General features: G+C 31.5%; 1 protein-coding gene across 1 annotated transcript; it reads right to left on the bottom strand.

The window, feature by feature from the left end:
* Window positions 1–43,902: 43,902 nt before the first annotated feature.
* On the bottom strand, window positions 43,903–71,462 carry LOC143084050 (membrane-associated tyrosine- and threonine-specific cdc2-inhibitory kinase-like). Its single transcript, XM_076260465.1, has 17 exons — window positions 71,253–71,462; window positions 70,199–70,334; window positions 69,068–69,162; window positions 68,193–68,275; window positions 67,123–67,248; window positions 64,147–64,222; window positions 62,688–62,810; window positions 61,288–61,382; window positions 59,216–59,322; window positions 56,786–56,889; window positions 54,520–54,561; window positions 53,571–53,739; window positions 53,000–53,105; window positions 49,422–49,529; window positions 47,512–47,656; window positions 46,068–46,092; window positions 43,903–45,997 (listed from the first exon to the last, which is right to left on the bottom strand). Exons 1-17 carry the CDS (start codon window positions 71,343–71,345, stop codon window positions 45,993–45,995), a joined length of 1,638 nt encoding a protein of 545 aa, XP_076116580.1. The 5' UTR covers window positions 71,346–71,462; the 3' UTR covers window positions 43,903–45,992.
* Window positions 71,463–72,089: the final 627 nt, after the last annotated feature.

The raw sequence follows: 72,089 nt of genomic DNA, 5'->3' as shown, positions 1-72,089 counted from the left end.
CTGGCACGGGGCTGAACACTTTTTTTAGGCACAATCATAACTTTGTTTACTTCCGAGATATCCGAAAGGAATTTGTTTACTATATTGAAAAAGGCAAGAAATAACTTTTAAATATTATTAAATTGTAAGTAAACATGACACAATATAGTCTTTGTTATGTAATTATCACTTCGGTCTACAGGAATACCTGATAATCATGGGAGATAACACACTTCATACGAGTAAAGTGAGATACATCATCGCATGTGCTTTTATCCAATGATTTGACCCCTGGTCAGTAGATATATGCAAAAAAACAGAAAACACATGTACATGTTTTAAGAAAATCACGAATTATTATTTTTAATGCACTTGAGCAAAACAAAAGATATTGTCATTTCTCAGTGAAAAAGGGGGAGGGTCAAACCTTTTTGAAAACAATATTTCTGCACCGATTCAACTATTAAGCTAGTTAGCTACTACCCATTGCTTCTAATATAAAAGGTTTAAATGAAGGTTACTAAGCCACAAGGGAGAAGCATTTGTCTTTCTTTGTAATTAAACTTTCAAGAAATAGATTTTTCTCTCTCAATAATACTTATGTATTTAAATCAAATGATAACACAGCCTGAGTAATTTTTTTTTGTCTTATTTCAGTTCCAGACATATCATTATTTTTTAACCTGAGATGGCAAACTAGAGGTTTTAAAAAGTCCTAAATAACTGGTAAGCATTTTGTTTTGTTAGGCAAGCTCTAAATTGTTTATTTATGGTATTTATGCAATTGAAATTACAGTCGGTATGTTAAAAATATGCAAATATGAAAACTGTTGCTATGGTCTTGATATTGAATGGAAAGGCTTAGTTACAGATCGTTTCGACTCAATATTTCGAGTTAAATCTTGCGGCAACTGTTTCTCACGTAACACTGCAAACTATATTTAGCACTATTTTGATCTGTCATTATTTAATGACGCCATAATACATGTGATGTCACAATGTTTCCTTTAAAACCTCATGTGGATTTCTCACTGATAAAAGGTTTTCACTGAAATACATGTTAAAAACATTTTTTCTCAAATAGAATTATGTGAAAGGACAAGTTTTGAAAATTTGCACTATATTGCACTCTAATTATATGATAAGGATGACTTTCCCAGTAGTTTAGAGTGCTTTCCACAGTTTTAAATACCAGATTTCCACTAGTAAGAATAATTATTTTGGTGTTGGTTTTTTTTATAAAATCTTCATTTTTGCATAATTTCTCTGCCAAAATGCACTTTAAGACACAAGAAAATTTTATAGAATGCTTTAACAGGGTCTGTGTATTGTAATTAAAGGTTATAATCAGAAGTTTTGTCCTTGTTTTGACTAGTGAATGTATTCTGGAAGAAATTAATTATACATACACATTGTATTCAAAATAAATGAATATAGCGACGAAAGTGTCATTGCCTTATAGTGCTAAAACAACTTTATTTTTTTTCAGAAATGGACAAAAATACACAGATTTATTCAGAATGTTATACCGATGAAGATCACATAAAAATATTTGGAACAATCAGAAGTATTGATTTCAATATAGAAGCTTAATTCCAGAAGTTTTCAGGCTGATTTATGGATGATTTCACCTTGTACACCACCGAAAATGATGGTTAGTAGTTTTTTATTTATACCTAGTTATTATAAATGGTTTAAGATAAATATTATTGATAAAGATCAGCAAAAACTCAATGAAATTTTCGCTTTTAAAATGCATTACTGGCCTCAGTTACTGGCACGGGGCTGAACACTTTTTTTAGGCACAATCATAACTTTGTTTACTTCCGAGATATCCGAAAGGAATTTGTTTACTATATTGAAAAAGGCAAGAAATAACTTTTAAATATTATTAAATTGTAAGTAAACATGACACAATATAGTCTTTGTTATGTAATTATCACTTCGGTCTACAGGAATACCTGATAATCATGGGAGATAACACACTTCATACGAGTAAAGTGAGATACATCATCGCATGTGCTTTTATCCAATGATTTGACCCCTGGTCAGTAGATATATGCAAAAAAACAGAAAACACATGTACATGTTTTAAGAAAATCACGAATTATTATTTTTAATGCACTTGAGCAAAACAAAAGATATTGTCATTTCTCAGTGAAAAAGGGGGAGGGTCAAACCTTTTTGAAAACAATATTTCTGCACCGATTCAACTATTAAGCTAGTTAGCTACTACCCATTGCTTCTAATATAAAAGGTTTAAATGAAGGTTACTAAGCCACAAGGGAGAAGCATTTGTCTTTCTTTGTAATTAAACTTTCAAGAAATAGATTTTTCTCTCTCAATAATACTTATGTATTTAAATCAAATGATAACACAGCCTGAGTAATTTTTTTTTGTCTTATTTCAGTTCCAGACATATCATTATTTTTTAACCTGAGATGGCAAACTAGAGGTTTTAAAAAGTCCTGAATAACTGGTAAGCATTTTGTTTTGTTAGGCAAGCTCTAAATTGTTTATTTATGGTATTTATGCAATTGAAATTACAGTCGGTATGTTAAAAATATGCAAATATGAAAACTGTTGCTATGGTCTTGATATTGAATGGAAAGGCTTAGTTACAGATCGTTTCGACTCAATATTTCGAGTTAAATCTTGCGGCAACTGTTTCTCACGTAACACTGCAAACTATATTTAGCACTATTTTGATCTGTCATTATTTAATGACGCCATAATACATGTGATGTCACAATGTTTCCTTTAAAACCTCATGTGGATTTCTCACTGATAAAAGGTTTTCACTGAAATACATGTTAAAAACATTTTTTCTCAAATAGAATTATGTGAAAGGACAAGTTTTGAAAATTTGCACTATATTGCACTCTAATTATATGATAAGGATGACTTTCCCAGTAGTTTAGAGTGCTTTCCACAGTTTTAAATACCAGATTTCCACTAGTAAGAATAATTATTTTGGTGTTGGTTTTTTTTATAAAATCTTCATTTTTGCATAATTTCTCTGCCAAAATGCACTTTAAGACACAAGAAAATTTTATAGAATGCTTTAACAGGGTCTGTGTATTGTAATTAAAGGTTATAATCAGAAGTTTTGTCCTTGTTTTGACTAGTGAATGTATTCTGGAAGAAATTAATTATACATACACATTGTATTCAAAATAAATGAATATAGCGACGAAAGTGTCATTGCCTTATAGTGCTAAAACAACTTTATTTTTTTTCAGAAATGGACAAAAATACACAGATTTATTCAGAATGTTATACCGATGAAGATCACATAAAAATATTTGGAAAAATCAGAAGTATTGATTTCAATATGGGTCAGGATCCCTAATAGACCTTGAGATGAGGAACTCAGATGACGTAATTAAAAAAAAATATTAGTCCGCCATACAATTGTGGATGCTGTGATTTTAAAAATGGACATAAATGAACAATAAGAACTGTTTTATAGAGCTGATGTGATGAGAAAAGAAAGATGTAGATTTGACCTGAAATAAATTATTAGAAAGGACAATTTTTTTATTGAATTTTATGATCAGAATTTTGGGATTATTTCATGAGGAGAGTGACATTTTTCACCATCTTCCGGGGTCCAGCAATTTGCGAAAAAAGTAATCTCACTTGCCACCCCGAAAATTTAACCAGACATGTATAAATGTATCAGCTTCGATATGAGCCATCATACATGTTCAAGTAAACGATATGGACTGAGCAACGGAGGAAAACGTTACCATTACGGCCTATGGAGAATTAATTGTAAATGTATACCCAAATTAGAAGCTTAATTCCAGAAGTTTTCAGGCTGATTTATGGATGATTTCACCTTGTACACCACCGAAAATGATGGTTACTAGTTTTTTATTTATACCTAGTTATTATAAATGGTTTAAGATAAATATTATTGATAAAGATCAGCAAAAACTCAATGAAATTTTCGCTTTTAAAATGCATTACTGGCCTCAGTTACTGGCACGGGGCTGAACACTTTTTTTAGGCACAATCATAACTTTGTTTACTTCCGAGATATCCGAAAGGAATTTGTTTACTATATTGAAAAAGGCAAGAAATAACTTTTAAATATTATTAAATTGTAAGTAAACATGACACAATATAGTCTTTGTTATGTAATTATCACTTCGGTCTACAGGAATACCTGATAATCATGGGAGATAACACACTTCATACGAGTAAAGTGAGATACATCATCGCATGTGCTTTTATCCAATGATTTGACCCCTGGTCAGTAGATATATGCAAAAAAACAGAAAACACATGTACATGTTTTAAGAAAATCACGAATTATTATTTTTAATGCACTTGAGCAAAACAAAAGATATTGTCATTTCTCAGTGAAAAAGGGGGAGGGTCAAACCTTTTTGAAAACAATATTTCTGCACCGATTCAACTATTAAGCTAGTTAGCTACTACCCATTGCTTCTAATATAAAAGGTTTAAATGAAGGTTACTAAGCCACAAGGGAGAAGCATTTGTCTTTCTTTGTAATTAAACTTTCAAGAAATAGATTTTTCTCTCTCAATAATACTTATGTATTTAAATCAAATGATAACACAGCCTGAGTAATTTTTTTTTGTCTTATTTCAGTTCCAGACATATCATTATTTTTTAACCTGAGATGGCAAACTAGAGGTTTTAAAAAGTCCTGAATAACTGGTAAGCATTTTGTTTTGTTAGGCAAGCTCTAAATTGTTTATTTATGGTATTTATGCAATTGAAATTACAGTCGGCATGTTAAAAATATGCAAATATGAAAACTGTTGCTATGGTCTTGATATTGAATGGAAAGGCTTAGTTACAGATCGTTTCGACTCAATATTTCGAGTTAAATCTTGCGGCAACTGTTTCTCACGTAACACTGCAAACTATATTTAGCACTATTTTGATCTGTCATTATTTAATGACGCCATAATACATGTGATGTCACAATGTTTCCTTTAAAACCTCATGTGGATTTCTCACTGATAAAAGGTTTTCACTGAAATACATGTTAAAAACATTTTTTCTCAAATAGAATTATGTGAAAGGACAAGTTTTGAAAATTTGCACTATATTGCACTCTAATTATATGATAAGGATGACTTTCCCAGTAGTTTAGAGTGCTTTCCACAGTTTTAAATACCAGATTTCCACTAGTAAGAATAATTATTTTGGTGTTGGTTTTTTTTATAAAATCTTCATTTTTGCATAATTTCTCTGCCAAAATGCACTTTAAGACACAAGAAAATTTTATAGAATGCTTTAACAGGGTCTGTGTATTGTAATTAAAGGTTATAATCAGAAGTTTTGTCCTTGTTTTGACTAGTGAATGTATTCTGGAAGAAATTAATTATACATACACATTGTATTCAAAATAAATGAATATAGCGACGAAAGTGTCATTGCCTTATAGTGCTAAAACAACTTTATTTTTTTTCAGAAATGGACAAAAATACACAGATTTATTCAGAATGTTATACCGATGAAGATCACATAAAAATATTTGGAAAAATCAGAAGTATTGATTTCAATATGGGTCAGGATCCCTAATAGACCTTGAGATGAGGAACTCAGATGACGTAATTAAAAAAAAATATTAGTCCGCCATACAATTGTGGATGCTGTGATTTTAAAAATGGACATAAATGAACAATAAGAACTGTTTTATAGAGCTGATGTGATGAGAAAAGAAAGATGTAGATTTGACCTGAAATAAATTATTAGAAAGGACAATTTTTTTATTGAATTTTATGATCAGAATTTTGGGATTATTTCATGAGGAGAGTGACATTTTTCACCATCTTCCGGGGTCCAGCAATTTGCGAAAAAAGTAATCTCACTTGCCACCCCGAAAATTTAACCAGACATGTATAAATGTATCAGCTTCGATATGAGCCATCATACATGTTCAAGTAAACGATATGGACTGAGCAACGGAGGAAAACGTTACCATTACGGCCTATGGAGAATTAATTGTAAATGTATACCCAAATTAGAAGCTTAATTCCAGAAGTTTTCAGGCTGATTTATGGATGATTTCACCTTGTACACCACCGAAAATGATGGTTAGTAGTTTTTTATTTATACCTAGTTATTATAAATGGTTTAAGATAAATATTATTGATAAAGATCAGCAAAAACTCAATGAAATTTTCGCTTTTAAAATGCATTACTGGCCTCAGTTACTGGCACGGGGCTGAACACTTTTTTTAGGCACAATCATAACTTTGTTTACTTCCGAGATATCCGAAAGGAATTTGTTTACTATATTGAAAAAGGCAAGAAATAACTTTTAAATATTATTAAATTGTAAGTAAACATGACACAATATAGTCTTTGTTATGTAATTATCACTTCGGTCTACAGGAATACCTGATAATCATGGGAGATAACACACTTCATACGAGTAAAGTGAGATACATCATCGCATGTGCTTTTATCCAATGATTTGACCCCTGGTCAGTAGATATATGCAAAAAAACAGAAAACACATGTACATGTTTTAAGAAAATCACGAATTATTATTTTTAATGCACTTGAGCAAAACAAAAGATATTGTCATTTCTCAGTGAAAAAGGGGGAGGGTCAAACCTTTTTGAAAACAATATTTCTGCACCGATTCAACTATTAAGCTAGTTAGCTACTACCCATTGCTTCTAATATAAAAGGTTTAAATGAAGGTTACTAAGCCACAAGGGAGAAGCATTTGTCTTTCTTTGTAATTAAACTTTCAAGAAATAGATTTTTCTCTCTCAATAATACTTATGTATTTAAATCAAATGATAACACAGCCTGAGTAATTTTTTTTTGTCTTATTTCAGTTCCAGACATATCATTATTTTTTAACCTGAGATGGCAAACTAGAGGTTTTAAAAAGTCCTGAATAACTGGTAAGCATTTTGTTTTGTTAGGCAAGCTCTAAATTGTTTATTTATGGTATTTATGCAATTGAAATTACAGTCGGTATGTTAAAAATATGCAAATATGAAAACTGTTGCTATGGTCTTGATATTGAATGGAAAGGCTTAGTTACAGATCGTTTCGACTCAATATTTCGAGTTAAATCTTGCGGCAACTGTTTCTCACGTAACACTGCAAACTATATTTAGCACTATTTTGATCTGTCATTATTTAATGACGCCATAATACATGTGATGTCACAATGTTTCCTTTAAAACCTCATGTGGATTTCTCACTGATAAAAGGTTTTCACTGAAATACATGTTAAAAACATTTTTTCTCAAATAGAATTATGTGAAAGGACAAGTTTTGAAAATTTGCACTATATTGCACTCTAATTATATGATAAGGATGACTTTCCCAGTAGTTTAGAGTGCTTTCCACAGTTTTAAATACCAGATTTCCACTAGTAAGAATAATTATTTTGGTGTTGGTTTTTTTTATAAAATCTTCATTTTTGCATAATTTCTCTGCCAAAATGCACTTTAAGACACAAGAAAATTTTATAGAATGCTTTAACAGGGTCTGTGTATTGTAATTAAAGGTTATAATCAGAAGTTTTGTCCTTGTTTTGACTAGTGAATGTATTCTGGAAGAAATTAATTATACATACACATTGTATTCAAAATAAATGAATATAGCGACGAAAGTGTCATTGCCTTATAGTGCTAAAACAACTTTATTTTTTTTCAGAAATGGACAAAAATACACAGATTTATTCAGAATGTTATACCGATGAAGATCACATAAAAATATTTGGAACAATCAGAAGTATTGATTTCAATATAGAAGCTTAATTCCAGAAGTTTTCAGGCTGATTTATGGATGATTTCACCTTGTACACCACCGAAAATGATGGTTAGTAGTTTTTTATTTATACCTAGTTATTATAAATGGTTTAAGATAAATATTATTGATAAAGATCAGCAAAAACTCAATGAAATTTTCGCTTTTAAAATGCAATATAGAAGCTTAATTCCAGAAGTTTTCAGGCTGATTTATGGATGATTTCACCTTGTACACCACCGAAAATGATGGTTAGTAGTTTTTTATTTATACCTAGTTATTATAAATGGTTTAAGATAAATATTATTGATAAAGATCAGCAAAAACTCAATGAAATTTTCGCTTTTAAAATGCATTACTGGCCTCAGTTACTGGCACGGGGCTGAACACTTTTTTTAGGCACAATCATAACTTTGTTTACTTCCGAGATATCCGAAAGGAATTTGTTTACTATATTGAAAAAGGCAAGAAATAACTTTTAAATATTATTAAATTGTAAGTAAACATGACACAATATAGTCTTTGTTATGTAATTATCACTTCGGTCTACAGGAATACCTGATAATCATGGGAGATAACACACTTCATACGAGTAAAGTGAGATACATCATCGCATGTGCTTTTATCCAATGATTTGACCCCTGGTCAGTAGATATATGCAAAAAAACAGAAAACACATGTACATGTTTTAAGAAAATCACGAATTATTATTTTTAATGCACTTGAGCAAAACAAAAGATATTGTCATTTCTCAGTGAAAAAGGGGGAGGGTCAAACCTTTTTGAAAACAATATTTCTGCACCGATTCAACTATTAAGCTAGTTAGCTACTACCCATTGCTTCTAATATAAAAGGTTTAAATGAAGGTTACTAAGCCACAAGGGAGAAGCATTTGTCTTTCTTTGTAATTAAACTTTCAAGAAATAGATTTTTCTCTCTCAATAATACTTATGTATTTAAATCAAATGATAACACAGCCTGAGTAATTTTTTTTTGTCTTATTTCAGTTCCAGACATATCATTATTTTTTAACCTGAGATGGCAAACTAGAGGTTTTAAAAAGTCCTGAATAACTGGTAAGCATTTTGTTTTGTTAGGCAAGCTCTAAATTGTTTATTTATGGTATTTATGCAATTGAAATTACAGTCGGTATGTTAAAAATATGCAAATATGAAAACTGTTGCTATGGTCTTGATATTGAATGGAAAGGCTTAGTTACAGATCGTTTCGACTCAATATTTCGAGTTAAATCTTGCGGCAACTGTTTCTCACGTAACACTGCAAACTATATTTAGCACTATTTTGATCTGTCATTATTTAATGACGCCATAATACATGTGATGTCACAATGTTTCCTTTAAAACCTCATGTGGATTTCTCACTGATAAAAGGTTTTCACTGAAATACATGTTAAAAACATTTTTTCTCAAATAGAATTATGTGAAAGGACAAGTTTTGAAAATTTGCACTATATTGCACTCTAATTATATGATAAGGATGACTTTCCCAGTAGTTTAGAGTGCTTTCCACAGTTTTAAATACCAGATTTCCACTAGTAAGAATAATTATTTTGGTGTTGGTTTTTTTTATAAAATCTTCATTTTTGCATAATTTCTCTGCCAAAATGCACTTTAAGACACAAGAAAATTTTATAGAATGCTTTAACAGGGTCTGTGTATTGTAATTAAAGGTTATAATCAGAAGTTTTGTCCTTGTTTTGACTAGTGAATGTATTCTGGAAGAAATTAATTATACATACACATTGTATTCAAAATAAATGAATATAGCGACGAAAGTGTCATTGCCTTATAGTGCTAAAACAACTTTATTTTTTTTCAGAAATGGACAAAAATACACAGATTTATTCAGAATGTTATACCGATGAAGATCACATAAAAATATTTGGAAAAATCAGAAGTATTGATTTCAATATAGAAGCTTAATTCCAGAAGTTTTCAGGCTGATTTATGGATGATTTCACCTTGTACACCACCGAAAATGATGGTTAGTAGTTTTTTATTTATACCTAGTTATTATAAATGGTTTAAGATAAATATTATTGATAAAGATCAGCAAAAACTCAATGAAATTTTCGCTTTTAAAATGCATTACTGGCCTCAGTTACTGGCACGGGGCTGAACACTTTTTTTAGGCACAATCATAACTTTGTTTACTTCCGAGATATCCGAAAGGAATTTGTTTACTATATTGAAAAAGGCAAGAAATAACTTTTAAATATTATTAAATTGTAAGTAAACATGACACAATATAGTCTTTGTTATGTAATTATCACTTCGGTCTACAGGAATACCTGATAATCATGGGAGATAACACACTTCATACGAGTAAAGTGAGATACATCATCGCATGTGCTTTTATCCAATGATTTGACCCCTGGTCAGTAGATATATGCAAAAAAACAGAAAACACATGTACATGTTTTAAGAAAATCACGAATTATTATTTTTAATGCACTTGAGCAAAACAAAAGATATTGTCATTTCTCAGTGAAAAAGGGGGAGGGTCAAACCTTTTTGAAAACAATATTTCTGCACCGATTCAACTATTAAGCTAGTTAGCTACTACCCATTGCTTCTAATATAAAAGGTTTAAATGAAGGTTACTAAGCCACAAGGGAGAAGCATTTGTCTTTCTTTGTAATTAAACTTTCAAGAAATAGATTTTTCTCTCTCAATAATACTTATGTATTTAAATCAAATGATAACACAGCCTGAGTAATTTTTTTTTGTCTTATTTCAGTTCCAGACATATCATTATTTTTTAACCTGAGATGGCAAACTAGAGGTTTTAAAAAGTCCTGAATAACTGGTAAGCATTTTGTTTTGTTAGGCAAGCTCTAAATTGTTTATTTATGGTATTTATGCAATTGAAATTACAGTCGGTATGTTAAAAATATGCAAATATGAAAACTGTTGCTATGGTCTTGATATTGAATGGAAAGGCTTAGTTACAGATCGTTTCGACTCAATATTTCGAGTTAAATCTTGCGGCAACTGTTTCTCACGTAACACTGCAAACTATATTTAGCACTATTTTGATCTGTCATTATTTAATGACGCCATAATACATGTGATGTCACAATGTTTCCTTTAAAACCTCATGTGGATTTCTCACTGATAAAAGGTTTTCACTGAAATACATGTTAAAAACATTTTTTCTCAAATAGAATTATGTGAAAGGACAAGTTTTGAAAATTTGCACTATATTGCACTCTAATTATATGATAAGGATGACTTTCCCAGTAGTTTAGAGTGCTTTCCACAGTTTTAAATACCAGATTTCCACTAGTAAGAATAATTATTTTGGTGTTGGTTTTTTTTATAAAATCTTCATTTTTGCATAATTTCTCTGCCAAAATGCACTTTAAGACACAAGAAAATTTTATAGAATGCTTTAACAGGGTCTGTGTATTGTAATTAAAGGTTATAATCAGAAGTTTTGTCCTTGTTTTGACTAGTGAATGTATTCTGGAAGAAATTAATTATACATATACATTGTATTCAAAATAAATGAATATAGCGACGAAAGTGTCATTGCCTTATAGTGCTAAAACAACTTTATTTTTTTTCAGAAATGGACAAAAATACACAGATTTATTCAGAATGTTATACCGATGAAGATCACATAAAAATATTTGGAAAAATCAGAAGTATTGATTTCAATATAGAAGCTTAATTCCAGAAGTTTTCAGGCTGATTTATGGATGATTTCACCTTGTACACCACCGAAAATGATGGTTAGTAGTTTTTTATTTATACCTAGTTATTATAAATGGTTTAAGATAAATATTATTGATAAAGATCAGCAAAAACTCAATGAAATTTTCGCTTTTAAAATGCATTACTGGCCTCAGTTACTGGCACGGGGCTGAACACTTTTTTTAGGCACAATCATAACTTTGTTTACTTCCGAGATATCCGAAAGGAATTTGTTTACTATATTGAAAAAGGCAAGAAATAACTTTTAAATATTATTAAATTGTAAGTAAACATGACACAATATAGTCTTTGTTATGTAATTATCACTTCGGTCTACAGGAATACCTGATAATCATGGGAGATAACACACTTCATACGAGTAAAGTGAGATACATCATCGCATGTGCTTTTATCCAATGATTTGACCCCTGGTCAGTAGATATATGCAAAAAAACAGAAAACACATGTACATGTTTTAAGAAAATCACGAATTATTATTTTTAATGCACTTGAGCAAAACAAAAGATATTGTCATTTCTCAGTGAAAAAGGGGGAGGGTCAAACCTTTTTGAAAACAATATTTCTGCACCGATTCAACTATTAAGCTAGTTAGCTACTACCCATTGCTTCTGATATAAAAGGTTTAAATGAAGGTTACTAAGCCACAAGGGAGAAGCATTTGTCTTTCTTTGTAATTAAACTTTCAAGAAATAGATTTTTCTCTCTCAATAATACTTATGTATTTAAATCAAATGATAACACAGCCTGAGTAATTTTTTTTTGTCTTATTTCAGTTCCAGACATATCATTATTTTTTAACCTGAGATGGCAAACTAGAGGTTTTAAAAAGTCCTAAATAACTGGTAAGCATTTTGTTTTGTTAGGCAAGCTCTAAATTGTTTATTTATGGTATTTATGCAATTGAAATTACAGTCGGTATGTTAAAAATATGCAAATATGAAAACTGTTGCTATGGTCTTGATATTGAATGGAAAGGCTTAGTTACAGATCGTTTCGACTCAATATTTCGAGTTAAATCTTGCGGCAACTGTTTCTCACGTAACACTGCAAACTATATTTAGCACTATTTTGATCTGTCATTATTTAATGACGCCATAATACATGTGATGTCACAATGTTTCCTTTAAAACCTCATGTGGATTTCTCACTGATAAAAGGTTTTCACTGAAATACATGTTAAAAACATTTTTTCTCAAATAGAATTATGTGAAAGGACAAGTTTTGAAAATTTGCACTATATTGCACTCTAATTATATGATAAGGATGACTTTCCCAGTAGTTTAGAGTGCTTTCCACAGTTTTAAATACCAGATTTCCACTAGTAAGAATAATTATTTTGGTGTTGGTTTTTTTTATAAAATCTTCATTTTTGCATAATTTCTCTGCCAAAATGCACTTTAAGACACAAGAAAATTTTATAGAATGCTTTAACAGGGTCTGTGTATTGTAATTAAAGGTTATAATCAGAAGTTTTGTCCTTGTTTTGACTAGTGAATGTATTCTGGAAGAAATTAATTATACATACACATTGTATTCAAAATAAATGAATATAGCGACGAAAGTGTCATTGCCTTATAGTGCTAAAACAACTTTATTTTTTTTCAGAAATGGACAAAAATACACAGATTTATTCAGAATGTTATACCGATGAAGATCACATAAAAATATTTGGAAAAATCAGAAGTATTGATTTCAATATAGAAGCTTAATTCCAGAAGTTTTCAGGCTGATTTATGGATGATTTCACCTTGTACACCACCGAAAATGATGGTTAGTAGTTTTTTATTTATACCTAGTTATTATAAATGGTTTAAGATAAATATTATTGATAAAGATCAGCAAAAACTCAATGAAATTTTCGCTTTTAAAATGCATTACTGGCCTCAGTTACTGGCACGGGGCTGAACACTTTTTTTAGGCACAATCATAACTTTGTTTACTTCCGAGATATCCGAAAGGAATTTGTTTACTATATTGAAAAAGGCAAGAAATAACTTTTAAATATTATTAAATTGTAAGTAAACATGACACAATATAGTCTTTGTTATGTAATTATCACTTCGGTCTACAGGAATACCTGATAATCATGGGAGATAACACACTTCATACGAGTAAAGTGAGATACATCATCGCATGTGCTTTTATCCAATGATTTGACCCCTGGTCAGTAGATATATGCAAAAAAACAGAAAACACATGTACATGTTTTAAGAAAATCACGAATTATTATTTTTAATGCACTTGAGCAAAACAAAAGATATTGTCATTTCTCAGTGAAAAAGGGGGAGGGTCAAACCTTTTTGAAAACAATATTTCTGCACCGATTCAACTATTAAGCTAGTTAGCTACTACCCATTGCTTCTGATATAAAAGGTTTAAATGAAGGTTACTAAGCCACAAGGGAGAAGCATTTGTCTTTCTTTGTAATTAAACTTTCAAGAAATAGATTTTTCTCTCTCAATAATACTTATGTATTTAAATCAAATGATAACACAGCCTGAGTAATTTTTGTTTTGTCTTATTTCAGTTCCAGACATATCATTATTTTTTAACCTGAGATGGCAAACTAGAGGTTTTAAAAAGTCCTGAATAACTGGTAAGCATTTTGTTTTGTTAGGCAAGCTCTAAATTGTTTATTTATGGTATTTATGCAATTGAAATTACAGTCGGTATGTTAAAAATATGCAAATATGAAAACTGTTGCTATGGTCTTGATATTGAATGGAAAGGCTTAGTTACAGATCGTTTCGACTCAATATTTCGAGTTAAATCTTGCGGCAACTGTTTCTCACGTAACACTGCAAACTATATTTAGCACTATTTTGATCTGTCATTATTTAATGACGCCATAATACATGTGATGTCACAATGTTTCCTTTAAAACCTCATGTGGATTTCTCACTGATAAAAGGTTTTCACTGAAATACATGTTAAAAACATTTTTTCTCAAATAGAATTATGTGAAAGGACAAGTTTTGAAAATTTGCACTATATTGCACTCTAATTATATGATAAGGATGACTTTCCCAGTAGTTTAGAGTGCTTTCCACAGTTTTAAATACCAGATTTCCACTAGTAAGAATAATTATTTTGGTGTTGGTTTTTTTTATAAAATCTTCATTTTTGCATAATTTCTCTGCCAAAATGCACTTTAAGACACAAGAAAATTTTATAGAATGCTTTAACAGGGTCTGTGTATTGTAATTAAAGGTTATAATCAGAAGTTTTGTCCTTGTTTTGACTAGTGAATGTATTCTGGAAGAAATTAATTATACATACACATTGTATTCAAAATAAATGAATATAGCGACGAAAGTGTCATTGCCTTATAGTGCTAAAACAACTTTATTTTTTTTCAGAAATGGACAAAAATACACAGATTTATTCAGAATGTTATACCGATGAAGATCACATAAAAATATTTGGAAAAATCAGAAGTATTGATTTCAATATATATTGGGTCAGGATCCCTAATAGACCTTGAGATGAGGAACTCAGATGACGTAATTAAAAAAAAATATTAGTCCGCCATACAATTGTGGATGCTGTGATTTTAAAAATGGACATAAATGAACAATAAGAACTGTTTTATAGAGCTGATGTGATGAGAAAAGAAAGATGTAGATTTGACCTGAAATAAATTATTAGAAAGGACAATTTTTTTATTGAATTTTATGATCAGAATTTTGGGATTATTTCATGAGGAGAGTGACATTTTTCACCATCTTCCGGGGTCCAGCAATTTGCGAAAAAAGTAATCTCACTTGCCACCCCGAAAATTTAACCAGACATGTATAAATGTATCAGCTTCGATATGAGCCATCATACATGTTCAAGTAAACGATATGGACTGAGCAACGGAGGAAAACGTTACCATTACGGCCTATGGAGAATTAATTGTAAATGTATACCCAAATTAGAAGCTTAATTCCAGAAGTTTTCAGGCTGATTTATGGATGATTTCACCTTGTACACCACCGAAAATGATGGTTAGTAGTTTTTTATTTATACCTAGTTATTATAAATGGTTTAAGATAAATATTATTGATAAAGATCAGCAAAAACTCAATGAAATTTTCGCTTTTAAAATGCATTACTGGCCTCAGTTACTGGCACGGGGCTGAACACTTTTTTTAGGCACAATCATAACTTTGTTTACTTCCGAGATATCCGAAAGGAATTTGTTTACTATATTGAAAAAGGCAAGAAATAACTTTTAAATATTATTAAATTGTAAGTAAACATGACACAATATAGTCTTTGTTATGTAATTATCACTTCGGTCTACAGGAATACCTGATAATCATGGGAGATAACACACTTCATACGAGTAAAGTGAGATACATCATCGCATGTGCTTTTATCCAATGATTTGACCCCTGGTCAGTAGATATATGCAAAAAAACAGAAAACACATGTACATGTTTTAAGAAAATCACGAATTATTATTTTTAATGCACTTGAGCAAAACAAAAGATATTGTCATTTCTCAGTGAAAAAGGGGGAGGGTCAAACCTTTTTGAAAACAATATTTCTGCACCGATTCAACTATTAAGCTAGTTAGCTACTACCCATTGCTTCTAATATAAAAGGCTTAAATGAAGGTTACTAAGCCACAAGGGAGAAGCATTTGTCTTTCTTTGTAATTAAACTTTCAAGAAATAGATTTTTCTCTCTCAATAATACTTATGTATTTAAATCAAATGATAACACAGCCTGAGTAATTTTTTTTTGTCTTATTTCAGTTCCAGACATATCATTATTTTTTAACCTGAGATGGCAAACTAGAGGTTTTAAAAAGTCCTGAATAACTGGTAAGCATTTTGTTTTGTTAGGCAAGCTCTAAATTGTTTATTTATGGTATTTATGCAATTGAAATTACAGTCGGTATGTTAAAAATATGCAAATATGAAAACTGTTGCTATGGTCTTGATATTGAATGGAAAGGCTTAGTTACAGATCGTTTCGACTCAATATTTCGAGTTAAATCTTGCGGCAACTGTTTCTCACGTAACACTGCAAACTATATTTAGCACTATTTTGATCTGTCATTATTTAATGACGCCATAATACATGTGATGTCACAATGTTTCCTTTAAAACCTCATGTGGATTTCTCACTGATAAAAGGTTTTCACTGAAATACATGTTAAAAACATTTTTTCTCAAATAGAATTATGTGAAAGGACAAGTTTTGAAAATTTGCACTATATTGCACTCTAATTATATGATAAGGATGACTTTCCCAGTAGTTTAGAGTGCTTTCCACAGTTTTAAATACCAGATTTCCACTAGTAAGAATAATTATTTTGGTGTTGGTTTTTTTTATAAAATCTTCATTTTTGCATAATTTCTCTGCCAAAATGCACTTTAAGACACAAGAAAATTTTATAGAATGCTTTAACAGGGTCTGTGTATTGTAATTAAAGGTTATAATCAGAAGTTTTGTCCTTGTTTTGACTAGTGAATGTATTCTGGAAGAAATTAATTATACATACACATTGTATTCAAAATAAATGAATATAGCGACGAAAGTGTCATTGCCTTATAGTGCTAAAACAACTTTATTTTTTTTCAGAAATGGACAAAAATACACAGATTTATTCAGAATGTTATACCGATGAAGATCACATAAAAATATTTGGAAAAATCAGAAGTATTGATTTCAATATGGGTCAGGATCCCTAATAGACCTTGAGATGAGGAACTCAGATGACGTAATTAAAAAAAAATATTAGTCCGCCATACAATTGTGGATGCTGTGATTTTAAAAATGGACATAAATGAACAATAAGAACTGTTTTATAGAGCTGATGTGATGAGAAAAGAAAGATGTAGATTTGACCTGAAATAAATTATTAGAAAGGACAATTTTTTTATTGAATTTTATGATCAGAATTTTGGGATTATTTCATGAGGAGAGTGACATTTTTCACCATCTTCCGGGGTCCAGCAATTTGCGAAAAAAGTAATCTCACTTGCCACCCCGAAAATTTAACCAGACATGTATAAATGTATCAGCTTCGATATGAGCCATCATACATGTTCAAGTAAACGATATGGACTGAGCAACGGAGGAAAACGTTACCATTACGGCCTATGGAGAATTAATTGTAAATGTATACCCAATTATTAGAAGCTTAATTCCAGAAGTTTTCAGGCTGATTTATGGATGATTTCACCTTGTACACCACCGAAAATGATGGTTAGTAGTTTTTTATTTATACCTAGTTATTATAAATGGTTTAAGATAAATATTATTGATAAAGATCAGCAAAAACTCAATGAAATTTTCGCTTTTAAAATGCATTACTGGCCTCAGTTACTGGCACGGGGCTGAACACTTTTTTTAGGCACAATCATAACTTTGTTTACTTCCGAGATATCCGAAAGGAATTTGTTTACTATATTGAAAAAGGCAAGAAATAACTTTTAAATATTATTAAATTGTAAGTAAACATGACACAATATAGTCTTTGTTATGTAATTATCACTTCGGTCTACAGGAATACCTGATAATCATGGGAGATAACACACTTCATACGAGTAAAGTGAGATACATCATCGCATGTGCTTTTATCCAATGATTTGACCCCTGGTCAGTAGATATATGCAAAAAAACAGAAAACACATGTACATGTTTTAAGAAAATCACGAATTATTATTTTTAATGCACTTGAGCAAAACAAAAGATATTGTCATTTCTCAGTGAAAAAGGGGGAGGGTCAAACCTTTTTGAAAACAATATTTCTGCACCGATTCAACTATTAAGCTAGTTAGCTACTACCCATTGCTTCTAATATAAAAGGTTTAAATGAAGGTTACTAAGCCACAAGGGAGAAGCATTTGTCTTTCTTTGTAATTAAACTTTCAAGAAATAGATTTTTCTCTCTCAATAATACTTATGTATTTAAATCAAATGATAACACAGCCTGAGTAATTTTTTTTTGTCTTATTTCAGTTCCAGACATATCATTATTTTTTAACCTGAGATGGCAAACTAGAGGTTTTAAAAAGTCCTGAATAACTGGTAAGCATTTTGTTTTGTTAGGCAAGCTCTAAATTGTTTATTTATGGTATTTATGCAATTGAAATTACAGTCGGTATGTTAAAAATATGCAAATATGAAAACTGTTGCTATGGTCTTGATATTGAATGGAAAGGCTTAGTTACAGATCGTTTCGACTCAATATTTCGAGTTAAATCTTGCGGCAACTGTTTCTCACGTAACACTGCAAACTATATTTAGCACTATTTTGATCTGTCATTATTTAATGACGCCATAATACATGTGATGTCACAATGTTTCCTTTAAAACCTCATGTGGATTTCTCACTGATAAAAGGTTTTCACTGAAATACATGTTAAAAACATTTTTTCTCAAATAGAATTATGTGAAAGGACAAGTTTTGAAAATTTGCACTATATTGCACTCTAATTATATGATAAGGATGACTTTCCCAGTAGTTTAGAGTGCTTTCCACAGTTTTAAATACCAGATTTCCACTAGTAAGAATAATTATTTTGGTGTTGGTTTTTTTTATAAAATCTTCATTTTTGCATAATTTCTCTGCCAAAATGCACTTTAAGACACAAGAAAATTTTATAGAATGCTTTAACAGGGTCTGTGTATTGTAATTAAAGGTTATAATCAGAAGTTTTGTCCTTGTTTTGACTAGTGAATGTATTCTGGAAGAAATTAATTATACATACACATTGTATTCAAAATAAATGAATATAGCGACGAAAGTGTCATTGCCTTATAGTGCTAAAACAACTTTATTTTTTTTCAGAAATGGACAAAAATACACAGATTTATTCAGAATGTTATACCGATGAAGATCACATAAAAATATTTGGAAAAATCAGAAGTATTGATTTCAATATGGGTCAGGATCCCTAATAGACCTTGAGATGAGGAACTCAGATGACGTAATTAAAAAAAAATATTAGTCCGCCATACAATTGTGGATGCTGTGATTTTAAAAATGGACATAAATGAACAATAAGAACTGTTTTATAGAGCTGATGTGATGAGAAAAGAAAGATGTAGATTTGACCTGAAATAAATTATTAGAAAGGACAATTTTTTTATTGAATTTTATGATCAGAATTTTGGGATTATTTCATGAGGAGAGTGACATTTTTCACCATCTTCCAGGGTCCAGCAATTTGCGAAAAAAGTAATCTCACTTGCCACCCCGAAAATTTAACCAGACATGTATAAATGTATCAGCTTCGATATGAGCCATCATACATGTTCAAGTAAACGATATGGACTGAGCAACGGAGGAAAACGTTACCATTACGGCCTATGGAGAATTAATTGTAAATGTATACCCAAATTAGAAGCTTAATTCCAGAAGTTTTCAGGCTGATTTATGGATGATTTCACCTTGTACACCACCGAAAATGATGGTTAGTAGTTTTTTATTTATACCTAGTTATTATAAATGGTTTAAGATAAATATTATTGATAAAGATCAGCAAAAACTCAATGAAATTTTCGCTTTTAAAATGCATTACTGGCCTCAGTTACTGGCACGGGGCTGAACACTTTTTTTAGGCACAATCATAACTTTGTTTACTTCCGAGATATCCGAAAGGAATTTGTTTACTATATTGAAAAAGGCAAGAAATAACTTTTAAATATTATTAAATTGTAAGTAAACATGACACAATATAGTCTTTGTTATGTAATTATCACTTCGGTCTACAGGAATACCTGATAATCATGGGAGATAACACACTTCATACGAGTAAAGTGAGATACATCATCGCATGTGCTTTTATCCAATGATTTGACCCCTGGTCAGTAGATATATGCAAAAAAACAGAAAACACATGTACATGTTTTAAGAAAATCACGAATTATTATTTTTAATGCACTTGAGCAAAACAAAAGATATTGTCATTTCTCAGTGAAAAAGGGGGAGGGTCAAACCTTTTTGAAAACAATATTTCTGCACCGATTCAACTATTAAGCTAGTTAGCTACTACCCATTGCTTCTAATATAAAAGGCTTAAATGAAGGTTACTAAGCCACAAGGGAGAAGCATTTGTCTTTCTTTGTAATTAAACTTTCAAGAAATAGATTTTTCTCTCTCAATAATACTTATGTATTTAAATCAAATGATAACACAGCCTGAGTAATTTTTTTTTGTCTTATTTCAGTTCCAGACATATCATTATTTTTTAACCTGAGATGGCAAACTAGAGGTTTTAAAAAGTCCTGAATAACTGGTAAGCATTTTGTTTTGTTAGGCAAGCTCTAAATTGTTTATTTATGGTATTTATGCAATTGAAATTACAGTCGGTATGTTAAAAATATGCAAATATGAAAACTGTTGCTATGGTCTTGATATTGAATGGAAAGGCTTAGTTACAGATCGTTTCGACTCAATATTTCGAGTTAAATCTTGCGGCAACTGTTTCTCACGTAACACTGCAAACTATATTTAGCACTATTTTGATCTGTCATTATTTAATGACGCCATAATACATGTGATGTCACAATGTTTCCTTTAAAACCTCATGTGGATTTCTCACTGATAAAAGGTTTTCACTGAAATACATGTTAAAAACATTTTTTCTCAAATAGAATTATGTGAAAGGACAAGTTTTGAAAATTTGCACTATATTGCACTCTAATTATATGATAAGGATGACTTTCCCAGTAGTTTAGAGTGCTTTCCACAGTTTTAAATACCAGATTTCCACTAGTAAGAATAATTATTTTGGTGTTGGTTTTTTTTATAAAATCTTCATTTTTGCATAATTTCTCTGCCAAAATGCACTTTAAGACACAAGAAAATTTTATAGAATGCTTTAACAGGGTCTGTGTATTGTAATTAAAGGTTATAATCAGAAGTTTTGTCCTTGTTTTGACTAGTGAATGTATTCTGGAAGAAATTAATTATACATACACATTGTATTCAAAATAAATGAATATAGCGACGAAAGTGTCATTGCCTTATAGTGCTAAAACAACTTTATTTTTTTTCAGAAATGGACAAAAATACACAGATTTATTCAGAATGTTATACCGATGAAGATCACATAAAAATATTTGGAAAAATCAGAAGTATTGATTTCAATATGGGTCAGGATCCCTAATAGACCTTGAGATGAGGAACTCAGATGACGTAATTAAAAAAAAATATTAGTCCGCCATACAATTGTGGATGCTGTGATTTTAAAAATGGACATAAATGAACAATAAGAACTGTTTTATAGAGCTGATGTGATGAGAAAAGAAAGATGTAGATTTGACCTGAAATAAATTATTAGAAAGGACAATTTTTTTATTGAATTTTATGATCAGAATTTTGGGATTATTTCATGAGGAGAGTGACATTTTTCACCATCTTCCGGGGTCCAGCAATTTGCGAAAAAAGTAATCTCACTTGCCACCCCGAAAATTTAACCAGACATGTATAAATGTATCAGCTTCGATATGAGCCATCATACATGTTCAAGTAAACGATATGGACTGAGCAACGGAGGAAAACGTTACCATTACGGCCTATGGAGAATTAATTGTAAATGTATACCCAATTATTAGAAGCTTAATTCCAGAAGTTTTCAGGCTGATTTATGGATGATTTCACCTTGTACACCACCGAAAATGATGGTTAGTAGTTTTTTATTTATACCTAGTTATTATAAATGGTTTAAGATAAATATTATTGATAAAGATCAGCAAAAACTCAATGAAATTTTCGCTTTTAAAATGCATTACTGGCCTCAGTTACTGGCACGGGGCTGAACACTTTTTTTAGGCACAATCATAACTTTGTTTACTTCCGAGATATCCGAAAGGAATTTGTTTACTATATTGAAAAAGGCAAGAAATAACTTTTAAATATTATTAAATTGTAAGTAAACATGACACAATATAGTCTTTGTTATGTAATTATCACTTCGGTCTACAGGAATACCTGATAATCATGGGAGATAACACACTTCATACGAGTAAAGTGAGATACATCATCGCATGTGCTTTTATCCAATGATTTGACCCCTGGTCAGTAGATATATGCAAAAAAACAGAAAACACATGTACATGTTTTAAGAAAATCACGAATTATTATTTTTAATGCACTTGAGCAAAACAAAAGATATTGTCATTTCTCAGTGAAAAAGGGGGAGGGTCAAACCTTTTTGAAAACAATATTTCTGCACCGATTCAACTATTAAGCTAGTTAGCTACTACCCATTGCTTCTAATATAAAAGGTTTAAATGAAGGTTACTAAGCCACAAGGGAGAAGCATTTGTCTTTCTTTGTAATTAAACTTTCAAGAAATAGATTTTTCTCTCTCAATAATACTTATGTATTTAAATCAAATGATAACACAGCCTGAGTAATTTTTTTTTGTCTTATTTCAGTTCCAGACATATCATTATTTTTTAACCTGAGATGGCAAACTAGAGGTTTTAAAAAGTCCTGAATAACTGGTAAGCATTTTGTTTTGTTAGGCAAGCTCTAAATTGTTTATTTATGGTATTTATGCAATTGAAATTACAGTCGGTATGTTAAAAATATGCAAATATGAAAACTGTTGCTATGGTCTTGATATTGAATGGAAAGGCTTAGTTACAGATCGTTTCGACTCAATATTTCGAGTTAAATCTTGCGGCAACTGTTTCTCACGTAACACTGCAAACTATATTTAGCACTATTTTGATCTGTCATTATTTAATGACGCCATAATACATGTGATGTCACAATGTTTCCTTTAAAACCTCATGTGGATTTCTCACTGATAAAAGGTTTTCACTGAAATACATGTTAAAAACATTTTTTCTCAAATAGAATTATGTGAAAGGACAAGTTTTGAAAATTTGCACTATATTGCACTCTAATTATATGATAAGGATGACTTTCCCAGTAGTTTAGAGTGCTTTCCACAGTTTTAAATACCAGATTTCCACTAGTAAGAATAATTATTTTGGTGTTGGTTTTTTTTATAAAATCTTCATTTTTGCATAATTTCTCTGCCAAAATGCACTTTAAGACACAAGAAAATTTTATAGAATGCTTTAACAGGGTCTGTGTATTGTAATTAAAGGTTATAATCAGAAGTTTTGTCCTTGTTTTGACTAGTGAATGTATTCTGGAAGAAATTAATTATACATACACATTGTATTCAAAATAAATGAATATAGCGACGAAAGTGTCATTGCCTTATAGTGCTAAAACAACTTTATTTTTTTTCAGAAATGGACAAAAATACACAGATTTATTCAGAATGTTATACCGATGAAGATCACATAAAAATATTTGGAAAAATCAGAAGTATTGATTTCAATATGGGTCAGGATCCCTAATAGACCTTGAGATGAGGAACTCAGATGACGTAATTAAAAAAAAATATTAGTCCGCCATACAATTGTGGATGCTGTGATTTTAAAAATGGACATAAATGAACAATAAGAACTGTTTTATAGAGCTGATGTGATGAGAAAAGAAAGATGTAGATTTGACCTGAAATAAATTATTAGAAAGGACAATTTTTTTATTGAATTTTATGATCAGAATTTTGGGATTATTTCATGAGGAGAGTGACATTTTTCACCATCTTCCGGGGTCCAGCAATTTGCGAAAAAAGTAATCTCACTTGCCACCCCGAAAATTTAACCAGACATGTATAAATGTATCAGCTTCGATATGAGCCATCATACATGTTCAAGTAAACGATATGGACTGAGCAACGGAGGAAAACGTTACCATTACGGCCTATGGAGAATTAATTGTAAATGTATACCCAAATTAGAAGCTTAATTCCAGAAGTTTTCAGGCTGATTTATGGATGATTTCACCTTGTACACCACCGAAAATGATGGTTAGTAGTTTTTTATTTATACCTAGTTATTATAAATGGTTTAAGATAAATATTATTGATAAAGATCAGCAAAAACTCAATGAAATTTTCGCTTTTAAAATGCATTACTGGCCTCAGTTACTGGCACGGGGCTGAACACTTTTTTTAGGCACAATCATAACTTTGTTTACTTCCGAGATATCCGAAAGGAATTTGTTTACTATATTGAAAAAGGCAAGAAATAACTTTTAAATATTATTAAATTGTAAGTAAACATGACACAATATAGTCTTTGTTATGTAATTATCACTTCGGTCTACAGGAATACCTGATAATCATGGGAGATAACACACTTCATACGAGTAAAGTGAGATACATCATCGCATGTGCTTTTATCCAATGATTTGACCCCTGGTCAGTAGATATATGCAAAAAAACAGAAAACACATGTACATGTTTTAAGAAAATCACGAATTATTATTTTTAATGCACTTGAGCAAAACAAAAGATATTGTCATTTCTCAGTGAAAAAGGGGGAGGGTCAAACCTTTTTGAAAACAATATTTCTGCACCGATATAGACTATTAAGCTAGTTAGCTACTACCCATTGCTTCTAATATAAAAGGCTTAAATGAAGGTTACTAAGCCACAAGGGAGAAGCATTTGTCTTTCTTTGTAATTAAACTTTCAAGAAATAGATTTTTCTCTCTCAATAATACTTATGTATTTAAATCAAATGATAACACAGCCTGAGTAATTTTTTTTTGTCTTATTTCAGTTCCAGACATATCATTATTTTTTAACCTGAGATGGCAAACTAGAGGTTTTAAAAAGTCCTGAATAACTGGTAAGCATTTTGTTTTGTTAGGCAAGCTCTAAATTGTTTATTTATGGTATTTATGCAATTGAAATTACAGTCGGTATGTTAAAAATATGCAAATATGAAAACTGTTGCTATGGTCTTGATATTGAATGGAAAGGCTTAGTTACAGATCGTTTCGACTCAATATTTCGAGTTAAATCTTGCGGCAACTGTTTCTCACGTAACACTGCAAACTATATTTAGCACTATTTTGATCTGTCATTATTTAATGACGCCATAATACATGTGATGTCACAATGTTTCCTTTAAAACCTCATGTGGATTTCTCACTGATAAAAGGTTTTCACTGAAATACATGTTAAAAACATTTTTTCTCAAATAGAATTATGTGAAAGGACAAGTTTTGAAAATTTGCACTATATTGCACTCTAATTATATGATAAGGATGACTTTCCCAGTAGTTTAGAGTGCTTTCCACAGTTTTAAATACCAGATTTCCACTAGTAAGAATAATTATTTTGGTGTTGGTTTTTTTTATAAAATCTTCATTTTTGCATAATTTCTCTGCCAAAATGCACTTTAAGACACAAGAAAATTTTATAGAATGCTTTAACAGGGTCTGTGTATTGTAATTAAAGGTTATAATCAGAAGTTTTGTCCTTGTTTTGACTAGTGAATGTATTCTGGAAGAAATTAATTATACATACACATTGTATTCAAAATAAATGAATATAGCGACGAAAGTGTCATTGCCTTATAGTGCTAAAACAACTTTATTTTTTTTCAGAAATGGACAAAAATACACAGATTTATTCAGAATGTTATACCGATGAAGATCACATAAAAATATTTGGAAAAATCAGAAGTATTGATTTCAATATAGAAGCTTAATTCCAGAAGTTTTCAGGCTGATTTATGGATGATTTCACCTTGTACACCACCGAAAATGATGGTTAGTAGTTTTTTATTTATACCTAGTTATTATAAATGGTTTAAGATAAATATTATTGATAAAGATCAGCAAAAACTCAATGAAATTTTCGCTTTTAAAATGCATTACTGGCCTCAGTTACTGGCACGGGGCTGAACACTTTTTTTAGGCACAATCATAACTTTGTTTACTTCCGAGATATCCGAAAGGAATTTGTTTACTATATTGAAAAAGGCAAGAAATAACTTTTAAATATTATTAAATTGTAAGTAAACATGACACAATATAGTCTTTGTTATGTAATTATCACTTCGGTCTACAGGAATACCTGATAATCATGGGAGATAACACACTTCATACGAGTAAAGTGAGATACATCATCGCATGTGCTTTTATCCAATGATTTGACCCCTGGTCAGTAGATATATGCAAAAAAACAGAAAACACATGTACATGTTTTAAGAAAATCACGAATTATTATTTTTAATGCACTTGAGCAAAACAAAAGATATTGTCATTTCTCAGTGAAAAAGGGGGAGGGTCAAACCTTTTTGAAAACAATATTTCTGCACCGATTCAACTATTAAGCTAGTTAGCTACTACCCATTGCTTCTAATATAAAAGGTTTAAATGAAGGTTACTAAGCCACAAGGGAGAAGCATTTGTCTTTCTTTGTAATTAAACTTTCAAGAAATAGATTTTTCTCTCTCAATAATACTTATGTATTTAAATCAAATGATAACACAGCCTGAGTAATTTTTTTTTGTCTTATTTCAGTTCCAGACATATCATTATTTTTTAACCTGAGATGGCAAACTAGAGGTTTTAAAAAGTCCTAAATAACTGGTAAGCATTTTGTTTTGTTAGGCAAGCTCTAAATTGTTTATTTATGGTATTTATGCAATTGAAATTACAGTCGGTATGTTAAAAATATGCAAATATGAAAACTGTTGCTATGGTCTTGATATTGAATGGAAAGGCTTAGTTACAGATCGTTTCGACTCAATATTTCGAGTTAAATCTTGCGGCAACTGTTTCTCACGTAACACTGCAAACTATATTTAGCACTATTTTGATCTGTCATTATTTAATGACGCCATAATACATGTGATGTCACAATGTTTCCTTTAAAACCTCATGTGGATTTCTCACTGATAAAAGGTTTTCACTGAAATACATGTTAAAAACATTTTTTCTCAAATAGAATTATGTGAAAGGACAAGTTTTGAAAATTTGCACTATATTGCACTCTAATTATATGATAAGGATGACTTTCCCAGTAGTTTAGAGTGCTTTCCACAGTTTTAAATACCAGATTTCCACTAGTAAGAATAATTATTTTGGTGTTGGTTTTTTTTATAAAATCTTCATTTTTGCATAATTTCTCTGCCAAAATGCACTTTAAGACACAAGAAAATTTTATAGAATGCTTTAACAGGGTCTGTGTATTGTAATTAAAGGTTATAATCAGAAGTTTTGTCCTTGTTTTGACTAGTGAATGTATTCTGGAAGAAATTAATTATACATACACATTGTATTCAAAATAAATGAATATAGCGACGAAAGTGTCATTGCCTTATAGTGCTAAAACAACTTTATTTTTTTTCAGAAATGGACAAAAATACACAGATTTATTCAGAATGTTATACCGATGAAGATCACATAAAAATATTTGGAAAAATCAGAAGTATTGATTTCAATATGGGTCAGGATCCCTAATAGACCTTGAGATGAGGAACTCAGATGACGTAATTAAAAAAAAATATTAGTCCGCCATACAATTGTGGATGCTGTGATTTTAAAAATGGACATAAATGAACAATAAGAACTGTTTTATAGAGCTGATGTGATGAGAAAAGAAAGATGTAGATTTGACCTGAAATAAATTATTAGAAAGGACAATTTTTTTATTGAATTTTATGATCAGAATTTTGGGATTATTTCATGAGGAGAGTGACATTTTTCACCATCTTCCGGGGTCCAGCAATTTGCGAAAAAAGTAATCTCACTTGCCACCCCGAAAATTTAACCAGACATGTATAAATGTATCAGCTTCGATATGAGCCATCATACATGTTCAAGTAAACGATATGGACTGAGCAACGGAGGAAAACGTTACCATTACGGCCTATGGAGAATTAATTGTAAATGTATACCCAATTATTAGAAGCTTAATTCCAGAAGTTTTCAGGCTGATTTATGGATGATTTCACCTTGTACACCACCGAAAATGATGGTTAGTAGTTTTTTATTTATACCTAGTTATTATAAATGGTTTAAGATAAATATTATTGATAAAGATCAGCAAAAACTCAATGAAATTTTCGCTTTTAAAATGCATTACTGGCCTCAGTTACTGGCACGGGGCTGAACACTTTTTTTAGGCACAATCATAACTTTGTTTACTTCCGAGATATCCGAAAGGAATTTGTTTACTATATTGAAAAAGGCAAGAAATAACTTTTAAATATTATTAAATTGTAAGTAAACATGACACAATATAGTCTTTGTTATGTAATTATCACTTCGGTCTACAGGAATACCTGATAATCATGGGAGATAACACACTTCATACGAGTAAAGTGAGATACATCATCGCATGTGCTTTTATCCAATGATTTGACCCCTGGTCAGTAGATATATGCAAAAAAACAGAAAACACATGTACATGTTTTAAGAAAATCACGAATTATTATTTTTAATGCACTTGAGCAAAACAAAAGATATTGTCATTTCTCAGTGAAAAAGGGGGAGGGTCAAACCTTTTTGAAAACAATATTTCTGCACCGATTCAACTATTAAGCTAGTTAGCTACTACCCATTGCTTCTAATATAAAAGGTTTAAATGAAGGTTACTAAGCCACAAGGGAGAAGCATTTGTCTTTCTTTGTAATTAAACTTTCAAGAAATAGATTTTTCTCTCTCAATAATACTTATGTATTTAAATCAAATGATAACACAGCCTGAGTAATTTTTTTTTGTCTTATTTCAGTTCCAGACATATCATTATTTTTTAACCTGAGATGGCAAACTAGAGGTTTTAAAAAGTCCTGAATAACTGGTAAGCATTTTGTTTTGTTAGGCAAGCTCTAAATTGTTTATTTATGGTATTTATGCAATTGAAATTACAGTCGGTATGTTAAAAATATGCAAATATGAAAACTGTTGCTATGGTCTTGATATTGAATGGAAAGGCTTAGTTACAGATCGTTTCGACTCAATATTTCGAGTTAAATCTTGCGGCAACTGTTTCTCACGTAACACTGCAAACTATATTTAGCACTATTTTGATCTGTCATTATTTAATGACGCCATAATACATGTGATGTCACAATGTTTCCTTTAAAACCTCATGTGGATTTCTCACTGATAAAAGGTTTTCACTGAAATACATGTTAAAAACATTTTTTCTCAAATAGAATTATGTGAAAGGACAAGTTTTGAAAATTTGCACTATATTGCACTCTAATTATATGATAAGGATGACTTTCCCAGTAGTTTAGAGTGCTTTCCACAGTTTTAAATACCAGATTTCCACTAGTAAGAATAATTATTTTGGTGTTGGTTTTTTTTATAAAATCTTCATTTTTGCATAATTTCTCTGCCAAAATGCACTTTAAGACACAAGAAAATTTTATAGAATGCTTTAACAGGGTCTGTGTATTGTAATTAAAGGTTATAATCAGAAGTTTTGTCCTTGTTTTGACTAGTGAATGTATTCTGGAAGAAATTAATTATACATACACATTGTATTCAAAATAAATGAATATAGCGACGAAAGTGTCATTGCCTTATAGTGCTAAAACAACTTTATTTTTTTTCAGAAATGGACAAAAATACACAGATTTATTCAGAATGTTATACCGATGAAGATCACATAAAAATATTTGGAAAAATCAGAAGTATTGATTTCAATATGGGTCAGGATCCCTAATAGACCTTGAGATGAGGAACTCAGATGACGTAATTAAAAAAAAATATTAGTCCGCCATACAATTGTGGATGCTGTGATTTTAAAAATGGACATAAATGAACAATAAGAACTGTTTTATAGAGCTGATGTGATGAGAAAAGAAAGATGTAGATTTGACCTGAAATAAATTATTAGAAAGGACAATTTTTTTATTGAATTTTATGATCAGAATTTTGGGATTATTTCATGAGGAGAGTGACATTTTTCACCATCTTCCGGGGTCCAGCAATTTGCGAAAAAAGTAATCTCACTTGCCACCCCGAAAATTTAACCAGACATGTATAAATGTATCAGCTTCGATATGAGCCATCATACATGTTCAAGTAAACGATATGGACTGAGCAACGGAGGAAAACGTTACCATTACGGCCTATGGAGAATTAATTGTAAATGTATACCCAAATTAGAAGCTTAATTCCAGAAGTTTTCAGGCTGATTTATGGATGATTTCACCTTGTACACCACCGAAAATGATGGTTAGTAGTTTTTTATTTATACCTAGTTATTATAAATGGTTTAAGATAAATATTATTGATAAAGATCAGCAAAAACTCAATGAAATTTTCGCTTTTAAAATGCATTACTGGCCTCAGTTACTGGCACGGGGCTGAACACTTTTTTTAGGCACAATCATAACTTTGTTTACTTCCGAGATATCCGAAAGGAATTTGTTTACTATATTGAAAAAGGCAAGAAATAACTTTTAAATATTATTAAATTGTAAGTAAACATGACACAATATAGTCTTTGTTATGTAATTATCACTTCGGTCTACAGGAATACCTGATAATCATGGGAGATAACACACTTCATACGAGTAAAGTGAGATACATCATCGCATGTGCTTTTATCCAATGATTTGACCCCTGGTCAGTAGATATATGCAAAAAAACAGAAAACACATGTACATGTTTTAAGAAAATCACGAATTATTATTTTTAATGCACTTGAGCAAAACAAAAGATATTGTCATTTCTCAGTGAAAAAGGGGGAGGGTCAAACCTTTTTGAAAACAATATTTCTGCACCGATATAGACTATTAAGCTAGTTAGCTACTACCCATTGCTTCTAATATAAAAGGCTTAAATGAAGGTTACTAAGCCACAAGGGAGAAGCATTTGTCTTTCTTTGTAATTAAACTTTCAAGAAATAGATTTTTCTCTCTCAATAATACTTATGTATTTAAATCAAATGATAACACAGCCTGAGTAATTTTTTTTTGTCTTATTTCAGTTCCAGACATATCATTATTTTTTAACCTGAGATGGCAAACTAGAGGTTTTAAAAAGTCCTGAATAACTGGTAAGCATTTTGTTTTGTTAGGCAAGCTCTAAATTGTTTATTTATGGTATTTATGCAATTGAAATTACAGTCGGTATGTTAAAAATATGCAAATATGAAAACTGTTGCTATGGTCTTGATATTGAATGGAAAGGCTTAGTTACAGATCGTTTCGACTCAATATTTCGAGTTAAATCTTGCGGCAACTGTTTCTCACGTAACACTGCAAACTATATTTAGCACTATTTTGATCTGTCATTATTTAATGACGCCATAATACATGTGATGTCACAATGTTTCCTTTAAAACCTCATGTGGATTTCTCACTGATAAAAGGTTTTCACTGAAATACATGTTAAAAACATTTTTTCTCAAATAGAATTATGTGAAAGGACAAGTTTTGAAAATTTGCACTATATTGCACTCTAATTATATGATAAGGATGACTTTCCCAGTAGTTTAGAGTGCTTTCCACAGTTTTAAATACCAGATTTCCACTAGTAAGAATAATTATTTTGGTGTTGGTTTTTTTTATAAAATCTTCATTTTTGCATAATTTCTCTGCCAAAATGCACTTTAAGACACAAGAAAATTTTATAGAATGCTTTAACAGGGTCTGTGTATTGTAATTAAAGGTTATAATCAGAAGTTTTGTCCTTGTTTTGACTAGTGAATGTATTCTGGAAGAAATTAATTATACATACACATTGTATTCAAAATAAATGAATATAGCGACGAAAGTGTCATTGCCTTATAGTGCTAAAACAACTTTATTTTTTTTCAGAAATGGACAAAAATACACAGATTTATTCAGAATGTTATACCGATGAAGATCACATAAAAATATTTGGAAAAATCAGAAGTATTGATTTCAATATAGAAGCTTAATTCCAGAAGTTTTCAGGCTGATTTATGGATGATTTCACCTTGTACACCACCGAAAATGATGGTTAGTAGTTTTTTATTTATACCTAGTTATTATAAATGGTTTAAGATAAATATTATTGATAAAGATCAGCAAAAACTCAATGAAATTTTCGCTTTTAAAATGCATTACTGGCCTCAGTTACTGGCACGGGGCTGAACACTTTTTTTAGGCACAATCATAACTTTGTTTACTTCCGAGATATCCGAAAGGAATTTGTTTACTATATTGAAAAAGGCAAGAAATAACTTTTAAATATTATTAAATTGTAAGTAAACATGACACAATATAGTCTTTGTTATGTAATTATCACTTCGGTCTACAGGAATACCTGATAATCATGGGAGATAACACACTTCATACGAGTAAAGTGAGATACATCATCGCATGTGCTTTTATCCAATGATTTGACCCCTGGTCAGTAGATATATGCAAAAAAACAGAAAACACATGTACATGTTTTAAGAAAATCACGAATTATTATTTTTAATGCACTTGAGCAAAACAAAAGATATTGTCATTTCTCAGTGAAAAAGGGGGAGGGTCAAACCTTTTTGAAAACAATATTTCTGCACCGATTCAACTATTAAGCTAGTTAGCTACTACCCATTGCTTCTAATATAAAAGGTTTAAATGAAGGTTACTAAGCCACAAGGGAGAAGCATTTGTCTTTCTTTGTAATTAAACTTTCAAGAAATAGATTTTTCTCTCTCAATAATACTTATGTATTTAAATCAAATGATAACACAGCCTGAGTAATTTTTTTTTGTCTTATTTCAGTTCCAGACATATCATTATTTTTTAACCTGAGATGGCAAACTAGAGGTTTTAAAAAGTCCTAAATAACTGGTAAGCATTTTGTTTTGTTAGGCAAGCTCTAAATTGTTTATTTATGGTATTTATGCAATTGAAATTACAGTCGGTATGTTAAAAATATGCAAATATGAAAACTGTTGCTATGGTCTTGATATTGAATGGAAAGGCTTAGTTACAGATCGTTTCGACTCAATATTTCGAGTTAAATCTTGCGGCAACTGTTTCTCACGTAACACTGCAAACTATATTTAGCACTATTTTGATCTGTCATTATTTAATGACGCCATAATACATGTGATGTCACAATGTTTCCTTTAAAACCTCATGTGGATTTCTCACTGATAAAAGGTTTTCACTGAAATACATGTTAAAAACATTTTTTCTCAAATAGAATTATGTGAAAGGACAAGTTTTGAAAATTTGCACTATATTGCACTCTAATTATATGATAAGGATGACTTTCCCAGTAGTTTAGAGTGCTTTCCACAGTTTTAAATACCAGATTTCCACTAGTAAGAATAATTATTTTGGTGTTGGTTTTTTTTATAAAATCTTCATTTTTGCATAATTTCTCTGCCAAAATGCACTTTAAGACACAAGAAAATTTTATAGAATGCTTTAACAGGGTCTGTGTATTGTAATTAAAGGTTATAATCAGAAGTTTTGTCCTTGTTTTGACTAGTGAATGTATTCTGGAAGAAATTAATTATACATACACATTGTATTCAAAATAAATGAATATAGCGACGAAAGTGTCATTGCCTTATAGTGCTAAAACAACTTTATTTTTTTTCAGAAATGGACAAAAATACACAGATTTATTCAGAATGTTATACCGATGAAGATCACATAAAAATATTTGGAAAAATCAGAAGTATTGATTTCAATATAGAAGCTTAATTCCAGAAGTTTTCAGGCTGATTTATGGATAATTTCACCTTGTACACCACCGAAAATGATGGTTAGTAGTTTTTTATTTATACCTAGTTATTATAAATGGTTTAAGATAAATATTATTGATAAAGATCAGCAAAAACTCAATGAAATTTTCGCTTTTAAAATGCATTACTGGCCTCAGTTACTGGCACGGGGCTGAACACTTTTTTTAGGCACAATCATAACTTTGTTTACTTCCGAGATATCCGAAAGGAATTTGTTTACTATATTGAAAAAGGCAAGAAATAACTTTTAAATATTATTAAATTGTAAGTAAACATGACACAATATAGTCTTTGTTATGTAATTATCACTTCGGTCTACAGGAATACCTGATAATCATGGGAGATAACACACTTCATACGAGTAAAGTGAGATACATCATCGCATGTGCTTTTATCCAATGATTTGACCCCTGGTCAGTAGATATATGCAAAAAAACAGAAAACACATGTACATGTTTTAAGAAAATCACGAATTATTATTTTTAATGCACTTGAGCAAAACAAAAGATATTGTCATTTCTCAGTGAAAAAGGGGGAGGGTCAAACCTTTTTGAAAACAATATTTCTGCACCGATTCAACTATTAAGCTAGTTAGCTACTACCCATTGCTTCTAATATAAAAGGTTTAAATGAAGGTTACTAAGCCACAAGGGAGAAGCATTTGTCTTTCTTTGTAATTAAACTTTCAAGAAATAGATTTTTCTCTCTCAATAATACTTATGTATTTAAATCAAATGATAACACAGCCTGAGTAATTTTTTTTTGTCTTATTTCAGTTCCAGACATATCATTATTTTTTAACCTGAGATGGCAAACTAGAGGTTTTAAAAAGTCCTAAATAACTGGTAAGCATTTTGTTTTGTTAGGCAAGCTCTAAATTGTTTATTTATGGTATTTATGCAATTGAAATTACAGTCGGTATGTTAAAAATATGCAAATATGAAAACTGTTGCTATGGTCTTGATATTGAATGGAAAGGCTTAGTTACAGATCGTTTCGACTCAATATTTCGAGTTAAATCTTGCGGCAACTGTTTCTCACGTAACACTGCAAACTATATTTAGCACTATTTTGATCTGTCATTATTTAATGACGCCATAATACATGTGATGTCACAATGTTTCCTTTAAAACCTCATGTGGATTTCTCACTGATAAAAGGTTTTCACTGAAATACATGTTAAAAACATTTTTTCTCAAATAGAATTATGTGAAAGGACAAGTTTTGAAAATTTGCACTATATTGCACTCTAATTATATGATAAGGATGACTTTCCCAGTAGTTTAGAGTGCTTTCCACAGTTTTAAATACCAGATTTCCACTAGTAAGAATAATTATTTTGGTGTTGGTTTTTTTTATAAAATCTTCATTTTTGCATAATTTCTCTGCCAAAATGCACTTTAAGACACAAGAAAATTTTATAGAATGCTTTAACAGGGTCTGTGTATTGTAATTAAAGGTTATAATCAGAAGTTTTGTCCTTGTTTTGACTAGTGAATGTATTCTGGAAGAAATTAATTATACATACACATTGTATTCAAAATAAATGAATATAGCGACGAAAGTGTCATTGCCTTATAGTGCTAAAACAACTTTATTTTTTTTCAGAAATGGACAAAAATACACAGATTTATTCAGAATGTTATACCGATGAAGATCACATAAAAATATTTGGAAAAATCAGAAGTATTGATTTCAATATAGAAGCTTAATTCCAGAAGTTTTCAGGCTGATTTATGGATGATTTCACCTTGTACACCACCGAAAATGATGGTTAGTAGTTTTTTATTTATACCTAGTTATTATAAATGGTTTAAGATAAATATTATTGATAAAGATCAGCAAAAACTCAATGAAATTTTCGCTTTTAAAATGCATTACTGGCCTCAGTTACTGGCACGGGGCTGAACACTTTTTTTAGGCACAATCATAACTTTGTTTACTTCCGAGATATCCGAAAGGAATTTGTTTACTATATTGAAAAAGGCAAGAAATAACTTTTAAATATTATTAAATTGTAAGTAAACATGACACAATATAGTCTTTGTTATGTAATTATCACTTCGGTCTACAGGAATACCTGATAATCATGGGAGATAACACACTTCATACGAGTAAAGTGAGATACATCATCGCATGTGCTTTTATCCAATGATTTGACCCCTGGTCAGTAGATATATGCAAAAAAACAGAAAACACATGTACATGTTTTAAGAAAATCACGAATTATTATTTTTAATGCACTTGAGCAAAACAAAAGATATTGTCATTTCTCAGTGAAAAAGGGGGAGGGTCAAACCTTTTTGAAAACAATATTTCTGCACCGATTCAACTATTAAGCTAGTTAGCTACTACCCATTGCTTCTAATATAAAAGGTTTAAATGAAGGTTACTAAGCCACAAGGGAGAAGCATTTGTCTTTCTTTGTAATTAAACTTTCAAGAAATAGATTTTTCTCTCTCAATAATACTTATGTATTTAAATCAAATGATAACACAGCCTGAGTAATTTTTTTTTGTCTTATTTCAGTTCCAGACATATCATTATTTTTTAACCTGAGATGGCAAACTAGAGGTTTTAAAAAGTCCTGAATAACTGGTAAGCATTTTGTTTTGTTAGGCAAGCTCTAAATTGTTTATTTATGGTATTTATGCAATTGAAATTACAGTCGGTATGTTAAAAATATGCAAATATGAAAACTGTTGCTATGGTCTTGATATTGAATGGAAAGGCTTAGTTACAGATCGTTTCGACTCAATATTTCGAGTTAAATCTTGCGGCAACTGTTTCTCACGTAACACTGCAAACTATATTTAGCACTATTTTGATCTGTCATTATTTAATGACGCCATAATACATGTGATGTCACAATGTTTCCTTTAAAACCTCATGTGGATTTCTCACTGATAAAAGGTTTTCACTGAAATACATGTTAAAAACATTTTTTCTCAAATAGAATTATGTGAAAGGACAAGTTTTGAAAATTTGCACTATATTGCACTCTAATTATATGATAAGGATGACTTTCCCAGTAGTTTAGAGTGCTTTCCACAGTTTTAAATACCAGATTTCCACTAGTAAGAATAATTATTTTGGTGTTGGTTTTTTTTATAAAATCTTCATTTTTGCATAATTTCTCTGCCAAAATGCACTTTAAGACACAAGAAAATTTTATAGAATGCTTTAACAGGGTCTGTGTATTGTAATTAAAGGTTATAATCAGAAGTTTTGTCCTTGTTTTGACTAGTGAATGTATTCTGGAAGAAATTAATTATACATACACATTGTATTCAAAATAAATGAATATAGCGACGAAAGTGTCATTGCCTTATAGTGCTAAAACAACTTTATTTTTTTTCAGAAATGGACAAAAATACACAGATTTATTCAGAATGTTATACCGATGAAGATCACATAAAAATATTTGGAAAAATCAGAAGTATTGATTTCAAAATTAGAAGCTTAATTCCAGAAGTTTTCAGGCTGATTTATGGATGATTTCACCTTGTACACCACCGAAAATGATGGTTAGTAGTTTTTTATTTATACCTAGTTATTATAAATGGTTTAAGATAAATATTATTGATAAAGATCAGCAAAAACTCAATGAAATTTTCGCTTTTAAAATGCATTACTGGCCTCAGTTACTGGCACGGGGCTGAACACTTTTTTTAGGCACAATCATAACTTTGTTTACTTCCGAGATATCCGAAAGGAATTTGTTTACTATATTGAAAAAGGCAAGAAATAACTTTTAAATATTATTAAATTGTAAGTAAACATGACACAATATAGTCTTTGTTATGTAATTATCACTTCGGTCTACAGGAATACCTGATAATCATGGGAGATAACACACTTCATACGAGTAAAGTGAGATACATCATCGCATGTGCTTTTATCCAATGATTTGACCCCTGGTCAGTAGATATATGCAAAAAAACAGAAAACACATGTACATGTTTTAAGAAAATCACGAATTATTATTTTTAATGCACTTGAGCAAAACAAAAGATATTGTCATTTCTCAGTGAAAAAGGGGGAGGGTCAAACCTTTTTGAAAACAATATTTCTGCACCGATTCAACTATTAAGCTAGTTAGCTACTACCCATTGCTTCTAATATAAAAGGTTTAAATGAAGGTTACTAAGCCACAAGGGAGAAGCATTTGTCTTTCTTTGTAATTAAACTTTCAAGAAATAGATTTTTCTCTCTCAATAATACTTATGTATTTAAATCAAATGATAACACAGCCTGAGTAATTTTTTTTTGTCTTATTTCAGTTCCAGACATATCATTATTTTTTAACCTGAGATGGCAAACTAGAGGTTTTAAAAAGTCCTGAATAACTGGTAAGCATTTTGTTTTGTTAGGCAAGCTCTAAATTGTTTATTTATGGTATTTATGCAATTGAAATTACAGTCGGTATGTTAAAAATATGCAAATATGAAAACTGTTGCTATGGTCTTGATATTGAATGGAAAGGCTTAGTTACAGATCGTTTCGACTCAATATTTCGAGTTAAATCTTGCGGCAACTGTTTCTCACGTAACACTGCAAACTATATTTAGCACTATTTTGATCTGTCATTATTTAATGACGCCATAATACATGTGATGTCACAATGTTTCCTTTAAAACCTCATGTGGATTTCTCACTGATAAAAGGTTTTCACTGAAATACATGTTAAAAACATTTTTTCTCAAATAGAATTATGTGAAAGGACAAGTTTTGAAAATTTGCACTATATTGCACTCTAATTATATGATAAGGATGACTTTCCCAGTAGTTTAGAGTGCTTTCCACAGTTTTAAATACCAGATTTCCACTAGTAAGAATAATTATTTTGGTGTTGGTTTTTTTTATAAAATCTTCATTTTTGCATAATTTCTCTGCCAAAATGCACTTTAAGACACAAGAAAATTTTATAGAATGCTTTAACAGGGTCTGTATATTGTAATTAAAGGTTATAATCAGAAGTTTTGTCCTTGTTTTGACTAGTGAATGTATTCTGGAAGAAATTAATTATACATACACATTGTATTCAAAATAAATGAATATAGCGACGAAAGTGTCATTGCCTTATAGTGCTAAAACAACTTTATTTTTTTTCAGAAATGGACAAAAATACACAGATTTATTCAGAATGTTATACCGATGAAGATCACATAAAAATATTTGGAAAAATCAGAAGTATTGATTTCAAAATTAGAAGCTTAATTCCAGAAGTTTTCAGGCTGATTTATGGATGATTTCACCTTGTACACCACCGAAAATGATGGTTAGTAGTTTTTTATTTATACCTAGTTATTATAAATGGTTTAAGATAAATATTATTGATAAAGATCAGCAAAAACTCAATGAAATTTTCGCTTTTAAAATGCATTACTGGCCTCAGTTACTGGCACGGGGCTGAACACTTTTTTTAGGCACAATCATAACTTTGTTTACTTCCGAGATATCCGAAAGGAATTTGTTTACTATATTGAAAAAGGCAAGAAATAACTTTTAAATATTATTAAATTGTAAGTAAACATGACACAATATAGTCTTTGTTATGTAATTATCACTTCGGTCTACAGGAATACCTGATAATCATGGGAGATAACACACTTCATACGAGTAAAGTGAGATACATCATCGCATGTGCTTTTATCCAATGATTTGACCCCTGGTCAGTAGATATATGCAAAAAAAACAGAAAACACATGTACATGTTTTAAGAAAATCACGAATTATTATTTTTAATGCACTTGAGCAAAACAAAAGATATTGTCATTTCTCAGTGAAAAAGGGGGAGGGTCAAACCTTTTTGAAAACAATATTTCTGCACCGATTCAACTATTAAGCTAGTTAGCTACTACCCATTGCTTCTAATATAAAAGGTTTAAATGAAGGTTACTAAGCCACAAGGGAGAAGCATTTGTCTTTCTTTGTAATTAAACTTTCAAGAAATAGATTTTTCTCTCTCAATAATACTTATGTATTTAAATCAAATGATAACACAGCCTGAGTAATTTTTTTTTGTCTTATTTCAGTTCCAGACATATCATTATTTTTTAACCTGAGATGGCAAACTAGAGGTTTTAAAAAGTCCTGAATAACTGGTAAGCATTTTGTTTTGTTAGGCAAGCTCTAAATTGTTTATTTATGGTATTTATGCAATTGAAATTACAGTCGGTATGTTAAAAATATGCAAATATGAAAACTGTTGCTATGGTCTTGATATTGAATGGAAAGGCTTAGTTACAGATCGTTTCGACTCAATATTTCGAGTTAAATCTTGCGGCAACTGTTTCTCACGTAACACTGCAAACTATATTTAGCACTATTTTGATCTGTCATTATTTAATGACGCCATAATACATGTGATGTCACAATGTTTCCTTTAAAACCTCATGTGGATTTCTCACTGATAAAAGGTTTTCACTGAAATACATGTTAAAAACATTTTTTCTCAAATAGAATTATGTGAAAGGACAAGTTTTGAAAATTTGCACTATATTGCACTCTAATTATATGATAAGGATGACTTTCCCAGTAGTTTAGAGTGCTTTCCACAGTTTTAAATACCAGATTTCCACTAGTAAGAATAATTATTTTGGTGTTGGTTTTTTTTATAAAATCTTCATTTTTGCATAATTTCTCTGCCAAAATGCACTTTAAGACACAAGAAAATTTTATAGAATGCTTTAACAGGGTCTGTGTATTGTAATTAAAGGTTGTAATCAGAAGTTTTGTCCTTGTTTTGACTAGTGAATGTATTCTGGAAGAAATTAATTATACATACACATTGTATTCAAAATAAATGAATATAGCGACGAAAGTGTCATTGCCTTATAGTGCTAAAACAACTTTATTTTTTTTCAGAAATGGACAAAAATACACAGATTTATTCAGAATGTTATACCGATGAAGATCACATAAAAATATTTGGAAAAATCAGAAGTATTGATTTCAATATGGGTCAGGATCCCTAATAGACCTTGAGATGAGGAACTCAGATGACGTAATTAAAAAAAAATATTAGTCCGCCATACAATTGTGGATGCTGTGATTTTAAAAATGGACATAAATGAACAATAAGAACTGTTTTATAGAGCTGATGTGATGAGAAAAGAAAGATGTAGATTTGACCTGAAATAAATTATTAGAAAGGACAATTTTTTTATTGAATTTTATGATCAGAATTTTGGGATTATTTCATGAGGAGAGTGACATTTTTCACCATCTTCCGGGGTCCAGCAATTTGCGAAAAAAGTAATCTCACTTGCCACCCCGAAAATTTAACCAGACATGTATAAATGTATCAGCTTCGATATGAGCCATCATACATGTTCAAGTAAACGATATGGACTGAGCAACGGAGGAAAACGTTACCATTACGGCCTATGGAGAATTAATTGTAAATGTATACCCAACTGAATTCATTTTGAAAGAAATAGAAAAGTTAAATCATGGTGGTAACTGGTCAAATCAATTGGTTTCGATAGTTTTGATAAAACTTCTACTGACTACATCTTATCAAAACCAGAGGCTCCAAAGAGCCTGTGTCGCTCACCTTGGTCTATGTGAATATTAAACAAAAGACGCATTTGAATTCATGACAAAATTGTGTTTTGGTGATGGTAATGTGTTTGTACATCTTACTTTAATGAACATTCTTGCTGCTTACAATTATTTCTATCTATATTGAACTTGGCTTAAAGTTTCAGTCGAAAATGTTAGTTAAAATTTACAAATTTTATGAAAATTGTTAAAAATTGACTATAAAGGACAATAACTCCTTATGGGGTCAATTGACCATTTTGGTCATGTTGACTTATTTTTAGGTCTTACCTTGCTGTACATTGTTGCTGTTTACAGTTTATCTCTATTTATAATAATATTCAAGATAATATTAAAAAACAGGAAAATTTCCTTAAAATGACTAATTAAGGGGCAGCAACGTAACAGCGGGTTGTCTGATCCATCTGAAAATTTCATGGCAGATAGATCTTTACCTGATAACAATTTTACTCACTTGCAGATTTGCTCTAAATGCTTTGGTTTTTGAGTTATAAGCCAAAAACTGCATTTTACCCCTATGTTCTATTTTTAGCCATTGCGGCCATCTTGGATGGTTGGCCGGGTCACGCCACACATTTTTTTAACTAGATACCCACATGATGATTGCGGCCAAGTTTGTTTTAATTTGGCCTGATAGTTTCAGAGAAGATTTTTGTAAAAGATTACTAAGATTTACGAAAAAAATGGTTAAACATTGACTATAAAGGGCAATAACTCCTAAAGGGGTCAACTGACCATTTTAGTTATGTTGACTTATTTGTAGATTTTACTTTGCTGAACATTATTGCTGTTAACAGTTTATCTCTATCTATAATAATATTCAAGATAATAACCAACTAGAGGCTCTAAAGAGCCTGTGTCGCTCACCTTGGTCTATGTGAATATTAAACAATGAAGCAGATGGATTCATGACAAAAGTGTGTTTTGGTGATGGTGATATGTTTGTACATCTTACTTTACTGAAAATTCTTGCTGCTTACAATTATCACTATCTATAGTGAACTTGGTCCAGTAGTTTCTGTGGAAAATGTTACCAGTAGTAAAAATTTACAAATTTTATGAAAATTGTTTAAAATTGACTATAAAGGACAATAACTCCTTAGGGGGTCCATTGACCATTTTGGTCATGTTGACTTATTTGTAAATCTTACTTTGCTGTACATTATTGCTGTTTACAGTTTATCTCTATCTATAATAATATTCAAGATAATAACCAAGAACAGCAAAATTTCCTTAAAATTACCAATTCAGGGACAGCAACCCATCAACGGGTTCTCCGATTCATCTCAAAATTTCAGGGCAGAAAGACCTGATTAACAAATTTACCCCATGTCAGATTTGCTCTAAATGCTTTGGTTTTTGAGTTATAAGCCAAAAACTGCATTTTACCCCTATGTTCTATTTTTAGCCATGGCGGCCATCTTGGTTGGTTTGGCGGGTCACGCCACACATTTTTTTAAACTAAATACCTAAAGATGATTGTGGCCAAGTTTGGATTAATTTGGCACAGCAGTTTCAGAGGAGGAGATTTTTGTAAAAGATATATAAAATTTACGAAAAATGGTTAAAAATTGACTTTAAAGGGCAATAACTCCTAAAGGGATCAACTGACCATTTTTGTCATGTTGACTTATTTGTAAATCTTACTTTGCTGAACATTATTGCTGTTTACAGTTTATCTCTATCTATAATAATATTCAAGATAATAACTAAAAACAGCAAAATTTCCCTAAAATTACCAATTCAGGGGCAGCAACCCAACAACGGGTTGTCCGATTCATCTGAAAATTTCAGGGCAGATAGATCTTGACCAGATTAACAATTTTACCCCCATGTGAGATTTGCTCTAAATGCTTTGGTTTTTGAGTTATAAGCCAAAAACTGCATTTTACCCCTATGTTCAATTTTTAGCCATGGCGGCCATCTTGGTTGGTTGGCCGGGTCACGCCACACATTTTTTAAACTAGATACCCCAATGATGATTGTGGCCAAGTTTGGTTTAGTTTGGCCTAGTAGTTTCAGAGAAGATTTTTGTAAAAGTTAACAACAACGGACGCCAAGTGATGAGAAAAGTGAACAAGCTGAAAGGCTTTGTCTGTATCATTTATTATAACTGAATTTGTATTGAAAGTCTGTTCTATGAAGATTTGTCTGCATGCTGATCGTTGAAGGCGGTGACTTGATATACAGTTATTACTTTCTACATCATTTTGGTTTCTAGTGGAGAGTTTTCTCGTCGCATTGCCAATCATACAACATTTTCTTATTTTCATATTAACTTTATTCGAAGTTTCATGTATCAGTATTGTTACAGGCTTAGCAATAAGGAATACAATGTATGAAGTTTCATTTCTTTATTTTAACATTCTGTTCTGGGCTATAAGTAAGAACACAAAGTGGTTTTAGTGTTTACATGAAACAATATATCAATGGCTTGCCTTATTGCATTATAAGTTATCTGTAATTAGATTAAGGAACCTTCAATGGTATTTGTAACTCATTATTTACCACTGACAGTGCATCAATACAAAATCATACATTTTGATAACTAGCTAATTCACAAATTGTCAATATCTATGCTGCAACATAGCTGAATTCTCATTTTTTTAAGTTTGATAAAATCTACCAGTACGGATAGTTAATGTGCATTACTACTAAAAGTACATATAATATCCTACATCTATTATATGTAATTAAATACAGAGATTTATCAAGCCTGAAGTGATGAAATATTTTTGAAATCAACAATTTTCTGAGCAGGAGGTTTCCCAATTTACACTTCCTATAGAAAAACAACTAAATACTTTGTAAGAAACCTACATTAATTTGACAAAACCATACAATTACTCAAATCAATAGGATTTCTTTGATTCTTACAGTGTAAAAGGGTTCTATCATGAATCATAACACTTTTAAACATGGTTCCATCAGTATGTTTACTTAGAATCACAACAATACCAGTAATCTTCATTTATCATTTACAGGGTTCCATAATGAATAACAAATGAGAAAATACTACTTATGTACAAAACGTCATTTTTGATCAAAAACCAATTTATAATAAATCTGTGTATCCTGAATGAACTGAAATCACTATCAAAGAAATGTGAATGGATTGCATTTAAAAAAATATCAAATACAAGATTAACTGTAATACATAATTATTAAAGAAAAAGCACTGTATATGGTTCACATAACATCACTATATTATGGTTGTATTACACTGCGGTCACACTAACCACAGGCATAATTTCGGAACACTTTTTTACATTTCATAACAATAAATAATTCATAAGTAAATATGCACCAAGAATTATTACACAATTTATGTTAATTCCGATTATTATTAAACAATAGCTGGTTGTTACAAGTATCTGAGTGGAAAACATAGTTCATAAAGATGTATTCTTAAACAGCAGCTTATAAGAACGCATGTTATAACAAAACACACCAAGAAAATAATGAACATTTTAAGCTGATCATAAAAAACAATACAATACATCATTATATACAAATGGTGAGCACTTTAACAGGTTTATCAGCAGTTAAAAGGGGCAGGGGAGAGAAAAGAAAGGAAAAGGGAATAAAAAAAATATTAAGTTTAAAGAGATGAAACATAAATCAACTAAAGGATATTTGAATTACCTTTCAACAGTATTAGGGTTGTCAAATGAGTTATTTATGGATTTTGAGAAAGAAAAAAATGGATTACACATAAAAAAATTGCAGTAATTCATTGATAACTTTGCATTGATGGAGTTGCTATAATTATATGTGATCAATCTCTTACCCTAAAACAGAGGGTAAATTACAACATGCTGCCCTTTAGAGTGTGCAAGTCGTATGGATTTTATCCCTTGTCTAGGTCAAAACAAAACCTTTAAAATTGGTAAATCAGATTCAGCAGTTTTAATGATAGAAAGATCCATATTCATATCCTAAATAAAGAGCCCCTCCACCATTGGGTTGATTATACTTTTTATATGGAGTAGCCCTAAAAAGAAACATATTCTCAAAATTGTCATCCAATGATATTAAAAACAAATATAAAGTATACTACGTCAAGTAATGATATTCTTTACATTTAACTTTAATACAAACATTTCTCCTATTACATATCATCATTACATGAATAATAACAGAACAATTATTAAAAAAAACTATGAAATATAGAATACAAGTGGTTTACAAAATCGTTGCTGCATCAGATTTCTTCCTGAATAACATTCACTTAAGTCAGCGTTCCGTTTCAGCAGAAATTTCACTTTTCAACAATATATTCTTTTGTCCTTGTCAAATATGGCAATGTGATTTACATTTTAACAATAAGTCTTTTATCATGTTTACAGTGATTATAAAATGTATCATACATCAATATAACGATCTGTCTTCAAATCAATATTCAATCTGTCTTTGAATCAACATAACATCAATATTACGATCTGTCTTCAAATCAATATTCAATCTGTCTTTGAATCAACATAACATCAATATTACGATCAATCTTCATCACTGGCTGCTTCAAACATCTGAAATCAATAGTTTACAATAAGTACTTCAATTCTTAAACACTCTTTTCAGTAACAATGAACATCCAACTTTGTACTTGTTTGGCTTTTTAACTATTTTGATCTGAGCGTCACTGATGAGTCTTATGTAGACGAAACGTGCGTCTGGCGTACTAAATTATAATCCTGGTACCTTTGAAAACTTTTACGATATATCTCAGTTATCTCACACTTATAAATATGTATAACAGTGCATGTTTGAGTATATTTAATTTTGTTGTTTTAGCAAATAGGTATAGGAAGATGTGGTATGAGTGACAATGAGACAACTCTCCATCCAAATAACAATTTATTAAAGTAAACAATTATAGGTCAAGGTACGGACTTCCACACAGAGCCTTGGCTCACATCGAACAACAAGCTCTAAAGGGCCCAAAAATAACTAGTGTAAAACCATTAAAACAGGAAAACCAACAGTCTAATCTATATGAAAAAACATATACAAGTCAGTATTCAAGTCTAAGGAAAATTTGTAACTCGTTGAACATTAAATTTTGTGATTCCCCTGAAATTCACTAAAATTGGAATCCAACGAATAATCAAGAATCTTTGTGGCTGATCCAGGAGGGTTCCGGGGTTGAAGCCACCCCTTTTTTTGGACCATAAATGCATTTGAATGGGGACATATAGTTGGAAACCCCAACCCCCCTCCTTTGTCCTGGGTTGGCCACCCCCCTTTTTGAGATGGCTGGATCAGCCCCTGAATCCCCATTATAACAGTATAATTGTTTTTTGCATAATAAGTTAGGGGTAAGACAATACATATATTGTCCAAATGTCAGAGGGGAAAACATTCAAAAGCAGATTCACATTATTCGAACCAGAAATCAATTGAAGCGAGTTTTATTGTTATGAATTTCTCTGTTATTATAAAGTACAATTCTGTTGATAACAAATGACCATCTGGTATTTACGTTTGATGACTAAAGCTTAACTATGATGTCAGATGGTTAAAGTGCCAAAGATACAAAGGTTTTATGGATACTTCTATCTAAATGAATTTACACCACTGTTCTGTTTACTTTGCATAAGAATGGAGATAAAGCTTACCCTACATATAAAAACTCTTGGACAAACCGGTTTGGTTTTTTTGTAATTTACAGACCTCATATCTTTTAAAGTAGTTTGAGTAAAGAACTGTATATTTAACATGTTAAACTTGTAACTACTACAACTCATTATAAAACTCTTGGTGTATGATGAATTTAGTTCACTAAATCATACCAGTTACATTTTTTGTTGCAAGCTGTAAAACAGTTGTGTATAGATCTTAAACATTGAGGCTCTCTCAAGTTTACACAACTAATGACTGATTGATTGTAACAGTATGCAATGTTTTAATGATTTTGAGAATTGGCTTTTGAGTGGCACCTAACTTACATTCATTAGATTCCTTGGACCAATACAAGGTTTTGCCAGTTCTTCTGTGTCCAGTAAGCCATCTTTACTACTGTTTAATGTTGGTGTTGTACATCGTTCTTCATCAAAACTAGACTCAAAACTGGTGTTTGGACTGGATAATTTCCTGTTTATAATACATGTCAAATTCATTTCAAGCTATTCAAGTGCTTAAATAACTAAATAATGTTCAATTGCCAGAATATCAATATTTTTTTAACTTCAATCTTTACAATTTGGAACCACTTAAAGTACTGGAGAAATGTGTGATGCTATTATGTTTTCAGGCGTTCAAATTAACATTTGGTACTGGAAGGTCCAGGACCTTTGACACTCCAAACTGCAAGATCCACAACCTAAATTCAAGGTCCTACTTTACTTGAAATATTTCATAACTTAGTATGATACAAAATTTAATACTGTGCTTTTTGTGTTAGGTTAGCTTGTTTCATTGTCAGTGTCACTGTTGTATAACATGTTAAATGATAAGTGTAATTGTCTTGTATATTATGAATTTTAAAAAAATAAAGTGGTGAAATTTGGAAAAAGAAGTGCTCACTCAAGGCACTACAATGTTTGGTTTTTAGGATAACATAAAGGGTATATGTATCTCTTTTTTTATTTTGTTCAGTTCGTATCGAATTTTGAGTATACATTTAAAGTAACAGTCCAAATTTAAAGCTGTTTAAGTGTATAATATCTAGTTGCACTTTTATATTAGTTCCTCTGTGAAAATAAAGTAAGAAACTTCCAGAATGTTACTGGGCCTTCAAAATTGAGAAGAAATCACCTCAAGGAAATATAGTAATATTTTTACACTAAAAAAACATTTACATGTCATATCGACATAGAGTAAGCCACATCTATTAATGATCATGATCAAGAAACTTAATGTCACATTTAATTGGATTTTCACATGAGAATTTGTGAACTAAAAGTAATTTAGAGTTTCTGTATAAAATATTTATATCTCCTGCTTTTTCTTTCTGTTCCATATATATTTTGGTTTTCAAATCTAGTGTTTATATTTCATCATCATAAATTTAGATGTATTTATTTTGTGTTTTATCAGCAAACCTGTATGTGCCTGTCCCAAGTCAGGAGCCTGTAATTCAGTGGTTGTCGTTTGTTTATGTGTTACATATTTGTTTTTCGTTCAGTTTTTTACATAAATAAGGCCGTTAGTTTTCTCGTTTGAATTGTTTTACATTGTCTTATCGGGGCCTTTTATAGCTGACTATGCGGTATGGGTTTTGCTCATTGTTGAAGGCCGTACGGTGACCTATAGTTGTTAATGTCTGTGTCATTTTGGTCTTTTGTAGATAGTTGTCTCATTGGCAATCATACCACATCTTCTTCTTTATATCTTATCCACACCTGGAATCTGATCCTGTATTATAAAAGTCTTCATTTCCGGTTTATGGCTGCATTCTGTTCAATGTTGGTTTTGTTGGTCAGATACAATTTTACTTAGATTTGCAACAACTTGTTGTCAATTTTCAGTATAAAGCTAGCGGTTGAACAAAATAAACATCACTTTCATGAATAATGAAGATGAAAATAAATTTTGAGATCGTTTGAAAATTTTTGCAAAGTTAATTTTTATTTTATTTCCTATGAAAGGTCCGTTAGATGTAGCTAGTAACCAAAACGAAATTCGATTGCAAAAGATGGAAGGTTGCGGACCTCAGACCACCGGTTTTTACCATCAGGAAATGCTCACATTTAACAAAATCATTGTCAAGCTGAAGACCAAATTTGAAGACGATCAGATCTATTGTACCTTAGAAAAATTGTGACTAAAATATGGACAAACAAAAAAGTTGAGAGCATATGGCCCTGGAGTGGGACTGAAATAATTTGATAAGATGTTACTCATTTTATAAGCCCACCTAATTCTGCCTGGTAAAACTGGTGATGAACTCATTGGTGCAGACATAAAACCTATAGACCTATGGCGTATGGCTGGAGTGGTGAACGCATGTCTTGGCATTGGTCGACTGAAAAAATATATATATACATAATTAATGATTAGGCTGGAGTGGTGAACGCATGTCTTGGCATTGGTCGACTGAAAAAATATATATATACATAATTAATGATTAGGCTGGAGTGGTGAAGGCATGTCTTGGCATTGGTCGACTGAAAATATATATATACATAATTAATGATTAGGCTGGAGTGGTGAAGGCATGTCTTGGCATTGGTCGACTGAAAATATATATATACATAATTAATGATTAGGCTGGAGTGGTGAAGGCATGTCTTGGCATTGGTCGACTGAAAATATATATATACATAGTTAATGATTAGGCTGGAGTGGTGAAGGCATGTCTTGGCATTGGTCGACTGAAAATATATATATACATAGTTAATGATTAGGCTGGAGTGGTGAAGGCATGTCTTGGCATTGGTCGACTGAAAATATATATATACATAATTAATAATTAGGCTGGAGTGGTGAAGGCATGTCTTGGCATTGGTCAACTGAAAATATATATATACATAGTTAATGATTAGGCTGGAGTGGTGAAGGCATGTCTTGGCATTGGTCGACTGAAAATATATATATACATAATTAAAGATTAGGCTGGAGTGGTGAAGGCATGTCTTGGCATTGGTCGACTGAAAATATATATATACATAATTAATAATTAGGCTGGAGTGGTGAAGGCATGTCTTGGCATTGGTCAACTGAAAATATATATATACATAGTTAATGATTAGGCTGGAGTGGTGAAGGCATGTCTTGGCATTGGTCGACTGAAAATATATATATACATAATTAAAGATTAGGCTGGAGTGGTGAAGGCATGTCTTGGCATTGGTCGACTGAAAATATATATATACATAATTAAAGATTAGGCTGGAGTAGTGAAGGCATGTCTTGGCATTGGTCGACTGAAAATATATATATACATAATTAATGATTAGGCTGGAGTGGTGAAGGCATGTCTTGGCATTGGTCGACTGAAAATATATATATACATTAATGATTAGGCTGGAGTGGTGAAGGCATGTCTTGGCATTGGTCGACTGAAAATATATATATACATTAATGATTAGGCTGGAGTGGTGAAGGCATGTCTTGGCATTGGTCGACTGAAAATATATATATACATAATTAATGATTAGGCTGGAGTGGTGAAGGCATGTCTTGGCATTGGTCGACTGAAAATATATATATACATAATTAATGATTAGGCTGGAGTGGTGAAGGCATGTCTTGGCATTGGTCGACTGAAAATATATATATATATACATAATTAATGATTAGGCTGGAGTGGTGAAGGCATGTCTTGGCATTGGTCAACTGAAAATATATATATACATAATTAACGATTAGGCTGGAGTGGTGAACGCATGTCTTGGCATTGGTCGACTGAAAATATATATATACATAGTTAATGATTAGGCTGGAGTGGTGAAGGCATGTCTTGGCATTGGTCGACTGAAAATATATATATACATAATTAATAATTAGGCTGGAGTGGTGAAGGCATGTCTTGGCATTGGTCAACTGAAAATATATATATACATAGTTAATGATTAGGCTGGAGTGGTGAAGGCATGTCTTGGCATTGGTCGACTGAAAATATATATATACATAATTAAAGATTAGGCTGGAGTGGTGAAGGCATGTCTTGGCATTGGTCGACTGAAAATATATATATACATAATTAATAATTAGGCTGGAGTGGTGAAGGCATGTCTTGGCATTGGTCAACTGAAAATATATATATACATAGTTAATGATTAGGCTGGAGTGGTGAAGGCATGTCTTGGCATTGGTCGACTGAAAATATATATATACATAATTAAAGATTAGGCTGGAGTGGTGAAGGCATGTCTTGGCATTGGTCGACTGAAAATATATATATACATAATTAAAGATTAGGCTGGAGTAGTGAAGGCATGTCTTGGCATTGGTCGACTGAAAATATATATATACATAATTAATGATTAGGCTGGAGTGGTGAAGGCATGTCTTGGCATTGGTCGACTGAAAATATATATATACATTAATGATTAGGCTGGAGTGGTGAAGGCATGTCTTGGCATTGGTCGACTGAAAATATATATATACATTAATGATTAGGCTGGAGTGGTGAAGGCATGTCTTGGCATTGGTCGACTGAAAATATATATATACATAATTAATGATTAGGCTGGAGTGGTGAAGGCATGTCTTGGCATTGGTCGACTGAAAATATATATATACATAATTAATGATTAGGCTGGAGTGGTGAAGGCATGTCTTGGCATTGGTCGACTGAAAATATATATATATATACATAATTAATGATTAGGCTGGAGTGGTGAAGGCATGTCTTGGCATTGGTCAACTGAAAATATATATATACATAGTTAATGATTAGGCTGGAGTGGTGAAGGCATGTCTTGGCATTGGTCGACTGAATATATATATATATACATAGTTAATGATTAGGCTGGAGTGGTGAAGGCATGTCTTGGCATTGGTCGACTGAATATATATATATACATAGTTAATGATTAGGCTGGAGTGGTGAAGGCATGTCTTGGCATTGGTCAACTGAAAATATATATATACATAGTTAATGATTAGGCTGGAGTGGTGAAGGCATGTCTTGGCATTGGTCGACTGAATATATATATATATACATAGTTAATGATTAGGCTGGAGTGGTGAAGGCATGTCTTGGCATTGGTCGACTGAATATATATATATACATAGTTAATGATTAGGCTGGAGTGGTGAAGGCATGTCTTGGCATTGGTCGACTGAAAATATATATATACATAATTAATGATTAGGCTGGAGTGGTGAAGGCATGTCTTGGCATTGGTCAACTGAAAATATATATATACATAGTTAATGATTAGGCTGGAGTGGTGAAGGCATGTCTTGGCATTGGTCGACTGAATATATATATATATACATAGTTAATGATTAGGCTGGAGTGGTGAAGGCATGTCTTGGCATTGGTCGACTGAATATATATATATACATAGTTAATGATTAGGCTGGGCTGGCTAGATTGCTCTCCTCCAGGCTATGCCAGAAATACTGATTTTACAAAAGGCAAAAAAATAAATTTCCTTTTCCTGCATCACTCCTTACCTAAAGTTTCATGCACACTTGTTGGTGAACTGGTATGTTAAAATTGCTAATTATAAAATTTAAAAATAATTTTTAATTAAGAGAATGTGTCTCCTTCATTCAAAGCTCCAATTACTTGTCTGGATTAGGAATGTATTTATTCATAAAACCCCAATTATATGGAACCTGCTAGATGAAATAATTGTCTAAGTCTGTTCTTGTTTATATAATAAACATGACTGATTTTCATAGATGTGAATATCATAAAAAAAAGTGGTGCACACTTTAAAATAGCGGGATATTCAGTGTGCACCACATTATTGATGATATTTTTTCATAGACATAAAAAATATTACAGTCATTCCTTAATTGAAGATAATTTCTTACCTTGGCACTATAAATTCTGATGAGAAACCATCACTTGATGAAGAACTGTCTAATGGAGCACCAATTGAGTTGTTATGAATACTAATGTCATCCTCAAAACAGTCATCTTAAAATAAAAACAAAATTTAACATCTTTTTTTATATTTACAGAAAATGGAGCCATGGTCAACCATGGTCCATACAGTTAATCACCATGTCTGTTGTTTATCAATTATGGACTTCTGATGAGGTCAATACGTTATATATGACCCTGTTCAGATTGTATTGACCTAGAATGAAATCGGAGTGTCAATATAGTCTAACAGGTCTATATATAACGTACCAACTGAGTGAAAGTCCTTAATTTATATATTACATAATCATGTAAGTAATTTATTAGGAAAATAGTGTTCAATGTTCTTTCAGTGCAGTTTTAAATTGTATTTGGCTAGAGATAAAACATGTTATTGAAAATATCAATATTTTTTAACAAAATCATAGCTAGTTGCACAAGCTTTCTTCTATTCTTAGTGTTTGCTTTTAACATAAAATCGAGAGGATACCCTGAGCAATAACCTTGTATATTACCTACCATCAGAAATACTATGATCTAGAGGATACCCTGAGCTATAACTGGTATTATGACTACTTGAACTAGGCACTTGTCTTTCCCTGATCTTTTTCACAGGGAAGCTGAACACACTGGTTATCATGAACACAAATTGTAAGAGACGAAAGAACATGGCTTTAATGGAGTTTATCTGAAAATATACAAAAGAAACAATAGTTACAGCTGAAAGAACATGGCTTTCATGAGTTAATCTGAAAATATACAAAATTAGTAATTAAACTCCATGAGGTGAACAAACGCCTGTGTGAATCATTTCGATAGTCCCTGAAGTGGATACCTTGGTATGCAGGGTTGTCAAATTATGCAAATGAATGCAACATCAAAATAATACTCCAAATTGACAACAACACTTCAAATGGTCTGCAATTTTATTTGCTATGGTCTACATGTTTTGCTTGCAAGACAAGCTTCATCAGGACAATTTTTATACAGAAATTAATCCCTGAAGTACTCAAAGTGGTACATTGAATTTGTCGTCATCATGGTGAGAGAAACAATGAAAAGTGAAAGTAGCAATAGAGTTATAAATAGATAAGGCAAATATAGAAAATTAAGGTTTGTTTACAATGTAACTTGAGTTCGTTTTACTATTATATGATACATGAAATTGTTCTAAAGGCTTGGTATCTAATTGGATGATCTTCCCATGGTTCCTACCACTTCGCAAGGCTTCTCTTCCAACATGGCCATCCTTTTGTAATGCGGCACCTCGCGGTAAAAAATCCCCTTTTTCTCACTGTCTACCAGAAAACAAACAAGGCAGAAGTGTGTTGGATTAAAAAAACACAACACTTTTTGAAGTGGGAAGGTCTGCGTCTGAAAACATTGTATTTCTCCGAGGCCTTCGTCTCCTTTTCTCATTAAGACATTTGTGTTATGCAGTTATGAATGTTTATAACAAGATACTTACAACACTTTTCATCACATATTCTCTTCTTCTTCTTTTCCACATCTAAAAAAAGATTACAAGAGTGCACACGCTGAAATGTCTCGCCTTCTAATCATTGATATTATGTTGATAGTCCTAAGTAAAAAGCTAAGCTTTAAAACAACTGTACCATAAACTTAACATTAACCAAGATAACTAAACAAAGACCAATGAACCTTGAAAATAAGGTCAAGGTCAGATGAACCATGCCAGGCAGACATGTACAGCTAACAATGCTTCTATACAACATATATTACTTATAGTTTGGAAAAATAGACCAAAACACAAAAACTTAACACTGTGCAATGAACCGTGAAAATGAGGTCACGGTCAAATAAAACCTGCGCGACTGACATAAAGATCATTAAATATTTCCATACACCAAATATAGTTGACCTATGGCATATAGCATTAGATAAAAAGACCAAAACTCAAAAACTTAACTTTGACCACTGAACCATGAAAATGAGGTCAAGGTCACATGACATCTGCCCGCTAGACATGTACACCTTACAATCATTCCATACAACAAATATAGTAGACCTATTGCATATAGTATGAGAACAACAGACCAAAACACAAAAATTGAACTATAACCACTGATCCATGAAAATGAGGTCAAGGTCAGATGACACCTGCCAGTTAGACATGTACACCTTACAGTCCTTCCATACACCGAATATACTAGCCCTATTGCTTATAGTATCTGAGATATGGACTTGACCACCAAAACTTAACCTTGTTCACTGATCCATGAAATGAGGTCGAGGTCAAGTGAAAACTGTCTGACAGACATGAGGACCTTGCAAGGTACGCACATATCAAATATAGTTATCCTATTACTTATAATAAGAGAGAATTCAACATTACAAAAAATTTGAACTTTTTTTTCAAGTGGTCACTGAACCATGAAAATGAGGTCAAGGACATTGGACATGTGACTGACGGAAACTTCGTAACATGAGGCATCTATATACAAAGTATGAAGCATCCAGGTCTTCCATCTTCTAAAATATAAAGCTTTTAAGAAGTTAGCTAACACCGCCGCCGTAGCCGCCGCCGTAGCCGCCACCGGATCACTATCCCTATGTCGAGCTTTCTGCAACAAAAGTTGCAGGCTTGACAATAATTATACTTTTGGTAATGAATTTGATTAAATGAACATAACAATGGCTACTGTTCAGTGTCAACCTTTTTTTCAGTTTCTTCTTTGATTTATTAAAATTTATTGACATTGATTAAACTCTGTAGAAGTAATTTCATGCTATCTAAAGTCAGTAACATTAAAACATACACAAATGAAGGCACTTTAAAATTGGAGTAACTACCAATAGAAGCTATTCTGGAGGTCTACATAAACTTGTACAACATATTCAGACTTATCCATAGTATCCATGTTGCCTTTCTTGGTCCAACATGTTTTTATGGAACAGTCATTTTAATCAATTATGCATACTAGAACTCATTTTGAATTTTCTTGAATAAATTATTTTGAATGTTCAAATTAAAACAGTCTGCACGGTTAGACACTAGTCCGATGCCCCAGACTAGTAAAATTTCTTTCTGTACTAGTGAGTTTTTGCAAAACATTGTTTGGACAAATAAGAAAAATGTCTTAATATTTGTCTTCAGACTAGTAGTTGAAAACGTTTTTGGTGCAGACTGTTAAAATACAGAATTAAAACATACAAGAATGTGTCCACAGTACACGGATGCCCCACTCGCACTATCATTTTCTATGTTTAGTGGACCGTGAAATTGGAATAAATTCTCTAATTTGGCATTAAAATTAGAATGATCTTATCACAGGGAACATGTATACTAAGTTTCAAGTTGATTGGACTTCTACTTTATCAAAAACTACCTTGACCAAAAACTTTAACCTGAAATTTGCACTATCATTTTCTATGTTCAGTGGACCGTAAAATTGGGGTCAAAACTCTAATTTGGCATTTAAATTAGAAAGATGATATCATAGGGCACATGTATATTAGCTTTCAAGTTGATTGGACTTCAACTTCATCAAAAACTACCTTGACCAAAAACTTTAACCTGAAGCAGGACAGACGGACGAACGAACAGACGCACGGACGGACGAACGGACGCACAGACCAGAAAACATAATGCCCCTCTACTATCGTAGGTGGGGCATAAAAATATTACAACAGTTTAAAAGACATGTATATTTAGAAATAAATCTCTCTTTAACTAGATGGAAAAGGTTAAACTAAATGTAATGCCTGCTTACCCTTCTGACATAAGGAAATGCTAATACTTGGTCTACTGTAGGACGACTTCTAGGATCAGGATCCAACATTTGACGTATCACATACTTTAGATCAAAAGATTTATCTGTAATTAGACAATTTACTACATTTCCATCACAAATTTACCAAATCTATATTCTTATTTTTCATACACTTATGTCTGGTCATGTGTCTTCTATTCAACATTATAACATATTGATGTCAACATAAATATAAATTGATGTCAACATTTTAACCCTTTCACCGATTGCTGCCCAGACAGAAGCTACTCTGAGACGATGGCTTCCCTGGCTACTATTACTCAAGTGGGAGATCTTCATAATAAATGTCAATAAAAACTTGTCTGTAGTTATTTGTGTATTTATTTCATTCACTAACACCATGTTCACAGTTTTGTTCATCTTTTAATAATTTTTTCTTCTTTAAATATTCAAATTTTCAAATTTTCGGCATTTTCTAGGTGAAATTCTCAAAATTCTGCTTTTTGACCCCAAATCGTAATTTTTTTTAACCCAAAACGGCAAAATTTTAAAAAATTTTATGAGGCTGTACAAATTCCTCACACTAAACGATGTCCATTCCAAGTGTTTTGTACTTAAAACGACATTTTATGTCAAAAAAGTATACTAGTTTGGCTTCAATTCTTCCATATTCTTTCAAAAAAAATGTTCCCTCATTTCAAATCCTCATAAATTCCGTAAATTTCATCTGATTTTGACACGGTTTTCAACAAAAGGAAGCGCAATGTTTATACTTTCATCCGGGTATTCATCAAAGAAAGATAACTCATGTTTGCACTGTTTTGAGCGGGAAACATAAAAGAGGTATTCCGATCCCGGTAAAACGGGACTCATCGTCAGCCATCTGAAGCGTGAATCCCGGTAAACCGGGACTCATCGGCGAAAGGGTTAATATAAATAAGAAGATGTGGTATGAGTGCCAAAGAGAACTCTCCATCAAAGTCTAATCTATATAAATATAAACAAGAATGTGTCCTAAGTACATGGATGCCCCACTCGCACTATCATTTTCCATGTTCAATGGACCGTGAAATTAGGTAAAAAATATAAATTGGCATTAAAATTAGAAAGATCATACCATATAGGGAACATGTGTACTAGGTTTTAAGTTGTTTGGTCTTCAACTTCATCAAAAACTACCTTGACCAAAACTTTAACCTGAAACTACCACTTTCATTTTCTATGTACAGTGGACCGTGAAATTGGGGTTAAAACTCTAATTTGGCTTTAAAATTAGAAAGATCATATAATAAGCAACAAGTGTACTAAGTTTCAAGTTGATTGGACTTCAGCTTCATCAAAAACTACCTTGACCAAAAACTTTAACCTGAAACTACCACTTTCATTTTCTATGTTCAGTGGACCGTGAAATTGGGGTCAAAACTCTAATTTAGCTTTAAAATTAGAAAGATCATATCATAAGCAACAAGTGAACAAAGTTTCAAGTTGATTGGATTTCAGCTTCATCAAAAACTACCTTGACCAAAAACTTTAACCTGAAGTGGGACGAACGAGCTGATGGACGAATGCAGGCACAGACCAGAAAACATAATGCCCCTCTACTTTCTTAGGTGGGGCATAAAAACAATAAACGAGAAACACCCATAAATCACACCAAAAACAACCATTGACCAACAGGCAGGAATTGAAATTAAAATTACCACAAAATGGGCTAGAAATGGTTAAGCGTGAAATAAAGTATCCCCTAAAATAAGTTTGTTAACAGCAATGTATTGATGTCAACATTGTAATGTATTGATGCCAAGTTCTCCTGTTGGTTATCTCTCCAACATAAAGAGCTAAGATTAGAACATGTTAATTTGATATAATATGGATATCATCGACTCATGTTTTAACCTGTACTATGGAGTCTAGAACTAGGCATATGGTGAAAATTTTTGCTTCACGCTGAAAGCCTCACTGGGACACTGAGATGAATAACAGGTATTAAACAAAGAACTGCTACATTGATGTTTTTTTTGTGAATTGATTTTGTATGATATATCTAAACACCAGCCATATCCTTTCAACTCTATCATGTTTAAAATTAGATAAATGAACTAAAACAAATTGTGAATGTGCTTTGTAAAAGTCTATTCTCAGACTCGACTGTATATTTTGATATGATACTGCTGAATTCTAAAATGTTGTTAAATATTTGTTAACTGGGAGTTTGGCATGACATCCATTTCTGCTGAACTAGCATATATTATTGTTAATGGACCAGCTGAAGTCTGCCTCCTGGTGGCTGAATTTTCTTGTTTGATAAAGATCCATTGGTCGCCTTCTGTTGTTTTCTGCTCTATGGTTGGCTTGTTGTCTCTTTGACATATTCCCTGTTTCCATTCTCAGTTTGTATGCAATAGTACAGTAACCTTAGAATACTCTTACCTCTTAGAAATTCTTCTGGAATAGTACCCGACCTGAGTAAATGCCAGCCTTCCTCTCCTCTTGGGAGGTCAAGGTCACCAGCTAGTTCTAGGGTAGCCATTCCCAAACTAAAAATAAAGATTCTATTTTCATTAATTGCTGTCTTGAAACCATATTTGGTTGTGTATAATCTGCATGTTTTAACTCAAAATATGTAGTTAGTACAGGGGTGAGGACTAAACATAACTTTAGACGGTTTAAGATTTTAAAATATTCTTTTTTCTTCATTATTGTATATTCTAGAAATTGATTACATTTTTTTGTTCATTTATTAAAGTATAATCAAGAATGGTCAAAAACATTTCATAGTATTTATAGTACAACCAGATAACATCTATCATTAAAAATCGTAGAATAAAAGACAAACAACTCATGAAAAAGATAGCCAGACTTAGAACATGTGGAACATGTACAAAATATAGTTGGGTATACATGTCAAAACAAGTTAGAAATTATCATTAAGTTTAGAATGTCATCTTTCACAAAAATTAACTCCCAAAACTATATAAAACAAGAATGTGTCTTTAGAACACAGATGCCCAACTTGCACTATCATTTTCTATGTATAGTGGACTGTGAAACTGAGGTAAAAACTCTAAATTTAGCATTTAAATTAGAAATATCATATCATAGGGAACATGTATACTAAGTTTCAAGTTGATCAATGTTGATTGGACTTCAACTTCATCAAAAACTTTAACCAGAAATTTGCCCTATCATTTTCTATGTTCAGTGAACCATGAAATTGGTGTCAAAACTCTAATTTGGTATTAAATTTAGAAAGATCATATCAAAGGGCACTTGTGTACTAAGTTTCAAGTTGATTGGACTTCAAGTTCATCAAAAACTACCTTGATTAAAAACTTTAACCTGAAGCGGGACAGACGGACGGACAAACAGATAGACGAATGGACGCGCAGACAAGAAAACATAATACCCCTCTACTATCATAGGTTGGGCATAAAAAAGAGTCACAGCCACAAAACATACTTAAATTTATCTTCTATCTTATATAAAATGCGTCGGCAGGTTTAGTAATTTACCTGATACATCAGAAGGTTTAGTCATTTACCTGAATACACCAGTAGGTTTAGTCATTTACCTGAATACACCATTAGGTTTAGTAATTTACCTGAATACATCAGAAAGGTCTAATAATTTACCTGAATACACCAGTAGGTTTAGTAATTTACCTGAATACATCAGCAACTCTAATAATTTACCTGAATACACCAGTAGGTTTAGTAATTTACCTGAATACATCAGCAGGTCTAGTAATTTACCTGAATACACCAGTAGGTTTAGTAATTTACCTGAATACACCAGTAGGTCTAGTAATTTACCTGAATACATCAGCAATTTTAGTTATTTACCTGAATACATCAGGTTTAGTAATTTACCTGAATACATTATGTTAAGAAATTTACCTGAGTACACCAGTAGGTTTAGTAATTTACCTGAATACATCAGTAGGTTTAGTAATTTACCTGAATACATCAGTAGGTCTAGTAATTTACATGAATACACCAGTAGGTTTAGTAATTTACCTGAATACATCAGCAGGTTTAGTAATTTACCTGAATACATCAGGTTTAATAATTTACCTGAATACATTAGGTTAAGTAATTTACCTGAATACACCAGCAGGTTTAGTAATTTACCTGAATACACCAGTAGGTTTAGTAATTTACCTGAATACATCAGGTTTAGTAATTTACCTGAATACACCAGCAGGTTTAATAATTTACCTGAATGCATTAGGTTAAGTAATTTACCTGAATACACTAGCAGGTTTAGTAATTTACCTGAATGCATTAGGTTAAGTAATTTACCTGAATACACTAGCAGGTTTAGTAATTTACCTGAATACACCAGTAGGTTTAGTAATTTACCTGAATACATCAGCAGGTTTAGTAATTTACCTGAATACATCAGGTTTAGTAATTTACCTGAATACACCAGGTTTAGTAATTTACCTGAATACACCAGCAGGTTTAGTAATTTACCTGAATACACCAGGTTTAATAATTTACCTGAATACATCAGCAGGTTTACCAAATTTGCCATCCATCAGCTCGGGTGCTATATACTTTGGATCTCCTTCCTGGGCCTCAGATAAATCACTTCCCTATAACAGAAGAATTATGCTTAATAAAGCAGGATAACATTAATCTCCTGATGTATTTAGTAATGGTCATACATATCACATTTACCTAGTACATTTTGGATATCAAAAAAATGTTTGTTTACTAGTACTAGAAAATCAACTCTGAAGTACAGACAGAAATATATATTGAGAGTGTAAAGCAGCATCATTTGTTAAGGGTTTGTGTTGCTCAGTCTTTAGTTTTCTGTAGTGTATTATTGTTTGCATTTTGTTCTATTTCTCTTTCAGCTTTTGCGTCATCAGTTTATTTTTCGACTTGTGAGTTTAATGTCCCTCTGGGATCTTTCCTCTCTTTTTTTAATTCAGCAGATGTTGTTTATTACCATGAAAGTGCACAACATCATCATTTGTTTGTACAATGAGTTAGATTAAAATAAATGGGGAATGTGTCCATGGGTCATGTCCCAGCAAAGCATAAATATGAAGGGATATATAACTGAAAACCATAAAAGAAAAATTTTGTACTCGATCCGAGTTTTGTCGTAAAAAGCATTGTGAATAAGTTTCATAACATTTGTTTGAAGCATCCTTAAGTTAGAGAACGAAAACTTCAGCATTTTTTCCATTTGTAAAGAGGCATATAATTCGGAGTTTAGTATGACGTTCCTTATCACTGAACTAGTATACATATTTGTTTAGGAGCCAGCTGAAGGACGCCTCTGGGTGCAGGAGTTTCTAGCTACATTGGACACCCATTGGTGGCCTTCGCTTGTTGTCTCCTCTATGGTTGGGTTGTTGTCGCTTTGACACATTCCCCATCTCCATTCTCAATTTTATATCTCTAAAGCAGTAATTTTGAGCATTAAAACATAATGCCCAATCAACTACGGCGGGGGATAAAAAGGGGGAGTTGAGATTTAACAAACATGTTTGACCCTCATAGATGTGTACAATGATGTAGTACTAGGAGGTGTGATTGTCACGCTGAAGGCCATGGTTAACACTGAAGTGCCATGGTCTGTTTGCTAGTGAGGGATAGTCTGTTTGATACATGCTAATCCTATACCTTTGATACATCCAGAACCAGACCATGTAAATCTTTAATACCGTATAGCGGGTTATTTCCGCAGGGTGTAAATTTTCGCGGATAGAACAAAATCACCTAAATAAAATCTGCCAATTTAAAAGTGTTCATGCAAGGGTATTGATAAAAGTTTTGTATTCACCTTAATAATAACCGCCAAATTTTTTCATATACACTATTCAATGAAAATCCAGAAATTTGATACCTAAAATCGGAAAACGGCTATACGGTACTATACATACCTTTGATACATCCAGAACCAGACCAAAGTCTCCAAGTTTACAAATGTTATCATATGATATAAATATATTCTCAGGTTTAATATCCATGTGAACCAGGTTATGATCATGTAAATGTTTTACTGCCTGAAAATATATAAAATATGTTCATTTAACTACCAGTCTATATAAAATATGTTAATTTTACTACCAGTCTATCACTGTTCTCTCATTTTAGAGCAGAGTTAACCACAAAATCCTTAAAAGTAACAAGTTTTCTGATCAGATTTACACAACATGACCAGTTATTTATGCTTGCAAATGTGTGTTATTTTCCAGTTTGATTAGTTTTTCACTAGTTATTTTTGGGGCACTTTATAGCTTGCTGTTCCGTGTGAGCCAAGGCTCCATGTTGAAGACTGTACTTTGACCTATAATGTTTTTCTTTTATAAATTGTAACTTGGATGGAGAGTTGTCTCATTGGCAATCATACCAAAAAATCCTCTTATATCAATAAGATAGTATGTTTGATATTCCAAATGGTCATACAATTTTTCCACCCTATTTTGTTCAGTATTATAACAAATTTGAGCATAAATAGGATTTGAATTCTAATGAATAACACAACAAAAAAACCTCTTTTTTTTTAAATTTGAAAAGGCAATTAAATCTTTACAGGTCAATGATCAAAATAATAGTCGGTCAGGAGTCGCAAAGTAACAAACATATTAGGCCCAACATTGATATAATTAGTGTACATTTTATTTCTGTTCAATTTTGAGGAATTTTCATCAACCATCAAACTCATCAGTCTTTAATTTCTTTGTATTTCAAACAAAATACAATTTCGAGTTTGACCATTTTGTTATTGCTCATGTCCATCCAATTCTTGTAATTACAATGTTATATACAGACATATTTTGTAATTTGTTGCTGCATGTTCATGGGAGAAGACTAATTCTAAATAAGTTTATTTTTCTCTCTGAATAACACATCTTCAAAGATTATTAGATAATGTTTAAAGGGGAATACTCCTTAAATATTTATTAATTGTTTCCCCTATCAACTTTTCTCTTACATGTACTTACTTATTCAAAGTTCCTATTGTGATGCATATTATTATTTCATTGTCATAAAAAAAAATTGTAATCCAGAATTCTATTTCTTTACCTCAGATCTCTTTCTCACTACAACTGTAATTTTCATGTTTAAGAAACATAAATTAAACACTATCTTCTTTCTTTATCTTTTATCAGTTCTTTTTACATGTGTTACTGTATCTATAGGCTGTATTATATTAATGTGCAAATGTGATATTGTTTGTTTTGACATTTGATTAATGTCACATTGAAGTATACCCAATATGATCATCTTTTATTCATGTAAGGGTGAGTGTGACATACTTATATGTCAATGTATTCCAGACAATAAATACAAAGTTAACATTTGAATTCCTTAGATATTGAAGCCAATAATTCTCACCATTAATAAATCCACTAAGAAGTTCCAGATTCCCTCTTCTAACATCTCATGGTGCTGATCTGTGTATTCTGAAAAACTGAATTAAAAAAAAACAAAATATAAAATCAGGAAAAATGCATCATATGTCAAGTTAAAATCTGACATACACACAGATGGATAGATATTCAAATAAGAAGTTGATGCAGTGATAACAGCTGTTCTATTAAGGTGGTACCCAACACTTTCACTAAAATTAATTTGGCTCGTTTAATTTTCATAAAATTATGTCAAAGTATTTACTTTGACCCTTTAACAAAAATATGAAAATTTCAAAAATTTTGAACCAACCGTTTTGTCAGAAAAATTACACTGGTTATATAGCAGTTTGACAAACACCAATTTTGATCATTGAGAAGCTTAATATCCCTTTACAACACAACGTAATTAAAACGTTAAGCTGACTTTACAGAGTTATCTCCCTGTAGTGTTAGGTACCACCTTAATAAGTCATAAATAGTATACAGGAAAGGCAACTTGAACAATGGGTTATAGAGTACATACAGATTTCCCTAAGACCGTCAGGGGTACTACTTGTACAAGTTATTTTTAATTACTTGAAGAAGTAATATTAATATACTTATATAAGCAAATTTGTAGGATACTTATACAAGTGAATTTTATTAACTTGTATAGGTAAAATAAAATATTGGCGGAGTTATGTCCCTCAGACATTCAGATTTTTTTACTTGTAGAAGTAAAAAAGTCATCCTATCTTCTTTTGATGAATTCTTATGATTTCTTTACTCTAATAGAATTTTAAATTATTTGCCCTTTGCAGATGTCTTTACTAATCATTTCAGTGTAATTTCATGGACAATGAAAATCCCATTTGTCTGTTATCTTCAGAACACAGCTCATTTACAAGCCCCCAAGGAGCAGTTTTTGAAGGCCTTGCGCAAATACTTAAGATCTTTGCGCAATCAGTTTATTTGTTGAATTAATGAGATGAAACATTGAATTCTTATAAATTTTGTTTAGCAAAGCTGGGAAAAATCATTAAAGGCATGAATTTACATCTCAAACTTGAGGACTTTTGTGGGATTGTAAGAAATTTTTACTTATACAAGTAAATTTTTGAGAAAATTAAGGGGAGATTATTCAAACATTATTTATTTACTTATATGTGTATATTTTTTTTTACTTCTTCAAGTAAATAAAAATAACTTGTACAAGTAGTACCCTGACTGTAAGATGTATATGTACATTGTACAAAAATGTCTTAACCAATAATTCAGCACCTAGATTTCTAAGTTTTTTCTCTGGGTTCAGTGTATGGTTTTGAGGAACAGAACAAATATAGCTTTTTTAATCAACCTTTGTTCCACCCCTTTTTTTGTAAGTCTCATAAAAATCAACCAAATCATATTTCCTGTTTTCATTTTTTTCTACTGCATGATTTTACCATTATAATTCTCGCAATTTCAAGTGCAAAGAGAACCTTGTATACCCTCGATTCATACGAGGAAAAATTAGAGAGGACCAAATGAAAACTGAGTCTATATGACAGATCTTCATTGCTACATTGAACAGCATTGGCGGACTGCGTACATCAGTGTGGCATATGCTGTGTTTAGTGTTAAAAGGGTTAATGCAGTCTTCACAATAAACTTTATCAGCCACAGGCCCAAAGTTGTTGATGTTGGTTTATGTCTGTTTTTTTTTGTTTTTCTTAATTGTTTTGTTATTAATAATGCCGTTAGTTTTCTCAATTAAATTGTTTTATAATTTCAGTTGTCTATAGTTTCTTACAGCCACATTATTTGAACTTTGGTGGTAAATAATATCTACTTCTTCTTATATTAGAGTAACCCCTATAGACTTGTACCTTATTTTACAGAGTTCAGCCTGTATATATAATCTTTGTCTTTCTTCCCATGCCCTGTATCTCCTTATTCTTATATTAGAGTAACCCCTATAGGCTTGTACCTTATTTTACAGAGTTCAGCCTGCATATATAATCATTGTCTTTCCTCCCATGCCCTGTATCTCCTTATTCTTATATTAGAGTAACCCCTATAGGCTTGTACCTTATTTTACAGAGTTCAGCCTGTATATATAATCTTAGTCTTTCTTCCCATGCCCTGTATCTCCTTATTCTTATATTAGAGTAACCCCTTATTGACTTGTACCTTATTTTACAGAGTTCAGCCTGCATATATAATCTTTGTCTTTCCTCCCATGCCCTGTATCTCCTTATTCTTATATTAGAGTAACCCCTATAGACTTGTACCTTATTTTACAGAGTTCAGCCTGTATATATAATCTTAGTCTTTCTTCCCATGCCCTGTATCTCCTTATTCTTATATTAGAGTAACCCCTATAGACTTGTACCTTATTTTACAGAGTTCAGCCTGCATATATAATCTTTGACTTTCCTCCCATGCCCTGTATCTCATTATTCTTATATTAGAGTAACCCCTATAGACTTGTACCTTATTTTACAGAGTTCAGCCTGTATATATAATCTTTGTCTTTCTTCCCATGCCCGGTATCTCCTTATTCTTATATAAGAGTAACCCTTATTGACTTGTACCTTATTTTACAGAGTTCAGCCTGTATATATAATCTTTGTCTTTCTTCCCATGCCCTGTATCTCCTTATTCTTATATTAGAGTAACCCTTATTGACTTGTACCTTATTTTACAGAGTTCAGCCTGTATATATAATCTTTGTCTTTCTTCCCATGCCCTGTATCTCCTTATTCTTATATAAGAGTAACCCTTATTGACTTGTACCTTATTTTACAGAGTTCAGCCTGCATATATAATCTTTGTCTTTCCTCCCATGCCCTGTATCTCATTATTCTTATATTAGAGTAACCCCTATAGACTTGTACCTTATTTTACAGAGTTCAGCCTGTATATATAATCTTTGACTTTCCTCCCATGCCCTGTATCTCATTATTCTTATATTAGAGTAACCCCTATAGACTTGTACCTTATTTTACAGAGTTCAGCCTGTATATATAATCGTTGTCTTTCTTCCCATGCCCTGTAGAATGTAACACAGTTAGGATGAGGTGGCAGTGTCTCATGCTTTGCTACTTCTTCTAACTTCCTTCTTCTACAAAATAGCAATGCTATCTTAATGTTTAGTAAATCATTGTAAACATTTGTAAGATCAATCATTTAGTGTTGTTATATTTGTATTGCTGTTCTCTTCCAAGGTTTTGTTATATTTGTATTGGCTAATTGCTGTTTTCTTCCAAGGTTTTAAAAAGAATTTTGTCTTACAGGACTGACCAAGTCCAAAATGTGTACAAAATACATCAATCTTTTATTTCTATCTAAATATTCCCTATCTTGTACAAACATGGAACACATATCGGACATTTGGACTGACATGGAACATATGTCCGACATTTAGACTGACATGGAAAATATGTCCGACATTTGGACTGACATGGAAAATATGTCCGACATTTGGACTGACATGGAACATATATCTGACATTTGGACTGACATGGAACATGTGTCCAACATTTGGACTGACATGGAACATGTGTCCAACATTTGGACTGACATGGAACATATGTCCGACATTTGGACTGACATGGAACATATATCCGACATTTGGACTGACATGGAACATGTGTCCAACATTTGGACTGACATGGAACATGTGTCCAACATTTGGACTGACATGGAACATGTGTCCGACATTTGGACTGACATGGAACATGTGTCCGACATTTGGACTGACATGGAACATATGTCCGACATTCGGACTGACATGGAACAAATGTCTGACATTTAGATTGACATGGAACATATGTCAGACATTTCAAAATTTATAAGTAAAATGATTAAAACTGACACTTTTCAAAAACTTTTTTACATTTTATTTTGCTTCAGCTTCTAACCAAAAACTAAGCTCAAGGTCACACAATTAAAAGAAAGGTTAAAAGGTTAAAGGTTGACCAGAGGATTACATGTCTGATTTGTTTATTTGATTTTGACACACAAAATATGCTAATTATACTAAATATCTTATAACCAATATATTACCTGTCAGCATCACCCCTGAATCTTTCATGGGACCTCTTCACAGCATACAGTTTACCATCTTCTTTACTTTTGACTTTATATACCTATAATTACATATTAAAATGAATTAAAGGACAGAAAACTAACAACTAAATAAATACAAAAGACATCAATGACAATTTTGTTTTAGGAGATATCATTAAAAGTATCTTTTCTAAATATGATATACAAGGTTTAAAAATACTGGTAATAACAAGCCAGAATATACTACTTCTTCTGTCCATCTCTATAACATTGTTAGCAGACTTCGTGAAATCTTTTTTTTCCCTGGTCGTTGGACCTTGAAGAAAATCTGTTAAACCTATATATATTATTTCTATAGCAAAATACCAAAATTGAATTGGTCCTGTTCAAATGTTTGTGGTCAAATCCCTCAAATCACCTCTTGTTGGGAACTCTGATTGATAGTCTCTCTTAGTGTTCAACATTTGTTTGTTTATTACTCAACTGACTAAATCATTCTAAAATGTTCTACTAATTCTGCTCAATAAACAGAAACTAATTGTATAAATTAAAGTTACATTTTAATTTGCCCTGACAAAAACAAACATTACATATATACATGTAACATCATTCTGTTTTCCATACATGCATGATTTTAAAATGCAACTCAAATTACCAGCATTTAAAATGGTTTATACTATGCAGTATGAGGAAAGTGTTGAAGGCTGTACAGTGATATTATAGTTGTTAATTTCTGTGTCATTTGGTCACTTGTGAGTAGTCTCATAGGCAATCCTACCACATCTTCTTTTTCATATTGCAGTATTGATGGCCAACTGTTCATACCTCAAATGCTGATGACCTGATTTCTCATGTTTAGAAAGTAGACTTACCTCTCCAAATGATCCCATACCAATCTTGCATATAATTTCAAACTCTTGCTCAAAATACAGATTTCTATCATTGTTACTAGAGTTACCAAGGAAAGCTGTGGAAATATTAAGGTTACCATAATGTTGAATGTTCTGGTTGTAAATAAATAGAGAACTGCAACAATGTGTCACTATTAACCAGACTGATGTAGACTTTATATTGATTTTACTATCAATAATAAAAAAAAAATGCTCAGCAGGGCACAGCTTAATATGACTGCAGAGGTTGAACCCTGAACAGTTGGGGCAAATATGAACACAACATTCAATCTTGATTCTTTATACAGGTCTAAATGTGGATTGTGATTAAATAGTTGACACAGAATATGTTTCTGACACAGAATGAAGAACTTAAAATTTTTAAATTGGTCATTTACCTATTATGGTCCAATATCCAAAATCTAAATACATGATTAGATTCGGAATATCAAAGAGCCCCAAGAATTCAATGTTTGATGAAATCAAACAAAGTTTAATTTTGGACCCTTTTGACCTTAATGTGGACCAATTTGATAATTGGCTCAAAATCAAAAATCTAAATACATGTTTAGATTCAGCATATCAAATAACCCTAAGAATTCCATGTTTGTTAAAATCAAACTAAGTTTAATTTTGGACCCTTTCGACCTTTATGTAGACCAATTTGAAAACAGGACCAATAAATTAAAATCTAAATACACGGTAAGATTCAGCATATCAAAGAACCTAAATAATTAATTGTTTTATGATTACAAACAAAGTTTAATTTTTGACCCCGATTTGTACCAACTTGAAAACTGGGCCCATAATCAAAAATCTAAAAACATGTTTGGGATTCAGCATACCCTTTGGACCTTAATGTATCCCAAATTAAAAACGGGACAAAAAAAACACAGACAGATGGACAGACAAATGCAACAGTAAACCATAATATGTCCTGTAAACAGGTGAATATATTAAAGCTCATCTATCAAGTGATCAGTTCAATGGGAAAAAGACACATCTTTCTTTTTTGTTTAGAATAACTAACACTTTCATATTACCATTTACAATAAAACTTGTATAAATAACTTGAGTCTGACCAATGTCTGACAAAGTTTATAGAAAGGATACATCCATTACTGTGTTGACTTCTGAATGATACAATTTGAGCTCTCTCCACTGGCCTATGAGGGAATATCCTACTAACTGGAGGTGCACTCTTCACAGGAGGTCTTGGTGGCAACGAATCTCTAGGAGTTCCCTTTGCCTGTAGAACAATATACATGGAATGTCAATGCACATTTATACAAAGTCTATTGCAACTGTGGAATCACCATAATTCATAGGATACAATTTTTATGACTTTGTGTGTAAGTAAATCATGAAATTTAAAGTTGAACCAAGTACAAATGTTCTATAAGCTTGAATACAACTTTGGAAAAACCCAGAAGTTTCCAATGACAGGTCACAGAGTTAGGGATGACATCAAAGTTCAATGTAGGATAAAAAAAACTTAATTCATATAGTTTTTTCACTGCCCCCCACCCCACTCTTCACTTAATTTGGGAAAGATTGATTGACCAATATGATAGAAGTAAAATGGATCTTGAATTGAACAAAACTTGCAGCAATTTTTTTATCCTACATTGATCTTTTAATATCCTCCCTTATCTTCCATTTCTCTATGTTGTTGAAAAACAAAACGTTTGCCAGCTTAGTTGATTTTCGCCTAGATATTTAAATATTTAGACCTGAATAAAACATAAGCCCATTATGAGTGTTGCTGATCTGAAAATCAATGCATGCTTCTGATAAAAGAATCATTAGAAAGAAATGAGCGTCTTTGCAAGATATAGAGGCATATAATCAATTGTAATCTGCTATAAACCATGTCCCAAGAATGTTGTCAATGTTGACGTTGAGGAAATGACAAACATGAGTTTAATTATTGTGATTTTAGGGAAATCTGCGATAACAGTGATCAAGTCACATTGTGAATTTAGGAAACCTCACAATAACCTGATAACTTCAGAATTTAGTGATCAAATTAAGACAAAGGAAGAGACATAATTAAACAATTGTCACTTGATAAGATGTTTTTGACAATAACCTGACAAACTTAAATTAAGAGTGCTATTGCCCAGTGGCAATAGTGGCTAACACTGCATTTTTATTTTTGGGTCACCTTTTTAGTGGAGAACGTTTGAACATCTTGGAAGAATCTTGGTGTGGGCCTTGGACTCGAAAATGCGTCCATAACGCCCTCTTTCTTAACCATAGTCGTAAAAACTTGTCATAGTTGCATGTCGAAACTCTCAAATTTTAACTGATAAACACTGCACTTTCACATCACATCATAACATTTCGCGGTATTTTGGTTATTGCAATTTGAAACGAGCACACCGATTGGACATTATAAAATGTCAAAACTTAAACCAACTAATCTAAATAAACGAACAAGCATATAAATATATAGAATACATTTCAGTATTTTAATAATATAGTTGTCTTATATATTTCAATACTGAATATCTCTTCAACAATTTTTTTTTGCGAAACAATGATTACATTTGTCTATACAAATATTTACCCAATCAACTGCTTGCTTGTGGATTGCTCTTGGCCGAAAAGTGGAAACGTGCCAAGATCTAAAAATAGTTTAGACATATTCTAAAAAGTTGACACATTGATGGATTGGAACCAATAAAGTAAGCCGCGTGGAAATTTCACTGTGACATTTTCAGACAAATTCCAAAGTACTTTTAAGTGATTAGTACTTTTGTTTAAACACTTTGTGTAAAATCTCTAAATTTTCAAACAATTTTATAGGGTTTTTACTACAGTAGGTCAAGGGGGTCAGTAAGTGGATTTTTTTAGAAATTTAAATAAAGTGGGGGGGGGGGTGTCAGGGAATAGAAGTTCCTTCATAATAAAAGTTCCAAAAGGAAAATATATTCTAGATATTATTTCCACGGGAATAAATATTACAGAATAAGTTCCTAACGGAATAAATATTACAGAA

This window comes from Mytilus galloprovincialis, chromosome 7, assembly GCF_965363235.1.
Source record: "Mytilus galloprovincialis chromosome 7, xbMytGall1.hap1.1, whole genome shotgun sequence".
In the NCBI taxonomy this organism is placed as follows: domain Eukaryota; kingdom Metazoa; phylum Mollusca; class Bivalvia; order Mytilida; family Mytilidae; genus Mytilus; species Mytilus galloprovincialis.
Note: the sequence above shows the minus strand (reverse complement) of the source record. Positions and strands in the feature narration are given on the sequence as shown.

Bases quoted from the DNA above. Each gene is read 5' to 3' on its own strand.
- LOC143084050 (XM_076260465.1), bottom strand. From the start codon at position 71,345: ATGGTTAAGAAAGAGGGCGTTATGGACGCATTTTCGAGTCCAAGGCCC. The intron at 61,383-62,687 runs GTATGTATAGTA...CTTCTGTTATAG, and splicing joins TGGTTCTGGATGTATCAAAG to GGAAGTGATTTATCTGAGGC. The intron at 56,890-59,215 runs GTAAGAGTATTC...GTCTAATTACAG, and splicing joins TCCAGAAGAATTTCTAAGAG to ATAAATCTTTTGATCTAAAG.